The 72,089-nt window shown below is 38.6% G+C and overlaps 1 protein-coding gene across 1 annotated transcript; it reads left to right on the top strand.

The window, feature by feature from the left end:
- Window positions 1-15,948: 15,948 nt before the first annotated feature.
- LOC149829081 (HIPL1 protein-like) lies at window positions 15,949-66,183 on the top strand. Its single transcript, XM_090017273.1, has 7 exons — window positions 15,949-16,119; window positions 16,264-16,421; window positions 20,335-21,120; window positions 21,225-21,441; window positions 28,733-28,911; window positions 65,217-65,458; window positions 65,589-66,183. Exons 1-7 carry the CDS (start codon window positions 15,993-15,995, stop codon window positions 65,983-65,985), a joined length of 2,106 nt encoding a protein of 701 aa, XP_089873399.1. The 5' UTR covers window positions 15,949-15,992; the 3' UTR covers window positions 65,986-66,183.
- Window positions 66,184-72,089: the final 5,906 nt, after the last annotated feature.

The raw sequence follows: 72,089 nt of genomic DNA, 5'->3' as shown, positions 1-72,089 counted from the left end.
TAATTGTGCATGTATAAATGAATGTATAATATTGACATCAAGGATAGCTAGATGACTTAGTGAATTCATGTCACCAAAGTGATTGAATGCACGTGTGTTGTCAAATTTTTGTTCTATCATAGAGGTTTAGCCAATATTAATGTTGTACCTAGATTCATGAAATGATAAATGACCCAAAGAAAGTTTTGTCATGTTTAAAATTTAGGTAGGGTAAAAAAAGGTGAATGTGTTGAGATACATCGCACATGTTTATCCAAATGTACCTTATGATGATGGTCTAGCTTCACATGAACCTTAGTTTTACCAAATATGGTCATAAGGCGTGGTGGTTGCACGTATTGAAGTTCTTACCAAAGTAAGGCTTCAATGACCCCCTATACTCGCCTAGAAATAAGCACATTCAGGGCTTTTTATTTATTATTTTTTTCATCAGGTTTGTCTCGTATATACTTTCTTTTGAGACGTGTCTTTTGTCATGCAGTTTCTGGTTCTGTGATTTTAGATGACTTGAATACTATTCTTTTTTTTGATGGATCTAATTTTAGTGATTGGAAATAAACTATCATTTTTTACATTAGGGTATATGGATTTGGAATTAGCCTTAAGAATAGATGAGTCTGGTGCCCTGACAAATCAAAGTGATACTGAACAAAAGAATGCTTTTGAGAAGTGGGAGCGCTCAAATAGACGTAGCTTATTGCTTTTGCAATATAAGGTGGCTAAGAATATTCGCAGTGCTATCCCGCAATGCAGGACAATGAAGGAATTCTTGAGTGCTATTAAAGCACAATTTGTCAGTTTGAATAAGGCCAGAGTCAGTACCCTAATGTTGAAACTTATATCTATGAAATATTCTGGAGGGACTAATATTCGCCAACACATTTTAGAAATAAGGAACATAGCGTCTCAATTAAAGGACATGAAGCTGACCATTTCTGAATCATTCCTAGTGCATTTGATTCTGGCATCCTTACCTTTGGAGTATGGACCTTTCAAAATCTCTTACAATACACATAATGATGAATTGACATTCAATGAACTTATGTCCAAGTGTGTTGAAGAAGAAGAGATTGAAAGGAGAGACAGTGCAAAGTGCACATATGACTTCTCATGGATCCAAGGTAGGACCAAAGAAAAATACATTTAAGAAAAATGCTAGGAAGAAGTCAGCAAGAAATAAGACATCTCAAAGCAAACAACCTGATTCTGCTTCCATAAAGTGCTTCTTTTGCAAGAAGAAGGGACACATGAAGACAGATTGCATAAAGTACAAGAAATGATTAGAAAAGAAAGGTAATTTATCATTTGTTTCTCATGAATGTAATTTATTATATATTCGTGAAAATAGTTGATGGATTGATTCTGGTGCTACTGTTTATATTGTCAATTATTTGCAGTCGTTCCTGAACAGAAGGAAACCAACAATGCAAGAGAAAAATATCTATTCGGGAAACAAGATGTGTTCGCATGTGAAGGGTGTTGAGACCTTCAGGATTAGTTTAGATACTGACGTATATTTGGATCTTGATGATGTCTTTTATGTTTTATCATACAATAGAAATTTAATTTCAATTTTAAGTTTAGATAAATTTGGATATTGCTTTAAATTTAAAAAATTCATGTTATTCATTTACAGAAATTCTATTGAAATTGGTTATGCATTAGTTTATCATGGTTTGTATAAATTAAATGTGAAGATCTAAACTGAGGAGTCTCTAACTTCTGAATACACATTGGTTGGGAACAAACGTAACATGATTAATGATAAATCCTACATGCTTTGGCATCAAAGGTTGGGTCATATCTTTGAAAAGAGAATAAAGAGACTCATAAATGAAGGGATTTTGAAATCCCTAGATTTTACTGATAATGACCCATGTGTTGATTGCATAAAGGCTAAGCAAACAAACACATATAAAGAGGGTGCCAAACATAGTAGTGAGATACTGTAAATAGTCCATACAAATGTATGTGGACCATTTACCCCATGTTACACATGCGAAAGATATTTTGTCACCTTCATTAATGATTATTCTTGGTACATGTATCTCTACTTGATTTATGAAAAATCTGATGTTTTTCAAATGTTTAAAGAATTTAAGAAAGAAGTAGAGAAACAAACCGATAAAGTTATTAAGATAGTTAGGTCTGATAGAGGTGGTGAATATTATGGTAGGTTTACTGAGATGAGTCAAAGGGAAGGACCATTAGCGCGATTTCTAAAAAAGAAATGCATTGTGCCTTAGTATATCTTGCCTAGTAGTGCCTACCAGAATGGTGTACCTAAAAAAAGAAATTATACGCTTAAAGAAATGGTCAGGGCCATGTTGAATTGTTCAACACTTCCCATGAAGTTGTGGGGTGAAGCCTTAAGAACTGCTGTGCATATTTTGAATAAGGTTCCTACAAAATTTGTACCTAAAACTCCCTACGAGTTGTAGACAAGTAGAAAACCATCATTGTCTTATATACACATATGAGGATGTCCTGCAGAGGCTAAGTTGTATAATCCCCATATTAAAGCCTTTGGTCCAAGAACAACCAGTGAATTTTTCATTGGTTATCTAGAGAGATCAAAAGGATACAGGTTTTATTGCTCATCTCATTCACCATAGATCAAAATTCTTTAAAGATGGTTCAGTTCGATTAAGTGCACTTCAAAATCTTAGTTTTGAAGAAATATAGGATCCAGTTTCATTACCTGTTAAGGAGAACACCAAGAGATACCATATTGTTATTCTTAATAATGATGTGGTTGATCACATGATTATTGATGCACAAATCCAAAGTGAACCTATTGTAGACAATGCAAAAAAGCACGAATAGGATGAACATGTTCAATCTGAACCTGAAGAACGACCTGTTTGGAGATACACAAAAACTAAAAATTCTGCCATACATCCTAATTATGTGGTGTACCTTCAGGAGCCTGATGATTTCATAGATATAAATGATAACCCGTTGACCTTTATGGAAGTTGTTGAAAGCAAACAATCTTCACACTGGATAGAAGTCATGAAAGAAGAGTTAGACTCCATGAATAAGAATCAAGTGTGGGATCTTGTCGAGTTACCTAAATGAGTAAAACTCATAGGGTGTAAATGGGTCTTGAAGACCAAAATGGACTCCAAAGGTAACATAGAGAGACATAAGACAAGACAAGATTGGTTGCTAAAGGGTTCACCTAGATGGAGGGCATTGACTATAATGAGAAATTCTCTCCTATCTCAACTAAGGAGTCAATGAGGATAATTTTAGCCCTCGTATCTCATTATGACTTACAGCTATATCAGATGGATGTAAAAACAGTGTTCCTCAACTGAAATCTGAATGAAGATGTATACATGAATCAACCTTTTGGTTTCTTTGAAGATGATTGTTTGGTTTACAAACTTAACAAATCAATATATAAGCTTAAACAAGCCTTCTGATAATGGTATATTAAATTTTCTTAACTCATTGTGACATTCGAGTTTACAAAAAACATTATTGATCAATGTATATACCTTAAGGAAAATGAGAGTAAGTTCATTATATTGATGTTGTATGTGGATGACATTTTGCTAGCAACCAACGATATAAAGTTACTTATAGAGACAAAACAGTTTCTTGCATCACATTTTGATATGAAAGATATGGGTGAGGCTGCTTATGTACTTGGCATAAAAATCCGTCGAGACAGAGCAAAAGGCTTTCTAGGCTTCTTCTAAAGACCTACATAAATAAGGTTTTAAAGAGATATGAGATGGAGAATTATTTTCCTGGTACATCACTCATATCAAAAGGTGATAAACTGAGCCTAAAGGATTATCCACAAAATGATATTGATAAAGCACATATGCGTGTTTATCTATATGCATCAGTTGTTGGCAGTTTACAATACGTGCAGACTTATTTACGACTAGATATTTCTTTTGCAGTAGGGGTGCTTGGTAGATTTCAGTCTAATCCAGACATATTTCATTGGAAGGTTTCTAAGAAAGTCTTGTGATATTTGCAATGGACAAAAGAATATATATTGACGTATCATAAGGTTAATCACCTCGAGGTCATTGGCTACTCAAATGCGGACTTAGAAGGATGCCTTGATAGTAGAAAATCTATTACTGGGTATGTCTTCTTACTTGTTGAGGGAGCGATCTCTTGGAAGAGTGGGAAGCAGATGATCATTGTTGCTCACACCATGATGACAAAGTTTTTAGTATTGTACGAGACTACTTCGCAGGCCATATGGTTGAAGAACTTCATATCACAGTTACAGTTGGTTGATTCCATTGAGAAGCCACTGAAGGTCTATTGTGATAATGAAGTTGCAATGTCCTTTTCGAATAACAATAAAAGTACTACGTCATGTAAGCATATGAAATTAAAGTACTTTGTTATTAAAGAAAGAATAGAGAATCATCTAGTGCATATTGTTAATATTGGTATCAAAGAGATGATTGTTGATCCTCTTACTAAAAGGCTAGCATCGAGATTGTATTCTGAACATGTATTGATGATGGGCTTGTTAAACTCTTTTTGACATATGCATATGAATAAAGTGATTACATACAATTTTGATTCTCATTATGGTTGTTTGTTGTTAATCCCATAAGAATCAGAGATTCAACTAAAAATCTATAAAATAGATTTGTAAAGGCCAATCTATTCATCAAGTCATTCCCATAAAGTTTTCTGGTTAAGGGTTTATCGTTGGGACAAGTGAGAGAATGTTGGAGTAACACACATTGTGTGGTAGTTACCCACATTCGAGACTTCTCAAAAAGATATCCCTTCCGATAAACACTAAAGATCAGAGTGAACAATTATCTTAATTGTTTCCTAACTAAGGCTATAAAACCAGGTATCAATGAGAAACCTGGATCAAGAGAGCGATCAAGAAACAGATCAAGAAAAATTCCTTTTTTTTTGAGATTTCAAAAAGTGGAATAGGATCCTGCTCAACAGTTGTTGAAGGTGCCTGCACTCATTGTAGGGCTATGATCTGTCTGAGGAGAAAATCTTCCCACGTTTCTTATGCTCTGTGAGACACCATCTGCCATTGCCGGACTGGAATGGCTTCTTCAAGTACACCTTCGAACCTCTTACATGCAGAGAATCCCAACATACCACCAAACTATAAGATCAGTTTGAGTCTATTTTTATCATTTGCTTTTTTTTGTAATTATTTAGTTTGGATCTTATATATAATAGGATCAAGGTTTCCTTTGTGTTCTACTGATACTCATTGTGAAAAGAGAGACATGCTTGATTATTGTTGATTTTAATTTTTTTTTTTGTTATTTTTCATTAACTCTAGATTTTATAGATAATTAGTTTTGAGCTACGGTATCAACCGGAGCTCAAGCGTGATCCTTCTTTTTACTATATCACTAGGTCCTAAATATTCTTTTCCCCCAAACCAGTCCTAAATGGCTTTAAAAAACAAGGTTTTTGGTGTTCACTTAATTTGAACTTATAGATGTATTATCTATAATTTACTTTGCAAAAAAGCATATATTAGATTAGTCATATTTCATGTGTAAATGTGTTTTGATAAAAAAGTAGAAAATGACTATGTTGTTCGTTCAAAATAGCGCATTTTCGAAATAGCATCACAGTTTGCCAAAATCCTTCTTTATGTTAAAAATTTTGTTTCTCAAAATTTTTAGAATATTTTTGCTCTTTTGTAAATATAGATATTGTTCGCAAATCATTGTTGTGAATGTCCCAAAAATGCGTAAACGTCTCTTTTACTAAAAAAAGAGAAAACCCCACATAAGGGACATAGGCAATAGGACATTTACAAATGTATGAGGACATTCTCATAAGAAGGTTAGGACATTTGCAAATGTATGTGTATTTAGTAAAAGGAGGTTTGCACATTTTGGGAACATTTTCAAACATGATTTGTTAAGGTCGTATTATATTTGTGAACCTTCTTTAACTAAGTACTTTCACATTTGCGAATGTCCTTACACAAATGTCCTCATGCTTGTGCCCCTTATGCAATTTTAGTAAAAAGTGGTTCACACATTTTGGAGACATTCACAAATATGATTTATGTCGTACTATATTTGTAAATCTTCTTTAACTAAATACTCTTACATTTGTGAATGCCCTAACTTTTGCATGTGAATGTCTTCACACATTTGCAAACATCTTTTTGCCTATGCCCCTTGTGCCATTTTATAAAAGAAAGTTTACACATTTGGGGGACACTCGTAAACATGATTTGCGAAGGTCATACTATATTTGAGAACTTTCTTTAACTAAATACTCTTACATTTGCAAATGTCTTAACCTTCACATGTGAATGCTCTCATGCATTTGCGAATGTCTTCCTACATGTATCTCTTATGCGATTTTAGTAAAGGAGATTTACACATTTTGGGGACATTCACAAACATAATTTGTGAATATTGTGCTATATTTGCAAACCACCTTCAACTAAATAATTCTATATTTATGAATGTCCTCACTTTTGCATGTGAATGTCCTTACACATTTGTGAACATCCTCGTACTTGTGCCTCTAGTGAGATTTTAGTAAAAGGAGGTTCACACATTTTGAAAACATTCACAAACATGATTGGCGAAGGTCGTACTATATTTGTGAACCTCCTTTAACTAAATACTCATACATTTGTAAATGTCCTCACACATTTGCGAATGTTCTTTCACATGTGTTCCTTATGTGATTTTAATAAAAGAAGGTTCACACATTTTTGGAACATTCAACAACATGATTTGTGAAAGTCATACTATATTTGCGAACCTTCTTTAACTAAATACTCTTACATTGGTGATTGCCTTCACATATTTGCGAACATCCTTCCGTATGTACCCCTTATGTGATTTATTAAAAAGAGGTTCACACATTTTGTGAACATTCTCAAATATGATTTTCAAAGGTCGTACTATATTTGTGGACCTCCTTTAACTAACTACTCTCACATTTGGCTAATGTTGTGGCCTTTACATGCGAATGTTCTCGCACATTTGCGAATGTCCACCTATGTGTCTAGAGTCTTTTATGTAATTTTTTTAGTAAAATGAGATTAGCATATTTTGTGGACATTTACAACATTAATTTACAGATATTGTGATATATTTGCTGAAGGACAAACATATTTTAAAAAGTTAAAAATCAAAATTATGGACATGAAGAAGATTTTGGCACATTATGAGGTTTTACGAAAACATGCTATTTTACAAGGATAGTGCCATCATTTTTCATAAAAAAAATCTAACAACTAATTGCAAGAATATGGAATTCCTCTGGTGAAAATAGGGAATGGAAGTAGAAGATGTGTTGGAGTATGCGAATGTATGGGCTCTCCATGAGTTACCTCACATGCTTGGAGATAAGCCTTCTAGAAAAACATGGATATAGATACGGGGCATGAGAGCCTCACGGCTCAAGAGAAGTTGAGGCCTGTATTTCTCCATTTTTTTCATTGGAGGCCCTCAACACGTGAAATAAACTGGTAGGGTCTGCCTAACTCCAGCTTGCCCACTGAAAAAAAAAAAAACTAACAACTCGTATTGCCTTAGAACTTGAAATAAAAGTCATAATTTTTCATTAAATTATTCAATTCAAAGCATAGATTTTATTGAAAAAGTGAAGACAAATACATCTAAAATTAAGCAAACAACACCTGCAACTATTTCTTTATAAATATTTACAATGTTAAGGACAAAACTATTTAAGAGCTACCTGTTAATTTTCTTATATATACATATACATGTAGAGAGAGAGAGAGTATAGGTACGAAAGTGAGACTTTGCCAATAAATAAAATATAATAAACTATATGATTAAGATAAGGAAAGTCAACAACCATTGTTTGTTAAGTTTCCTAAATCTCTCTCTCTTTCTGTTGGGATAAGATTGAGTTTTCTCTTTCTTCTCCTAAATATCCTCTTTCGGTTAATTAGCTTTGCTATAAAAATCGGGATGTACCTCATATGAATTCATTGAAAGAAAAATAAAGAGAGTTGTAGTGGTTGCCTATCGTGGATGTAGGTCTTAAAGACCGAACCACGTAAATCGATGTGTCTGCAAATTATGATAGTTACAACTCGTTGTTCCAGTAAATCGTGATGCATGTAACTTGTAGTGCCTATCAATTGATGTGTCAGTAAATTGCAGTACCTGCAAATCGTTGTATACCTATAAATCATCATGGTATCAAAGCGGGAGCTGTGATCCTATCGTCCGCTTCGTGCTAATCGCCATAGTGTGTTGCCTGCTTCGTCATAGCCAACACATCATAAAAGATTGTCATTAAGGAGTAGGTATCTCCTTCTCTCAAGATCATCTCTATCTTATTCAATGGTTCAAACTATATTTCTTGGGCCAAATCGGTGACTCTATTCTTGAGCGGTAAATCCAAGTTAGGTTTCATCAATGGGAAAACTTTCAAACCAGATAAAGATGAAACACAAATCGATGAATGGCAATCTGTCAATGACTTGGTTATGTCTTGACTTCTTAATTCTATGAAGCCTAAAATCATTGAGAGTTTTTTGTTCCTCCGTACCGCTGAGGAAATTTGGACTATGGCTAAGGAGCTGTACGGTGAGCAAAATAACATATCTCGCATGTATCAACTCACCCAGACCCTACATGAACACAAGAAAAACAACTCATCCATGAGTGAGTATCTTGGAAAACTCAATAGTACGTGGGATGAATTGGACTCTATGGTTGTCTCCTTTTCAAATGTTTGCACTATTCAAAAACTTAAAGAACAAGAAATTTTTTTCAATTTTTAGTCGGGCTTGGATCAGATTATGAAACTATTCGAAGTCAAATTCTTTTAGGACAGGAATTGCCATCTCTTAGTAATGTTTGCTCTATCATCTTGAGGGAAGAAAGTCGTAAAAAAGTAATGATGAATAATACCAATCCATTCACCGAAGAATCAGGTGAGAGAGTTGCCTATAACATGTACTCCACACCTCAAAATATGAAGAATGAAGATCGATCGAATAAATGCAAAGGAAAATGTCTTGTTTGCTCTCATTGCAAAAAGGAAGGGCATCATATAAATAAGTGCTGGTTTCTTCACGGTAAACCTAATAACTATAGGGATGAATGGAAAGATACTACTAGAACTAAAATGGCCTATCTTGCTAAGGATGATAATATGTTCTCTTTGGACTCTTTAAGAGATTTTTTGAACAACATTGAGGAAAGCAAGAAGGACGTCTCTATTGTTGTTACATCAGCTATCACATCTGTCGAGACAGGTATATGTTCTTCCTCTTCAAAACAAAAACCGAATATTTGGGTTATAGACTCAGGGGCTTCAGATCATATGGTTCAATCTTCAACAAATATCGAAAACATGCGACCAGTTTATGAGAAAGGTTCGGTAACCATAGCCAATGGATCCTCCATCCAAGTCAGGGGAAGAGGAGAAACATATTTGTTTGAAAAAAAGATTTCAGTCCTTCACATGCTGGAGATTTCTTCAAATTTTTTATCTATCTCTAAACTGACACAAGAACTAAATTGCAATGTTGTATTATCTCCATACAATGTTATTTTTCAGGATCATCTGACGCACAGAAAAATTGGTGAAGGGCATCTTGAGCAAAGCCTCTATGTGATAAATAAAGAAGACTTGGCTATGATCTCCAGTCGAAGCGTGAATAATGGTCAGAGATGGCATATCAGGTTGGGACATCCTTCCAACTGGTCTCTTTCAGCCTTGGTTCTTGATGTTACTTTTGACACTCGTATGTGTGATGTTTGTTGATATGCAAAGATGACTCGACCTCCATTCCCAATATCTGACGATGTTGGTAGTAAATTGTTTGATCTTGTTCGTTCAAATGTCCGGGGTCCTGCACCCATGACATCACATACTGGTTTTAAGTATTATTTAACATTCATTGATGATCACTCAAAAATGACATGGATATACTTGCTCAAATCTAAGGATGAAGTTTTTAAAAGATTTAAGAATTTTTACAATATGGTTTACACGCAGTTTGATACCCGAATTAAGGTTTTGAGAACTGACAATGGCTTGGATCATCAGTTTACTTGTGTCGAAACTCCACAACAGAATGGAGTCGCCAAGCAAAAAAATAGGCATCTTCTCGAGGTAACTAGATCCTTACTTTTCCAAACTCATATGCCAAAAATATTTTGGAGTGACATTATCATGATAATATGCTATATTATAAATTGCCTCCCATCGGTAAATCTTCAAGGAAGATCCCCATGAGGACTATTGAAAGGAAAAAAATCGAGTGTTGAACACTTGCAAGTTTTTTATTGCATCGTGTATATGTTAATCCCTAAATGTGACCGAAACAAACTCAGTCATCGAGCTCAAAAATATTTATTCTTGGGATACTCCATGATGAAAAAGGGATATAGGTGTTATAATCTGGAAGAAAAATGCTTGTACATCTCACGTGATGTCAACTTTGATGAAGATACACCTTTCTTCAAATATGTCCCTAACAAAGAATGTCGTGAGGGGAAGGTGGTTCTCCCCAATATTGACGCCTATGATAATATTTTGATGACCAAAGTTATTAGATCCATTAGTGAACCCCAAAGAATGGATGATCTACCCCCAAATAATACAGGCCAGACTTTCAATGAACAGGTAGTGATCTACCATCTAGATGTAAGAAGATCTCAGCGAGTCTATAGACCTCATGATCACTTGAAAGATTTTATTACCTATATGGCCACTAAACATCCTATTGAAAAATAAATTAGTTATAGGCATTTTCCAAAGGCTTTCGTGGCATTTCTCAACTCTATTGATGTCAGTCATGTACGAAGAAGCCAAAAATGAGTCGGTTTGGGTTAAGGCGATGAAAGAGGAACTTGACGCTCTACATAAAAATAAAACATGGGAAATTGTTTCCCTTTCGAAAAAGAAAAAGATTATAGGGTGTCGATGGATTTTCAAAAATAAATTTAACAGTAATGGATCTATCAAAAGATACAAGGCAAGACTTGTTGCAAAGGGATACACTCAGACCCAAGGGATCGATTACGAAGAGATGTTTGCCCAGATTGTGAAAATGAATAGTGTACGTATTGTTTTATCCATTGATTGCAATTTAAACTGGTCGTTGTATCAACTTGATGTGAAGAACTCCTTCTTGCAAGGCGACTTTCAAGAAGAAGTCTATATGAGTTTGTTGTAAGGTCATCCTCAAGAAAAAGATGTTTCTCTCTCCTGCAAGCTTCATAAATCCATATATGGATTGAAGCAATCTCTAAGAGCTTGGCATCTTAAATTGAGCAATGTCATTGAAAAGTATGTGTTTGTTAAAAATTTTGTAGATAACTCTATATTTTTCAAAAGGGAAAATGACTCGATGGTTATCATGTTGATCTATGTTGATGATATCATCATCACCGGGAATAATGTTTAAAAAATTACTGCTGCCAAAGAACTTCTTCAAAAACTATTTGAAATTAAAGATTTGGGTAGGCTGAAATATTTTTGGGGCATAGAGGTGGCTCATTTAAAAAAGAGGATATTTTTGTCTCAAAGAAAATACACTCTCGATTTACTTAAGGAAACCGAAAAACTTGGAAATAAACCTGTTAATACTTCTATAGAAACCGGATGTAATTCAATGAAAGATCAAGATGAACTAGTTGCAAACATCACTCAGTATCAGCGAATTGTTGAAAAGTTAATATATCTGACTGTTACTCGTCCAGACATCACATATGTCGTTAGTCAAGTGAGTCAACACATGCAAGCTCCTTGCCAAAGTCATATGAAGGTTGTTGATCAAATCCTCAAGTATTTAAAAAAGGTGCTTGGACAAGGATTATGGTATAAAAAGAATGACAACATAGACATAAAAGGGTTCTCAGATGCAGATTGGGCGGGTAGCCTTGATCGTAGATCTACTTCAGGCTATTGTGTATATGTTGGAGATAATTTAGTATCATGGAAGAACAAGAAATAAAGTATGGTTTCGAGATCCAGTGCTGAGACAGAATACAGAGCCATGACCACCACTACCAGTGAACTCATTTGGGTCAGGAATTTTCTATCTGAGCTCACATATACCAATATATTGTGATAATCAAGCGGCTATTCACATTGCAGTTAATTCTATCTTTCATGAAAGAACTAAGCATATCGAAATTGACTGTCACTTTGTCAGGGAAAAAGTTCAATATGGAGAGATTTGTACACCTTACACAAAGAGTATCAATCAAACTGCAGATGAGCTAACAAAATGAGTAACACAAGCTCAACTCAAGAACATGTTAAACAAGTGGGGATGTCATGATATTTACACCCCACTTGAGGGGGAGTGATGAAGATAAGGGAAGTCGGCAACCATTATTTGTTAAGTTTCCTAAATCTCTCTCTTCCTATTGGAATAAGATTGAGTTTCCTCTTTCTTCTCCTAAATATCCTCTTTAGGTTAATTAGTTTTGCTATAAAAATCAGGATGTACCTCATATGAATTCATTGAAAAAAAAAAGAGAGAGTTGTAGTGGTTGCCTATCTTGAACATAGGTCTTAAAGACTGAACCACGTAAATCGATGTATCTGCAAATCACGATAGTTACAACTCATTGTGCCAATAAATTGTGATGCCTATAACTCGTAGTGCTTATAAATCGTTGTGTCGGTAAATTGTGGTACCTGCAAATCGTTGTATACCTATAAATTGTCACTATATTACTTTAAGTGAGACTTTGCTTTGCATTTGTCTAGGGATAGCAGTGGATCAGGGTGGGGGTGTTGGACAAGGTCTCCACCCTCGCCCCGTCTGAAAAACCCCCTCCATTCTCGCATGGCTTTTGATTTTAACCTCCATCCCCGCCTCATGTCCTACATCCCTAGTCTAAACAAGGTGAGATGGGGTCGGGCCCCGTTTTCCCTTGGTCCACTGCCATCTCTAAAGAAGGATTGGGGATGGGGCAGGGATGGAGGATAGGGACAGGGCGGGGCGGGAGAAAGCGTACCCTGCCTTCATCTCTGCGAGTTTTGATTTTAACCTCCATACCCGTTTCATGTCCTCAACCCCGGTCCAAACAGGGTGAAGCAAGGTGGAGCCCCGTTTCTCTCCCTGTTCACTGCCATCCCTACGTTTGTCTTAGTTTCTTTCTTGGAACCACTGAATGCCCGTTATTTTCTTGTTGTTGCCGACCCAAATGGGGTTCATATCCTGAAAAGGAAAAGGAAAGAAGACAAAACGTGCCTGGCTACACTTTATCCTGAAGTCATTATCCAAAGTTAGTTAAAGAAGTTGGAAAATGTCAAATTTTCTTTCGGTCATGCATGACTTTCGTGAGAAAGTCCATTAGTGATTGTTTTTATTTGTACTTTCTGTCATTTTCAGCGTGTAGGAAAGCAAGAGAGGAGTTCGTGATTCCATTAGTAAGACAAGTAATTATTGAGTCCTTGAGCGTGGCGGTTGAAATTTTCCCTCAGCTCATAGTCTAAAATATCGTCGATATTTTAAAAATATGGTGATAAAACACAATATTTTTAAAGTAATATTTATTTTAAAATTTTCACTTTTTTTTTGTGAGGTCAACTAAAAGCCTCATCACTGACCACACATTAATTAAGAGGCCGGTTGTCGGACCCGTTAAAATAAGTGACTCCAAACCAGGATCCGACTAAGTGATGCAGGTATCAAATCCGGATTTTGGTCCGATGGAATGTTTTATATGAAAAATCACACCCAGGTCCAATAAGAATTACATAAACCAGACTCAGTCCATACCTGATAAAATAATATTTTTTTAAGTTTTTTATATTGAAAATTTATGGATCTTAATTGGAACTCGGATTGGACCCAAGAATTTATTATAAAATTTCATAAACCATACCCAGACCATTTAATAATCGGACCTGATGGGTCTGACCCAAATAGATAATCAGACTCCTTGTAACCAAACCCTGACCCTATAGAATCCAGTACGGGTCGGGATTAGGTAATAGACAATCTATTAACCCCCTATCTGTTGGTAAAACGAGGGTTACCAGAAATGCCCTAAGAGAATAGGAAACACATTTCTTGGGAAATCGTTTCTGAAATATTTGAGAAACGCCATATTTGGGGAACTCATTTTTTATATGTTTCCCAAGCATTTCCCTTTCGTGAGATACATATTTTTCATGTTTCATTTCATTAATTTATTATGTTATTAAGCCTTTTTTTTTATTAAATAATTTTCATGTGTTTTCAGCAAGTTTCTCAGTTCCTTGTTAGTTTTCCAATTTGTTTTCTATTTTAGTTTTCCTTTTTGGAATCCTTGGGTAAAACCCTTTATGTTTTTCCTTGTTCATTAGGATCTGGATCAATTATTCATTCCATGGAACCCATTGTTGGGTATTCACCAGCTAAGAGCCAGAATATGGTTATTCTGAAATGCTCCTTGTGAGTTTCCAACTGTGTTCATCCCATGTTAGGTGACAAACCATAGATGACCCTAACGAGAAAAGCGCCCAAGAAAAATTCTAGTGGTTAACAACAGGGGCTCCGTTGTCTGGCAGGAGATCACGTCTATAACTCAACATTAACATGAAAAGAGCCCTTTTTGCCCAAATATTTTATATTAACTATATTTCATTTTTATTATACATATTGTATTTTTAAGAGAAAAATTGTGTTCAAAATATTAAGTGATTAACTTTGACTGATATTTTCCCAAGAACAAGATTTGTCGCCATGCATATGCTAAAGTTTTGCTCTCTCTCTCTCTCGGTGTTGTATGAAGCACATTATTTTGTGATGTATCCCTGGTCACTCTAGATCTAGCTTACGGTGGTTACTCATATGGTCAGGCTGAAGGCCCAGGATCAAATCCTGCTGCCGTATGGGGGCTGCCATTGCTTTATTACGGTTGGGGCAAGTAAGGTTGGATGGCTGTATCCTCAACCTGAAGTTTTAGGTCTTATTTAAATGGGAGGGTGGTGTATGTTCTCTTCTGATGATTCATTGAATCCCACGTCTGTGTTTGGGGGGGGGGGGGCGAATGAACGCCACGTATTTATGCACGTGGAGCTTGTATTCTCGTGTATGTTGACATAACTTTGCATCAAACTCTGGTGCTGTTGCACAAACTTAATCATCCTTACTTGCTTTTCTTGCCCTGAAATGACTGTTCGAGAAAATGACAAAAATATATTTCATTCAAAAGTTGGAAAATTACGGTTTGAGAAAATGACAAAAAAGTTCTTTATTCAGAAAGTTTGATGTTAACTATTTAAGGTGTAGACGTTCGCTATTCATTAATCTCTTGCGCCATCTGCTCTAATAGTAGCTTTTATTGTCAACGCAAACTTTGCCTTCGTCTCCAGTCGAGGTTTTCGCCTTGTTTTGTATTCTGTTTTACAACATATTGTCGGCTTCTCGTGCTTGCCTTGTGTTACAAAACATTCTCGTATCTTCTCTTCATTTTCGTTGTTGTTAGGCATTATGGAAGAAATAAATGATGCACAAACATTCCAACCAATGCCATTAACGCATCGTGACTAGCTTTCCATCTCATCATCCTATCGATGAAGAACACATGTTGTCTTATGTGTCATTAAGACATTGTTTTGTTACTGCTAGAGGCGCTCTTCAGAGGTAACATATAACTCCGGTGGACCACAGGCAATATAACTCCGGTGGACCACAGGCAATCAAATTTAAAAATACTAAGAGAGAGGGAGAGATGTCAGCCCACCCCTCTCAACGTCCAGTGGGGAGTCGACCGTGGACCACAGGCAATAAAATTTAAAATTAATAAGAGAGAGAAGAGAGAGAGGGGGGGGGGGGGGGGATGGTACCACTCTACCAAAACCGATTAAAGATTTTTGCCTTTCTGCGTGCCATTTAAATTCCGGCCTGCCCCATGGATGGTGAGAAACAAGATGGTGTTCCCATTTAGTAAAATTACTGCCTATTTTATCAATTTCTATAGTGCTGTCAATGAATATATAATCCCCATTGAAGACCAACATTCAAACCCCTCGGATACTGTCAGCCCGTTGAAGCCATGAGCAAAGCAGAGAGGGGTAAGACCATGGTTTGTGGAGTTAACATGAGGGGTCTTGCTCTTTTCATGCTTCTCTTCACCTCCAACTTCTGTGGTTCTTCTGCTCTACCACTCTGCACTGATTCAAGTGGGTAGCATTTTTTTCTGTTCTGAGCTTCTGTCTTTAGTGGTTTGATTGGCATTGGTTTACTGTCTTGTTCCTTCTTAGGGGTTTTTGGGGGTTCAGAGGGCCTAACTGTTGATAATTTTTTATGGGTTTGTCATGAAACAGGGGCTCCATTACCCCCAAAGGCTCCCTTATCCTTCTGCCCTTACACGGGAAATGTATGTTGTGATGCGAAAGAGGATGCTGCCCTGAAGACGCAATTTGATTCGATCAATGTGTCGAATCCCGCGTGCGGCGCTGTGATCAAATCGATTCTCTGCGCAGTAAGAGGCTATACTGGTTGATGGTCGCTCTTGATTTGCTCTTTATCAGCGGAATTGTCTCAATTAGTTTCTCTCGTGATCGGCATTTATTTTGTTGTGCACTGTGTTGCTGCCTATGTGAAAAGATATGCATACTTTGAATGGTGTTTTTTTTGTTTAAACAGTGATTCAGGACAAGTTGTGATCAGTGTTACAAATCTTGTTCTTGAGATAATCTCGGTGAGGGAAAATCTCTCGTTTTGAAAAATCTGGTTTTCCTCAGGAAAATCTTAAGAAAATATTGGCACATGTAAAGATGCATGAAATTATAAAAATATAAATGGATAGAAATGTAACAAAATTGTTTTTATGTCATTACTAATGGCATAAAACACGATGTTGTCAAATAGTCGATATTTTGAAAAATATCATTTTATGGGATAAGATAAGCTTTTGAAAATATCACGATAAAATAACAGTATTTTTTAAAATATTCATGATATTTCTGACATAGGTTCCGATCTTGGAGACTTCTCTATTCCTTTTCATGAGATGAATCGTGACTTCATGCACAAGATTCAAAAGAAAGAAATTGCAGAGGCTTTGAAGAAAATGAAATCAAGAAGGGTAGTTGGCCCAGATGGTATTCCTATCGAGGCTTGGAAATGCTTGGGAGAGAAAGGTTTAGAATGGTTGACAAATCTTTTTAACAAGATTTGGCGGACAAATAAGATGCCTAATGAGTGAAGGAAGAGTACTTTGGTGCCTCTATATAAAAATAAGGGTGATATACAAGATTGCACAAACTATCATGGTATAAAACTCATGAGTCATACTATGAAACTTTGGGAGAGGGTGATTGAGTCTAGGTTGAGGAAGGTTGTCATGATATCGGAGAATCAATTTGGTTTTATGCCTGGAAGATCAACTATGGAAGCTATACATCTTCTTAGACAACTTATCGAGAGAAATAGAGAGAGGAATAAAGATTTGCATATGGTTTTTATTGATTTAGAGAAGGCATACGATAGAGTACCTAGGGACGTTCTCTGGTGGACAATGATGAAGAAAGGTGTTTCTCTCAAGTACATTAAAATAATTAAAGATATGTATGAAGGAGTAGTAACCAATGTCCACACTTGTGGAGGGGTGACAACCAATTTTCCTATAACGGTTGGGTTACATCAAGGATCTGCTTTAAGCCCTTTCCTATTTGCTATAGTGATGGATGAGCTTACGAGATCAATTCAAGAAAATGTGTCGTGGTGTATGGTGTTTGTTGATGATATTGTTTTGATTGATGAGTCTAGAGCTGGGGTTAATGCTAAGTTAGAATTATGGAGACAGACATTGGAAGCAAGAGGTTTTAAGTTGAGTAAGAGTAAGACAGAATACATGGAATGTCGGTTTAGTAAGCAACGAAGTAATGCTGAGAGTGTAGTGAAGCTTGGTGAGCAAGAAATACCGGTGGATGATTGTTTCAAATATTTGGGATCTATCATTCAAAAGTATGGAGAAATTGATGGAGATGTAAATCATAGGATAAAGGTTGGGTGGATGAAATGGAAAAGTGCAACTGGAGTGTTGTGCGATCATAGAATGCCATTGCGGTTGAAGGGAAAGTTTTATAGGACGACTATTAGGCCTGCTTTACTATATGGTACGGAATGTTGGGCTGCCAAGAGACATCATATTCAAAAAATGAGTGTAGCTGAGATGCGTATGCTGAGATGGATGTGTGGAAATACAATAAAAGATAAGATTCGGAACGAGGAGATACGTAAGAAGGTAGGCGTTGCACCCATTGAAAATAAGATGAGAGAGAATCGTTTACGGTGGTTTGGACATATTCAGCGAAGGCCTAATGATGCTCCAGTTAGAAGGATGGAGAAATGAGAAAATATATTAGTTAAAAGAGGTCGGGGTAGGCCTAGGAAGACATGGATGAAGGTGATAGGAAAGGATATGAATGCTTTGAACCTCACCAAGGACATGGCATTGGATAGAAATGATTGGAGGAGAAGGATTCATGTGGAAAACCCATAATGATTTTCTTTTTTGGTTCATATCGCCGACCCCAATTATTTTGGGATGAAGGCGTAGTTGTTGTTGTTGTTGTTGATAGGCAAGCTGGTGTTAGGCAGACCCTCACTAGTTATACAACGTACCATTGGGATTTGAACTTGCAACGTCCCAACACAAGGTGACATGTACTGACAGCTCCTCTCAAAGAAGCGGACCCCAGTTGGTTATTTGGCATGGTTCATAGGCTAGATTGATGAGACATACTAATGAGCAATCTGGTTTTAAGTGATCTTACACCTGGCTCTTTTTCTTATTTTTCTTCATTTTGCTTCTTAAGATCATTATGAAGTTTGTAGTGATCTGTTGGGAATCTGTTATGTTTGGCCGAGCACCACAAACTTTTTCCCAAGCTCCCACATGGTGATCCCAACTCTACCAGCATGAAGTGACACCCTAAAGTACTTCAAAGGCTTCATCTCACTTGGCAAGCAAGGATGACAAAATTAGGAGATTCAGACTGGCCACAGTAGAAAAGAATAAGTGCATTTTAGTCCAATAATGCATTTGAAAAATTGATTTATAATTCCTGTTAGTGAATCAATGACCATTGTTCTATTTGTAAAGTAGCCTTTGGTTAGTCAATGAAAAATTTCTTGGTGGAAATATCTCATGCAGAACCCTGTCAACTCCATGATTATCACGGTCTGGTACCAAGGAAGATCACTTTTATGATGCATTCCATTAAGATCCTTCTGTTGGTTTTTGTTCTGGATGAATTCAGTTTCATATATAATTTATGAAATATATTCCTCAAAAAGTTCTGCGTGTTTGTCCTAAGAACCAGTTCAATGATATGATCTTTATGCTTACTAGCTAGGAGTATATCATGGTCATGTAGATAAAAATATATTTGCATATTTCTCATTGTCTTCGAAATAAATGTTATGGTCACATGAAATTAGAAAATCTATACTCAATCAGTGAAACGTGAATTTCCTGTACCATTATCTAAAAGCTGTATATGATGCATTTGTTTAATTCATATGGTATGTTTTTGTCTTTATGCTTAACCAAACCTTCGAGTTGTGCCATATAGGTGTATCATCGAGATGAACATTAGGAAAACATATTTTTCAGGTCCATCTGATGAAGCTCTATATCATATTAGGCTGCATGTAATCAAAAGAACCCTAAGTGAATTTGGCTAAAAGAAAAAAAATTTAGTCAGTGACTCAGTTTAAATGCTTTCACAGAGATTATTACCTGTACAACCAGCCTGACCTTACACTTTTCACCCTCATCATCAGCATTTAGCTTGGTCTTCTAGATCCATTAGCATCCTAAAACTCTGTATCCTTGTCACAGATCACATAATTCATATATTTTTATTTTTGATCAAGACTAATAACAAAAAGAAAAGTGGAAGTGTAATAAAGAGATGAGGTTCAACACAGTGTGGATATTCTTCGCAATTTTTGGCAATTTTTTGGAAGTAGTGGAATGAAGATAAATACAATTTAAAGAGAGAGACATTTCTAATGGATAAAGGCTGTTTCAATGTTCTCAGAATGGAGAAATAAATTTTCTAATTTATACTTACATGTACCACAGTGCTTTTATGAACCCAATAGTGTGTGAAGAAGATCCAACCTTGCTAAGTTCTGTCCAAGTTACATTGCATATGAAACCCTTCAGATTCATCGATACATCTGTGTTAAAATATTGTTAAAATAGTGAATTACAATTTTGGGGTTAATCATGGAGTCCTGTACCGGACAATCAAATGATTTTCTTTTTTTCCTTTGGCTCCTAATCTTTATCAAATGAATCTCTGTTAAAATAAATTTTGTTTAGTACATCAATTGATGTGTCCGCTTAATTCAAGCTTCTCATTTTGCTTCTTCTGCAGAAATGTGATCAGTTCTCTGCCGAGTTATTTAGGATAGAATCACAGCAGGGTAGTGTTCCTGCTTTGTGCAATGGAACTGTTTCCAAAGATTCAACTCAGTTGACGGATGCTGCAAGTGACTACTGTTCCAATGTCTGGAAGACATGTCAAAATGTATCCATTGGAAACTCCCCTTTTGCAGCTTCACTTAAAGGAGGACCCACAGCCAATGCCAGTTCATCCAAATTCACAGACTTTTGGCAGTCAGAGAAGGACTTCTGTGCTGCATTTGGTGGATCCTCTACTGAGGAACGAGTCTGTTTTGCAGGAACTCAGGTATCACTAGATAGTACTGTAGATTCACCTCCAAAGGGCCTTTGCATTGAGAAAATTGGGAATGGTTCTTATCTCAACATGGCGAGTCATCCTGATGGTAGCGGTCGTGTATTTCTATCCAACCAAGCTGGAAAAATATGGTTGGCAACAGTTCCTAAAGCTGGGTTCGGTGAAACATTGCAGCTCGATGAGTCAAGTCCCTTTCTTGATATAACTGATGTAGTACATTTTGATTCAGAGTTTGGCCTAATGGGAATAGCATTTCATCCAGATTTTGTTAAAAATGGGCGTTTTTTCGTTTCTTATAACTGTGACAAGACAAAGACACCAGGTTGTTCTGGAAGATGTGCATGTAATACTGCAGTAGACTGTGACCCTGCTAAGATTGGTTCAGACAGTAGTTCCATGCCATGCCAATACGGCAGTGTTGTTGCAGAGTACTCTGCAAATGGCACAATACCACCCTCCCAGGTATGCATGACATTCTTCATCAAGGAATAATGTTCTGCATGAAATAGCTATGCAAATATTTTCTTTGATAGAGATCTTTTATGACATTTTGGCATTCTTTCTAGGCAACAACTGCTAATTCTTTGGAAATGAGGAGAATATTTACTATGGGTCTTCCCTATACATCTCATCATGGTGGGCAGATTCTCTTTGGCCCAGCAGACAGATACTTATACTTTATGATGGGTGATGGTGGCAGTAGGGGTGACCCTTTCAATTTTGCTCAAAATAAAAAATCTTTGCTTGGAAAGATCATGCGTCTTGATGTTGATTACATTCCAAGTGAGTACCAAATATCATTCTATGACTAATAGAACTTTCAGTTTAACTCTTTAATTTTGCTTTCAGGATGCTTATATTTCAGTGCTAGTTAGTCGGCTATAGCAAGCAGCAAAGGCGTTTAAAACAAAAAATTGTATAGAGAGCATGACACTAATGGCTTACATATACTAATGAGAACGTACTGACTATGAGAGATCTAGTTTCTGACTTTGTAATTGTTTGTTTCTTGCTGTATCGTTCTTCTTTTCCTCATTATCATGTTTTGTTGCTATGAAAACCGTTGCCACAAATATCGTTCTCAGTAATTTCTCGGTGAGTTTTTTTTTGTTGGTTTTTTTTGCGACAATCTCGGATGCTTTAAAAAAGTTTTAAATGTAAAGAAAAATTAGAAAGGATAAGAAATAATTAGGTTTAGCATTATTCATTTATGAAAACATAAATAAACAATTAGAAAATGTTTTTAAAATAAAATAAACAGAAATAACAAAAATATATTTTTTAAGTAATAAAGTAAGAAATTTCACAATATCATGATATTTATGTTAAAATATCATGATATTTTTCTTTTAATAGCGGCTAGGACATTTTTCTCATAAATATCATGTTTCAAAATATCAACAATAATTGTGGCTATGATTAAAATTGTAAGCATGAGTTCTATCCAATGAAATGTAATCAAATAGAGGCCTTGTAGATGGATAAAATTTTTGCTCTGGTTCAAAGTGACAAAGAATTTGACAAGCAACATTGGGAATAAGCCAATTATATTGGTATAATGCAGATAAGATTGCATGAACCAACTTGGAATTACCAAAATTTCAACACAAATACTAGCAAATGTCCTTCAGGGATGATGCTTGAGTTGCTATGGTACCTGAGATATTTGATGACCAAAACAAAAATGGAAAAAAGAAGATGAAGAAAAGAAAGAAGAATAGAAGGCATAAAGAGCTTCCAGAAGCCCTTGATTTTAGTTTTCCTTGCTAGGTAATTCCTTTTTCTAACTGTTTGATACTTGAGCAAGTTCCTACATCACTAAATGTACATTCAACAATTTGGTCAAATCCTTTGATTCAGTCAATTGAAGGAAGACATAAATGATGTTCTCACAACAGTACCCTCGATTTTGCGCATTGGACACTTCAACTATGTGGTTTAATAATAAGCTGTTAATACATTAATGACATCTTTAGTTTACTGGTCTAATTTAATTTGAGTAATGACTGGAAACATGTCCAAGGATATGCATGTTTTGCTGCCTGTGCTATAGGCTATCCTCGATTTTGGGAGCATTATCATCCAGAACAATGGAAAGGTGGAAAAGTAGAAAATTGCTTGAGAAAAAGCAGTAACTTGTTAAGATAAGTCGACCACGTTAGAATTTATCTTCTTAAGGTTGTTTTTATATTTTACAAAGAATAAGGGACCTAAATGTAATTTTTATTCTTTTGGCTAATCCCTACTTAAACAGGAGATTAGACCTAATTCAATACACGAAAAAAGGTTTCTTTTCTATCATCTCTCAGTTCTCACATGGTATCTGAGCCATCGTCATTGGGAACGTGACCTGTGGATCGTGTGAAGGTGGATCGTGCGGGATCGCGTGAAGGTTGATCGTGTGAAGAAGATCACTTGAAGAGGATTGGGTGGATCGCGTGAAGAGGACGGGTTAAGTTTTTTTTTCTGTTGGTGGTACAGATCTGATAACAAATTTGTAGTTTGACAAAAGTCATGACTTAGATCTGTAATCAGATCTAACAGTCGTGGTGGAGACATGGGTTTTCAGTCGACATATAGGTATGAGTGTTGTGCAGACGTCGTGAAGCAGGCGACAGGCGATATCTATGTTTATGTTCTGGTGATGATGGAGTAACGTGGGACAGTATATTGTATCAGATTATGTTATAGTGCAGTGCAATTGTCATTATCAATTTTTTTTTGCAGATCTGATACAGATCTGCAGTATGGACCTGCATATTATGGAGTGTGGTGTTTTTATTTGTGTCGTTGATCTGATACAGATTTGGGTGTTGTGGTGAAGGCCTATTACAGTCGTCGATTTGCGTATTGTGGAGCATTTTTTTGGTGTCGTTGATCTGATACAGATCTGGGTATTGTGGTGAAGGCCTATCACAGTCGTCGATCTGCGTATTGTAGAGCAGATCGTTAGTACGTGAAGAATTTTTTGTGGAGTGGAGAGTTTTTTTTTGGTAATCGATCTGATTTTAAACTGTGACAAATTTTTTTTTGCTCGTGGACTTCTATTGCAGCAACAACATTTCTTGTGATTTCTGAGTTATTGTTAATCATTATGGGTGAAGTTCCTAAATCTGATTACAAGAATGAGGCTATCGGGGAATATAAGGCCTTCGCCAATCCTTTCTTATATGGATCTTCCGTGAAATTGAATGAAACAAACTATGCAAGGTGGTCAAGGACGTTTATGACGTCGGTGTCTGGACATCGTAGAAAACACGTTTATGATGTCAGTGTTTGGACATCGTAGAAAACATATCTTATTGGAATCTGAACCAAATGATAAAACAGGAAAATATAATACTTGGGAAGAAGATAATGACATTGTTATACCATGGATCATGAACAACATTGAACCTCATATTGCAGATGGCCTAATTTATTATGATACGGCTAAACAAATGTGGGATAATCTTCGAGATACATATTCTCAAGAGACTAATGTGAGTCGTATCCTCAAAGTTGAACAAGAGATATATAATTTACAGCAAGGTGATCAGACCTTGGCCCAGTACTATGCCTCTGTTAAGGCTGCCTTTGAGAGACTTAATGCTCACAGACCTCTATGTTGCTCAAAACAAAAAGATTATCAAGAACAGACTATGGTAGCTCGGTTCCTCACAGGCCTATCGTCAGAGTTCATAGTTGCTAAAGTTCAAATGTTGACCGGGTCTGATGTTCCTACTCTTGCTGATGCATATAATCGATTGAGTAGACTTGCCATCTCTCTTCCACAATCTCAACCTGCATCTCAGTCATCTACTTTAGCTGTTCCATCTAGTTATGGACGAGAAAATACTCTGAATGTTAGAGGCAAAGGTCGTGAAAGAGGTTTGGCAGGTAGAGGCAAACTTCAATGTACCTATTGCGGAAAACCAGGGCATTTAGAAGATCGTTGCTGGGATAAACATGGTCGGCCTACCTTTTCTCCATTGAAACCAAATGCTCCAAAGGCTAATGTTACAAAACTTGAGGCAGAACATAAAACCCATTCTCCTAGTGATTTGATCACTCTTAGTCGTGCTGAATATGATGAACTGGTTGCTCATCGCCCTTCAAGTTCCTCTTCTCTTGTAGCTGGTGTGGATCTCTCAACAAGAGACCACCTTTCTCCTCATGATAGTAAGTGGATTATTGACTCTGGTGCATCTAGACATTTATGTGGAAACTCTTAAATTTTTTCAGAGTTAAAGGCTATTACTGCACATTAGAGTGTTTCATTAGCTGATGGGAGTTCCTCCCCTGTTATTGGTCAAGGAAATGTTCCTATCTCCTCATCCTTGCAGTTGAACAATGTTCTTCATGCTTCTTCATTTCCTCAAAGTCTACTCTCAGTTAGTTGCCTTACAAAAGAGCTGAATTGTAGAATGATATTTGATCTTGTGTGTTGTCATTTTCAGGATTTGCTGACGGGGAAGAAAATTGGTGGAGGTTATGAAGAAAATGGAGTCTACTACCTACATCACCCTGTGGGAAACATTTATGCTGCAATCGATTCTTCCTCGAGTCCTATTCAGTGGCATCGTCGTCTCGGACATCCTTCATTGTCGAAGCTTCGTTGTGTCGTTCCTCAAATTTCGTCTACCACATCATTTCAATGTGAAGCATGCCAGTTGAGCAAGCATCATCGGAGTTCGTTTCCTTCTAGTCAAAGTCAGTCCAATCATAAAGTCTTTAAACTTCTTCATGCAGATGTATCAGGTTAGTAAGATTCCTACCAGGACCCAATGTCGTTATTATCTTGTTATTATTGATGATTTTTCTAAGTTGTCTTGGGTGTTCTTAATAAAAGAAAGATCAGAAGTTTCTAACATTCTAAAATCTTTGGTCATTGAAATAAAAACTCAGTTTAAGTCAGTTGTTAAGATTATTCGCACTGATAATGCCCTTGAGTTTGAAACCACAACACTGTTGCAATTTTATCGGGACCATGGTATTCAACCTCAAACCTCCTGTGCTTACACTTCCCAACAAAATGGGGTGGCTGAGCGAAAACACATGCATTTCCTTGACGTTGCACACACCCTTATGATTCAATCCAATGTCCCTGCTTCAAATTGGGGTGATGCAGTTACCACGGCCTGCTATTTGATCAACCGCATGCCTTCATCATCTGTGGAAGACCAAATTCCTTTACAAATCCTGTCTCCGAGTGCACCTCTCTTCCCTCTTTCACCTAAGGTATTTGTGTGTGTTTGTTTTGTGCACAAATTCGGACCTGACCGCGATAAGTTAACAACTCATGCCACTAAGTGTATGTTTATAGGCTATCCAAAAAACCAAAAGGGGTATCGATGTTATGATCCGATATATCGCCGGGAGTATGTCAGTGCGGATGTATCCTTCTTGGAGTCCCTTCCATACTATTCCAGTATTGGTGCTAGGTTGCAAGCTGATCAAGATGTCTCTTTTCCTCTTCCTGTTCCTCCTTTTCCTTTGGAATCAATGCCCCCATTACCGAATCTAACTCCACCTACCGCACGGTTTCACAATCCTCTATTGGTGTATGTGCGTGGAGCTCCACCTCTCCCAATGCCTCCTTCTTCTTCTTCTCCTGAGGTAAGTACTCCTAATAGCAATGACATTCTTGTTGATGATGACAGGCCAATCGCTCTGCGGAAAGGGACAAGACAATGTACCTTATACCTTATGTCTAAGTTTGTGTTAGATGCCAGACTCGAAAATCAGATGAAAGCATTTATTTTATCCTTATCAATTGAAACTATTCCTTTCAGTTATCAAACGACAGTACTCGATAGCCGGTGGAAGCAGGCTATGCAAGATGAAATGGATACTTTACTATCTCAACAGACATGGGACCTTGTTGATCCCCCTGGGGATGCAGACATTGTTGGATGCAAATGGGTATATACCATTAAGTATAACTCAGATGGTTCTATTGAAAGGTATAAAGCACGGTTAGTAGCAAAAAGCTACACTCAGACATACGGGGTTGATTTCTTTGAGATATTTTCCCCGGTAGCACGGATGAGTACCTTTCGCCTTGTTCTTTCTGTAGTTGTTCACCGTGGATGGAGTTTGTGTTAGCTAGATGTGAAAAATGCTTTCTTATATAGAGATTTGTCTGAGACCGTCTACATACAACAACCTCCTGCGTTCGAGGTTGAGGGAGAGTGTCAGAAGGTGTGTAGATTAAAAAAGGCGATATATGGTTTAAAGCAAAGTCCTCGTGCATGGTTTCAAAAGTTGTTTGTGGTGATTTCAAAGTTTGGTTTTAATAGATCAGCGTTCGACCACATATTATTTATTAAGAAAACTAACTCAGGCATAGTAGTTACGGTGGTATATGTGGATGACATCATCCTTACACGAGATAACATGAACGATATTGCAGCTACGAAGGCTCATCTTCAAAAACATTTGTTACAAAAGACCTTGGTTCCCTTAGATATTTTCTGGGCATAGAAGTGGCCAGGGGCAGTGAGAGCGTGGTTTTGTCTCAACGAAAGTATGTTCTTGATTTACTAAAAGAGACAGGAATGTTGGGAGCTAAACCAACAAATATTCCCATGGATAACAAAGTTCACTTGTTGGATGAGGGGTCAAAGCCTATTGATAGCAAGAGCTATCGCTCATTGGTAGGGAAGTTACTATATGTGACAGTGACTAGACCGGATATTGCTCTGGCTGTAAGCAAAGTTAGTCAATTCATGGACAAACCGACTGAGGTACACTAGAATGCTACAATGATGATACTCAGATACTTAAAATCTTCTCCTGGAAAGGGGTTGTTATTCAAGAAAGGAGGCACTCTGGAGGTAGTTGCGTACTCTGATGCTGATTATGCTGGATCTGTAGAGGATAGGAAATCTACCACACGATTATGTGTATTTGTGGGAGATAACTTAATATCCTGGAGAAGCAAGAAGCAAATCGTGGTTGCTAGGTCAAGTGCTGAATCAGAATATAGGGCTATGGCCCAAACAACAACTGAATTAATGTGGGTTCGAACCGTGTTGACTGATCTTCAAGTGAAGGTGTCATCTCCTGTGGTGATGATGTGTGATAACAAAGGCAGCCACATATATAACAAATAATCCAATATTTTATGAGAGGACAAAACATATTGAAGTTGACTGTCATTACATACGAGATATGATTCAAGCTGGACATATCTCTACCAAGCATGTAATCTCTAAGGATCAAGTTGCATATATTTTTACAAAGCCTCTTGCTAGGCCCAGTTTCTCAAAATGTTGCGGCAAGCTGAGCATGATTGATATCCATGCTCCAGCTTGAGGGGGAGTGTTAAGATAAGTCGACCACGTTAGAATTTATCTTCTTAAGGTTGTTTTTATATTTTACAAAGAATAACGAACCTAAATGTAATTTTTATTCTTTTGGCTAATCCCTACTTAAACAGGAGATTAGACCTAATTCAATACACGAAAAAAGGTTTCTTTTCTCTCATCTCTCAGTTCTCACATAACTGAGTCACAAAAATTGCTTTAAGGGTGAAGATTCAGTCAAGTACCAAAAGATTCCAAGACTTTGCTGTTGTAAAGGAGATTTGCTAAAAAAAATGTTCATGGAAATGAAAAAATTTCTACGGAGGCTAAGTGTTGCCTGTGTGTTAGTCTTAGTATGGACTAGTAAAGTGTATGCATGAAGGGATTAGAGAGCAAATTGATGCAGGGGGTTTTCCATGTAGAATGCCAATTTGGATGGGGAGACATCTGTTGGCTTGTGAAATCTCAAAAAGACTTCCATAATTGGCTAATTTTTGTTCACTTTTTGATGCCACAGTTTTTATCAACACCAGTTCAAATGAAAATTTTTTGCAAGTGTAGAAGTTGATGAAGTAAACTAACTTGTCATCCTTTCTTCTCGTTAGCAATTTGGTGTTCACTGTTCACTTATTTATCCATGTAGTTGAGTTAAAGATTTTATTTGGATTGGTAGCTTTTCTGAGTTATGCACACATAATTCAAAGTAAATGCTTTGGATATCTATGTCAAAATGATATTCCTTCTTTCTTATTCAATGTTTTTTCTTCAATTTAATGCCACTTCAGGTGCTGCTGATATAGACAAACAAGGTTTCTGGGGAAATTACTCAATTCCAAAAGACAATCCATTTTCTGAAGATAATCAATTGCAACCTGAAATATGGGCCCTTGGACTTAGCAATCCATGGCGTTGCAGTTTTGATTCCAAAAGGCCCTCATACTTCCTATGTGCAGATGTTGGCCAGGTTTCAAATTACAGCTTTTGATGATCTGTTCTACTTCTACTTGTGCATATTCATAATATGGCACTCAGATCTCTAATCATTAATATCCTTTATGACCTGGTCACTGTTTATTTTTGTGGTAGCTTTCTTTGTTGTGTTACTGCTTCTTCATTTTTGGACAAAAAGATTGAACCGAAAAAATATTCCAGTGACTTCTTGAATATGCTTAATGCTCATTGTGGAATTTGACAATCTGATTTGTTTACTAATTCTACTGCAAGTTTATTCCTCTTTACTGTAAAAATTCTGAGTTAGTGACAATATCATTCACGTTATTGCACTGTCTTGAATACTCTTTTAATTTTGCTGTAGCTGCTTAAATTTTGTATTCATTTATTTTGGGAAAGTTTGGTCATTACAAAACAAAAGAGGGAGGAAAAGAACCAAATTTCAATATCTAAGAATATAATCAATGATGTATACAGGAAAAACAAAGAAGGGATGATTAGCGATTTAAACCGCCATAATTACACAAATTATGAAAAATGACAATGTAGAGTTGCACCTGGATCACTATGAACAGAAAATAAAACAAATAAAGAATAAATAGTAGAAACCCCTAACATCACCCCTTCTAAGATTTCCTTCCAACCCACAAGTTTATCATTGAGATTTGGCCAAGGAATGGAATTGCAGAGGGAGCAGAGTTTGTGAATAACTCAACAGTTGCATGCTTGCAGATGCATATGGCAATGATTCTTCCATAAAAACTGTAGCAATCTCTATCTCTTTGTGCAAAGTTCATTTATAAAATGATGGATAATGCTGGAAATTCTGCCCTTTATAATCATAGAAAAGAGTAGAGCCTCAATTTAATGAGAACATCATGGCACTTTACAATCTCCGTGGCAATGGATGCCATCACCATGTGTTTGCCTTTTGTAGAAAATAGTGGCACTTCTTTATACTTTGTAATCACGAGATAGAAAGATCCCCTAGAAATGTGCAAAATCTTGTACTAGAATGTCGTTCTATTGTATTCTTTAATCTGCTTGATTTTATGCAGACAAGTCAAGTGAGAAGAGGTGAATAGCAACGGTCCTGTGAATAGTCCTTGAAATGAAATGGGGATCTTCGAAACACGAGCTTTGATTAACAAGAGCAAGTGTCAAGAATGACACTAAAGCATAACCCTTAAAAAGGGTATAACTGGAAACAAAATAAAAATAAAAATGTATTCTTTATTGATATGAAAAACCAATTGCTTAAGAAGCATTGGAGTAAAATACAAGAGGGGCTGCACCCCTTTATATACACAGCTGAAAGAGGACTCAATAGAGCTGTTGGGCACAGTCCAACAACTCTATTTAGAGCTGTTGGAATGTGTCAGTCCAACAACTCTATTGCTAGTCAAGTCTGGACAGGACTTGACTAGCAACAGTCATTCTAGTTCAAACTGAACTAGATGACATAAAGACAAAAAATAAAAATAAAGGAAAAAAATACAGAAAAGAAAGAAATAAAAAATGTATTTATATATATATATATATAATAATATAATATTATTATATATACATATATGTACAGTTTTACATTTTAACACTCCCCCTCAAACTTACGGTACAATGAGCGAAAGTTTGTCTAAGAGAAAGTGAAATCGGGGAGCAGCGAGAGGCTTTGTAAAGAGGTCTGCTAACTGATATTCTGAAGTGACATATGACAGATCAATTATCCCGTGTAGATATTCCTCTCTGACGTAGTGACAATCCATTTCGATGTGTTTGGTGCGTTCGTGGAATGTTCTGTTACTGGCAATGTAGATCGCACTTTTGTTGTCACAACACATTTGTGAAGCCTTTGTTGCTTCAACTCCCATGTCAGCAAGCAGTCGTCGGAGCCAAACTACTTCCATGGTCGTGGTTGCCATGGCTCTGTATTCAGCTTCGGTGGATGAGAGAGATACCTTCTGCTGCTTTTTACACCTCCACGAGATTAATGATTCCCCTAAAAAGACACAAAAGCCAGTGGTTGAGTGTCTGTTATTGGGATCACCTCCCGAATCAGCATCAGTATATGCAATTAAATCAAGAGAAGAGGAAGAAGATAAGAAAAGTCCTCGTGAAAGAGAGGACTTGATGTATCTGATAATACGCATGACTGCTCCCATATGAACAGAAGTAGGAGCATGTTGAAATTGACTTGTTGTATGAACAGCATGTGCTATATCTGGTCTGGTAATGGATAGATAGGAAAGTGCCCCGACAAGCTGTCTGTAAGGAGTAGGGTCTGCAAGAAGTTCTCCATCATCAATCTTCATTTTAACATTAACAACTTCTGGAGTGTCAACTTTCTTATCATCAGTAATACCAGACCTGAAAACAATATCAAAAGCAAATTTAGTCTGAGATAATAAATATCCTCTAGGAGAATAAGCAACTTCAATGCCTAAAAAATATCTCAACAAGCCCAAATCAGTCATTTCAAAATGAGATTTAAGAAGTGTTTTGATTGTTTCAACTCCCTGTTTATCGCTTCCGGTGATGATCATATCATCCACATAGAGAAGAAGCACAATGATCCCTGCATCAAAATTCTTAATAAACAAAGCAGTGTCAGTTAAACAGAATTGAAAACCAATATCAATCATAACACGACTAAACCTATCATACCAAGCTTTTGGTGCTTGTTTAAGTCCATAAAGAGCTTTTTCTAAGCGAAGGACTTTACCCTTAGAAATACTTAGACCAGGAGGGGGTTCCATATATACTTCTTCAACTAGCTTTCCATTTAAAAAAGCATTTTTGACATCCATTTGAAAAATAGACCATTTTTTGATAGAAGCTAATGCAATTAAGGTTCGGACAGTAGTCATACGAGCCACCGGAGCAAAGGTTTCTTCATAATCAATCCCATATTCTTGGGCATAACCTTTGGCTACTAAACGGGCTTTATATCTTTCAAGAGTACCATCACTCTTGGTTTTAATTTTATAAACCCATCGACATCCTATAGTTTTCTTCCCTGGAGGAAGATCTTGAATATTCCATGTAGAAGCCTTTTCAAGTGCATCTAATTCAACTTTCATGGCTTCTATCCATTTGATATCATTTTTTGCTTGAAAATATGTGGATGGTTCTTCATATGAGTGAATTAATGCAATAACTGCCCTATATGTGGGTGAGAAAGACTCGTATGATACAAACTTTTCTGGAGGCCTCGAGATTCGGGATGATTGTCTAGTTGGAATGTTAGAATATTTCTCAAGTGCACATGGAGTATTAGACTCTTGTCGCCTGGAATATTGAATACTAGTATCTCTATGAACTTCTTCATTTTCAACATTAAGATCAATAATTCTTGGATCATCATCAAAGTTACAATCGAGGTCATATTCATCAGATGTTGATGTTAGATCTAGCAAAAAGGAGTACTCAGTGACGTCTTTTAATTTTCTAAAATCAAAGAAGCTCTCCTTTTCAAGAAAGGAAACATTTCTAGACACATATAGTTTATTATTTTTGAAGTCAAAACATCTATAACCTTTCTGGTTTTCAGCATATCCTAAAAAGGCACAGGGAATCGCACGAGGGGAAAGTTTATCATTTTTGTCAGTAAATATGAAACATTTACACCCAAATATTCTTAATCTAGAGTAGTCTGGAGAAATGTTCATAAGTTTTTCAATGGGAGTGATATTTTGTAACGAAGAAGATGGCATCCTATTAATGAGATAGGTGGCAGTTAAGGCAGCTTCTGCCCAAAAGTCTTTAGGGACTTGATTTGCTATTAATAAAGTTCTAGTGGTTTCTATAATATGGCGATGTTTTCGTTCTGCCAGTCCATTTTGTTGAGGTGTATAAGGACAAGATCTTTGATGTGTGATGCCATGCAATTTAAGATAATTTTGAAAATCTGTGGATAAAAACTCTCCCCCTGAATCTGTGCGAAAAATAGTAATATCATTTTGAAATTTGTTTTTAACCATATTATGAAAAGTTTGAAAGTATGAAAATACTTCAGACTTATGTTTGAGAAAGTACATCCACGTATGTCGGGAGAAATCATCGACAAAAATAACATAGTAAACAAATCCTCCTTTAGAAATTACTGGTGCAGGACCCCAAACATCCGAGTGTATTAATTCAAGTGGTCTAGAAGAGAAAAAGGTTCTGTTCTGAAATGGTAATCTTTTCATTTTGCCGAGAATACAATCTTTACAATCAAATGATTCAGAGTTACAAAATTTCCCTAGATTTGGAAAATGTTGGATTTTGGCTATATGTGGGTGACCAAGTCTCTTATGCCACAGTTCCAACTCTATTTTTTGAATATTATAACAAAAAGCTTTCTTCGGCATTTCCAAAAAATCCATGTAATAGAGTCCTCCTTCTCTATGGCCTTCCTCAATCAACTTGCCTGACTGGCGATCCTGTACCCAACAACCATGAGAAGAAAAAGAAATATTACACCCATAATCAGAAATTTGAGATACAGATAAAAGATTTAAATTTAATTTGGGAACATGTCTAATTTCTGGAATAAATTTTTTTTTTGTTTTATAAATTTTTTCAAAATCTCCTATTCCTTCTATTTCAAGAGAAGTCCCATCAGCAGTAAAGACCTTTGACACACTTGTTTTATTTTTAACACATTTGGATAGACTTTGATTATTTGGGGTCATATGAAAAGATGCACCAGAGTCAAGAAGCCAAGAAATTTTACCTAAATCAGAAAAAGATGAGGCTGCTGCGCCGGTTGAAGCTTCAGATGAGGAAAAGGCACCTTTGATGAGAGGCTGAAGGATCTCCATTAGTTGGGCCAGGGAAACTGGTGCATCCTGATCTTTAGGCTCCGATCCAGCAATTGCAGCTCTTTTTTCTCTCAGCTCCTTAAGTTTGGGACATTGTGGCCTGTAGTGTCCCGGTTCATGACAGTGATGACAAATAACTTTCTTCTTATCATAGTCACCATTTTGTCGGTTAAAGTGAGGAGGCCTATATGATCGAACATGATTCCCTGGTCTAGACACGGCTAAAACGGAATCATCTTCAATTTTTGAAGAACCTTTCCGGAGACGATTTTCTTCCATTGTTAACTCTTCAATAGTTTCAACAATAGAAGGAATTTTTCCCCGGTGAAGTAGGGCCGATTTAGTGGTTTCAAATTCCGGCCTTAATCCAGTGATAAACTGGTAAAAATGTTCAACATCGAGTTGTTTCTGACGAAGCTCGATGTCTTCGGCACAATGCCACTTTGGTTCTAAAAGGGAAAGTTCTTCCCAAAGTTCGGACAACCCATTGTAATATTCACGAATAGTTTTGTCTCCTTGTGTCATCATTCGAACTTTTTCTTGGAGGTTGCACACGTCTGCAATATCTTTAAGGGAATACATATTCTTAAGGTATTCCCATGCCTTATCGGCATGATCAAATTTGGCAAGACTTGAGCATTTTTTAATGTCAACGCTATTGATAAGCCATGACATTATCTTCGCATGAGATATTCTCCATTCTTTCCATTTCTTCTCGTATGAGGCAATAGCCTTGATTTTCTCTTCTTCCGATAGAGGGACGTCTTTATCTCCCTCCTTTTTAGTAAGAGATAGCTTAGGTTCCGAATCGGAACCATCCACAATCCCCCATAAGCCTTTTCCCCATATATGGTGCTTCATGATTGAAGCCCATGTTACATAGTTCGTATCGCTTAGTTTCATAGGCATGATGGTGACTTTATCATTGTCATCCATCGATTACAAGGAGAGAAAGAATAGGGATAGAAGAGAAACAAGAAGGAAAATGAGAAAGAAAGAAAAAAAAACAATACAACAAGATGTGAAATCTTTTCCAATGAAGTGATAAAACACTTCTCTTCAAGTGGCGAACACTTTTGCAAACGGGCACGGAAACCGAGGCAGCTTTTCCTCAAGATTTAGTACATCTGCGGCTCTGATACCATGAAATGAAATGGGGATCTTCGAAACACGAGCTTTGATTAACAAGAGCAAGTGTCAAGAATGACACTAAAGCATAACCCTTAAAAAGGGTATAACTGGAAACAAAATAAAAATAAAAATGTATTCTTTATTGATATGAAAAACCAATTGCTTAAGAAGCATTGGAGTAAAATACAAGAGGGGCTGCACCCCTTTATATACACAGCTGAAAGAGGACTCAATAGAGCTGTTGGGCACAGTCCAACAGCTCTATTTAGAGCTGTTGGAATGTGTCAGTCCAACAGCTCTATTGCTAGTCAAGTCTGGACAGGACTTGACTAGCAACAGTCATTCTAGTTCAAACTGAACTAGATGACATAAAGACAAAAAATAAAAATAAAGGAAAAAAAATACAGAAAAGAAAGAAATTAAAAATGTATTTATATATATATATATATAATAATATAATATTATTATATATACATATATGTACAGTTTTACATTTTAACAGTCCTAACTATATTTGACAATATGAAGAACTGTAGCCATGTTCATGGGTATGCAATTATGCCAGTACTAGTTAAGTATGTACTCCAATTGATATTGGTACTTTTTTGGATATTAAGTACTAGAGCTCTCACACCTCACACAAGAGGCAAAACACAACCCAAAAATGGGTTTAATCCAGAGTTGTCAGTCAAGTAAGCGAGAGTGGGAAGCGAAAGTGAGAAGCGAAAGTGAGAAGCATGAAGCAAGAAGTGGAAAGCGGGAAGCAAGGCACTTCTAAAATTTTATGAAGCGGGAAGCGCAAGACAATTTAGAAGCGAACCCGGAATTGTCTCGGAAACGAGAAGGAAAGCGACATAGGAAGCGAACAGGAAACAAAGAGGGAAACGACTTAGGATTCAAGTGGAAAGCGAATAGGAATGAAGTTTTCTCGATATTGGGTAAAAAGTAATTTGTTAAAGGCTTCAAGTCTCTCAAAAAGAGAAAATTCACTTCCTAATATTAAGAAGCCAGTGAGAAGCAAGTGGGAAGCGAAATGGGAAGTGCACTTGCCATTTAAAAGGGCTGCTTCCTCATGCGTTTCGAAAGCAATGTGTTTTGCGCTTTCGAAATGCATTTCGGGGAAGTGCGCTTCCCCAACTGCTATACCGTTTCCAGTAACCCTAGTTCAATCACAAGGGCCACTAAGGGCCAAGAGAACACTTATATATATAATGTGAGGAATGCACACAAAATGCATGCTCTACAAGGGGGCAACATGCCCCATATTTATACACATTCTAGTTGTTAGGGGCTCCCAATTACAAGGGTTAAATTACCAAAATACCCTAAAAGGTATTACCTATTTCAAACACTTAAAATACATATATACATATATGTATATACATATTGTCATGAGCCTATTTCCTTCAATAGGCTAGCGCGGCATGACAATCCTTCCTTACCGCCGCAAGCCTTCTTATCGCTCGCTTGCCAGTCGTGGAAGCTTGTAATCAGAGTGCAAGAGAGAATAGAGGGAGAAGAATTGCAATCACAAGAAGCAATCACAACGAGGGTGAACAAAAGAAAGCTCAACGCATTTAATTTATTCACAATTTAGCCCGTAGGCCTCTTCCAGTTCAAGTATACGGGCTGCCTTTTTGGGGTATTGATTAACCTGAACCAGGCAGCTTACATCGGACTCAACGAAAGCAAAACAGACTCTAGACACAACTTTACAATGTGAGTCACAAGGGAACATGCTCCCCCCTTTAAATTATGCGCCGTCCTCGACGCCATCTGTTTCATGGTAAGCCTTGACTTCAGTCGGGTAGCGGTTGTTCATCCGAAAAGCTGGCTCCCACGTAGGTTCTGTTGTTTCTTCCCACTGTACTAGGTATTTCTTCGTTTTGCCCAAGTAGTTGACCTTGTAGCGAAGGATCTGACTGAGGTGCTTCTCAGCCCGTTGTGTGTCGGAGCCCTCTGCATGATGAGAGCGCATTGTGGCACGCTACGTTCCGGATCTCCGTCATCTGTATAAAACTGTTTGAGGGTGCACATGTGGAACACTGGGTGCACCTTGAAATCTGGGGGCAACCCCAGCTTGTACGCCAGTTTGCCCACCTTCTTTGTGATGGTGAATTGTCCTTCATACTTTCTGATCAGTCTGCAGTGTCATCCGCTGATGCAGTGGAGATGCTGGCAGCGTGACACCAGTCGATTGATTTGTAAAAACCCAATTGTTAAGGTCGAACGATGCCCAAAAGTGGAGAGGAACACCCACTGGAAAACAGTGGGCCTTTGTTTTCTTTTATTTGCAGTGATAGATTCAATAAACAAAAGGGTAGTAGACTGAATGAATAAGTTACGTAAACAAATGCACTAATGAATAAAAGAATGGGTAAAGGCAAAGAAGAAAAAAAAGGAAAACTGCTGAACGACAAGGCTGCTCCAGAGAAAGTCTGTAGTCTCCCCCACGAAACCCTAGGAGAGGGTTTTTTAAAGACTGTTGCTGGACCCGGGTCGCGGGTCCAGCCTTGGACCCAAATTGCAATCCGGGTTGGCTTCAATCGGCTGCTGGCTCTGTGAAGTTCGAACTGGACCGCGCCTGGAGTAGGTGCGCAAGGGTACATCCCTGCGTCGTGGCTCCGTACCTACGATGGGATCAGACACGTGGGTCCGATCGTCTGCCCTTTGTGGTGGATCGGGTGGCACGATGGGTCCAATCGGGTCCTGCCCTGCATTATTCTCCCCTGGTTGGGAAGAAGTCGGCTCTGACGACTTGTTGTCTCCACAACAAGCATATAGATCAGACACGTTGAAAATAGGCGAAATATGCCAATTGTCGGGCAGCTCAAGGAGGTAGGCATTCAAACCCAGTCGTCGTAGGACTTTAAAAGGTCCATATTTCTTAGGACTCAACTTGCCATAGGTGCCTACGGGAAAACGCTCGGGACGCAAGTAAACCCAAACTAGCTGACCAACTTGAAACTGGACATCGCGGCGACTTTGATCTACGAAAGCTTTGTAGGACTCGTAGCTTTCAACAAGTTTGGCTCGAACCTGTCTGTGGATATCACACATATATTCTATGGCATCAAATGCGTCTGGGGCCGAGTTTGGGATACCAGACACAGGGGCTAAGTCAACGACATGAGTGGGTGACCGACCATAAACCACTTGGAACGAAGATTTGCCTGTCGATCGGTTAATGGAATTGTTATATGCGAATTCGGCTTGAGGCAATACGAAGTCCCAAGTTTTGACATTCTCCTCCACTAGACTCCGTAACAGGTTTCCTAAGGTGCGGTTGACAACTTCGGCTTGGCCATCTGTTTAAGGGTGATATGCACTATTGAACTGAAGCTTGGTCTTCAATAAGGCCCATAGTGATTTCCAAAAATGGCTCATAAAGCACGTGTCACGATCGGAGGTGATCGTGCGGGGTAACCCATGGAAACGGGTGACGTCCTTGAAGTAATAGGAAGTTACTAATGAGGCGTCAATGGTTCTTTTACACGGGACAAAAATAACCATTTTGGAGAACCGGTCAACAACGACTAGAATTGAATCAAAACAACGTGGAGTTCTGGGAAGGCCCACGATAAAGTCCATGGATACGTGCTCCCACGGTCGCTCAGGGATGGGTAACGGAGTATACAGACCACTATTCTGATGATGACCCCTTAGACATTTGACACACGTGACAACCTTGAATGAACTTGACAACGTCTTTGCGCATTTTGGGCCAAAAGTATCGTTCATCTAACAGAGTGAACGTCTTATCATGTCCAAAATGCCCAGCTAACCCTCCCTCATGTAACTCGGAAATCAACTGAAGCCTTAGGGAAAAATTAGGCACACATAACTTGTTCCCACGAAAAAGATAACCATTATGAATACTAAAACGATGGTCGATGGTGCGATATGAGGAAATACACCCTTCCCAGACTTGTTGGAAATCAGAGTCTGTCGGGTATAACTCCTTGCACTGTTCGAACCCAATAACTTGCACTGACATAGTCATCAGAAGACTGTTTTTCCTACTAAGAGCGTCAACCATTTGGCATGACGAGCACTTAACTTCTTCTGACTATTCAGGTACTTCAATGCCTCATGATCCGTGTACAAGACAAACTCCTTATAAATGAGATAATGCCTCCAATGACGAAGGGCTTGTATCACGGCATAGAACTCCACATCATAAGTGGAATACTGGCACCTGGCCTGAGTCAACTTCTCACTAAAGAAAGCAACAGGTCGGCGGTTCTGACTCAGGACAACGCCAATTCCCACTTTAGATGCATCACACTCAACCTCAAAGACTGCATTGAAATCAGGGAGAGCTAAGATAAGAGCACTAGTCATCCTTTCTTTGATGATCGTAAAAACTTTTCTAGCTGCGGGCGTCCAATTAAACTAGTACCCTTTAGGCACTCTGTGATAGGGGCCATGCGGGTGCTAAAGTTTCTCACGAAACGTCGATAAAAAGTAGCTAACCCGTGGAAACTACGGATCTCTCCTATAGTCTTTGGGGTAGGCCAATCGACAATCGCACAAACTTTTGCGGGATTTGCCTTAACTCCTTCAGATGACACAATAAAACCTAAGAACACGACACTAGACGTCATAAACTCACACTTTTTTGCATTGACATACAGGTTCTCTCTCCTCAAAATTTCTAAGACTTGACTACTCAAGTGATCGGACAAAGACGAATTATAAATCAAAATATCATCAAAATAGACAACGACAAACGTCCCTATACACGGACGCAACACTTGGGTCATCATGTTCATGAAAGTACTTGGGGCATTGGATAATCCAACTGGCATGACTAACCACTCATACAACCCATCATGTGTCTTGAATGCCGTTTTCCACTCATCCCCCTCCCGTATACGAATCTGGTGATACCTGCTTTTTAAATCGATTTTGGAGAAAATGGAAGCACCAGATAACACATCAAACATATCATCCATACCGGGAATGGAAAAACGGTATTTGACCGTGATGCGATTGATCGCATGACTATCAACACACATACGCATGGACCCATCTTTTTTAGGAGTGAGCAGGGCGGGTACTGCACAAGGGCTAACGCTCTCGCGAATAAACCCCTTTTTCAGTAACTCCTGAACCTGCCTTAATAACTCGGCATGCTTAGAAGGGTTCATGCGATAGGCGGGGAGGTTGGGGAGACTCGATCCCGGCACAAAATCAATGGCGTGTTGGACTACCCTCGTCGAAGGTAATCCATCAGGTAGGTCATCTGGCATAATGTCGTGAAACTCTTTTATAAGAGGGGCAACGTCCGCAAGAATGGTCTCAAACGAGCTCATCAACGGCTTTGCCACCAGGGCATACCAATAGCCATCTTCCTGACAATGGTTCAAGAAAGGCCGATACGAGAGGCCCGTGAGCCTGGGAACCCGCTCAAGCTTATCCACGGTGGGAAAACCGGTCTCCTTGATAGGGAGAAAGACAATCTTATGACCCTTAAAAAGGAAAGAATATGTGTTCTTGCACCCATCGTGAATGGTTTTGCGATCAAACTGCTAAGGACGACCCAAAAGAATGTGACACACACTCATGGGGGCTACATCACACCATACCTCGTCGTGGTAATGCTCCCCCATAGAGAATTGAACTAAACAACGCTGGGTGATGGGAACCTCGTTCCCTTTCTTAAACCACACCATCTTGTATGGTTGAGACAATTTCTCGGTATTCAGGTTCAAGGTAGTAACAACGCCCTCGGACACCATATTCTCACAAGCACCGATGTTGATAATAACGTCACACGCGTAACCCTCACAGTTGCACCTAGTTCTAAAAATGTTGTTTCGCAACCATTTCGCAGGGGTCAACTCACGGGGTGCGGTCAGAATATGACGGATGGACAATAAATTTTCGACATTGCCGTCGAACTCTACGATTTCTCTCTCATCCTCATCCTCGACCAAAGACTCACTCTCACTTTCAAATGCTGACTCCACAACACCTTCAACAAGATGGGTGTTCTTGCTCACGGTGGGACACTTAGATGCAACATGCCCTAACTCCTAACACCTAAAACAACGGATGGTCGATTCACTAGGTTTGGCTCTAGACCGGGTATGGAAGGCTGGTCCTGACTGGTCAGGTTTGTTAAGGTCTGCTCTAGGCTTTGAGTCCTCCTTTCTAGGGGAGTTTGCTCCTCTGGTTGGAAAACTCGACTTAGATCGACTGGATGGTTCACTACGGGAGGTCCTATATTCCTGCCTCCTTTTCAGCTTTTCCTTGACATTCATGGCATAACTGCTTACCTGATCCAATGTCTCGACAGTGATACAACTAAAATCATCAGAAATAGCAGGACGGAGACCAGAAATGTACCTCGTGACCTGCTGGCAGACGGTTTCCTCGATCTGCACACGCAAGGAAAGACGATGGAACTCCGTAGTGTATTTCGCCACAGTTTGGGTGCCTTGACGCAGGGTCAGGTACTCCTTGTAGGCTCTCTCAGCGTCCTCCCTGTTAGATTTTAATCCACTCGTGAGAGCTGAGAGAGAGAGAGAGAGAGAGAGAGCAGAGAATGAAAAAAGCCAATAACCCCCAATATGCAGGGTCGGCTGCTGTGTGATCTCATTTATAATAACACACAAAGTATAAGACTAGGGTACAAAAGTACCCTTTTTACAAGAAGATAAATTACACACAGTGCCATTAATGACACGTTAATGATCACAGGTCTGGATCTCCAGACCCGTGACCCGTAACAGGAGAATACACTTCTTTTCACCCTCCCTCAAGTTGTACATGATCTTGGACCATGAACAACTTGCCTTTTAACATCCAAAATCTGTCTTTCGTCAATCCTTTTGTAAATATATCCGCCACCTGATCTGTGGTTCGTACAAATTCAGGCTCAATATCTTTCTCTTCTACCTTTTGTCTCACAAAATGCTGATCTATTTCAATATGTTTGGCACGACTGTGATGGATTGGATTAAAAGACATACTAATGGCACTCTGGTTGTCACACAAAAGAAGTGATCGAGAAATTGATTCCCCTACTTCTGTCAGTAAATGTCTAATCCAAGTAGCTTCAGCAGTGGCGGCTGCCATTGACCTAACAGCCTCTGTACTGGATCTGTCAACAACCTTTTGTTTCTTACTACTCCAAGAAACTAAATTCATCCCAACAAACACACAATAGCCGGATACCGATCTGTGTTCATCTGGATCTCCTGCCCAGTCCACATCAGAATAAACAGTGATCTCATGTGCATTTTGCCCATTTGTCTTTCTCTGATATATGAGGCCATCCCCAATAGTTCCCTTTAGGTATCGAAGTATCCGTTTAACTGCTTCCATATGTCCTTCACATGGTGCATGCATAAACTGAGAGACTTGATTCACCGAGTAGACTATATCTGGACGAGTAAAGGTGAGATATTGTAACATACCTATTATGCTACGATACTGTGTGGGATTATCAAATGGATCCCCATCTTGAGACCTAAGCCTTTGATGAAGGACACTAGGAGTGCCCAAGGGCTTGTAGTCTTTCATACCCGCTTTATTTAGAACATCAATGGTATACTTATGTTGGGTGAAAGTCATCTCTTCAGAAGTACTGTCGACTTCAACTCCAAGAAAGTATCGTAGCTTGCCAAGGTCCTTCATTTTGAACCTTTGATTCAAGAGATGTTTCACTTCTTTAATGTGCTCATTGGAATTACCAGTGATGATGATATCATCTACATATATCAACAACAGAGTAATTGTGTCTTGGTTCTTAAAGATAAATAAGGAGTGGTCAAGAAGAGATTTCTTAAAACCATATTTTTGAATTTCAACAGAGAAACTGTCGAACCAAGATCGAGATGCATGCTTCAATCCATATATCGCTCTTTTTAGTCTGCATACATATTTTGTAGGATCACCTTCTGCGTAGCCAGTGGGTTGTTCCATGTATACTTCTTCTCTCAAATTTCCACGAAGAAAGGCATTCTTCACATCAAGTTGGCTAATAGTCCATTGATGTTCAATAGCTAAAGAAAGTATAATCCTGATTGTATTCAAGGCTGTTAGAAAGAGTTGAAAATCTAATGAGAAATTTTCATAACTGACTCATCTTTCAATTGGATGACGAGTACGTGTGGATCTTCTATTATCAGCAATGTTGGATGTAGAGGATGAGTCCATGTCTGAATTAACTATGGTGGGTGGCTCTCTTTCTCGTCGAGCGTAGACACGACCTTTATACCTTTGTGGATTCGAAGTTGGGTCTGTATTTTCATGAGCAACCACTTCATTAGCAGACATAGATTCCTTATTCTTTTGAGTACAGTTTGAGCAAACCTCACTAGTTCCGGGGAGAAGTTCATAATTCAACCAAGGATGATAAGCCTCAACTTCAGGTTTTGATTCTGAAGAACTAGTATATCGACAATCAAAATTCAATTCATCGAAGATGACATTTCTTGATATTTTGATGCGCTTGCTCACCGGATCATAGCACCTGTACCCTTTATAGTCATCGGCATAACCCACAAACCTGCACTTCAGAGTATTGTCCTGGAACTTATGTCTCATTGAACTATCAACATGAACATAGCATAAACAACCAAACACATGCAAATCATGATAGTTGGGATGTACACCAAAAAGACACAAGTAAGGAGACTTGTTTTCCAAAATAGTCATGGGCAAACGATTTATCACATGAACTGCAGAATGAAAAGACTCTGTCCATAAAGTGATCAGGAGACTGCTGTCATGCATCATGCTCATCGCACTCTCAACAATATGGCGATGCTTTCTTTCAGCAATCCCATTCTGCTGAGGTGTGTGTGGGCAAGACACCTTTTTCCTTATCCCGTTACTTTGGAGAAAGTTAGTAAAGTCAATGGAAGAAAATTCACCTCCTCCGTCACATTGGAAACTAAGGATGTTTTCAGAAAATTGGTTTTTGATAAAGGAATGGAAGTTTCGGAACAACTTGAAGGTCTCAGATTTGTGTTTCATGAAAAATATCCAAGAATAACGAGAATAACTGTCAACAAACAAAATGTAATATCTTGTTCCAGATATGGAAGCAACTGGAGCAGGCCCCCAAACATCAGAACAAATAGTCTCAAAAGGTCTTGAAGCTCTTTTATTAATAGAATGAAACGGTAAGACATGACTCTTACATAAGAGACAACTAGAACATTTGTTGTCATCGACATTTATTCTTAAACTTGACTTGGGAATGAGGTTATTTGAAACAAGCTTTTTAATGAAACTACTACTGCAATGACCTAGACGACCATGCCAAAGATTTGGCTTATTGATTTCAGAGACACTGAAGACACAAGTAGAATTTTCAGAAGGCAACGATGATTGGAGCTTCAAGTTTGGATCTGCAGAGCGAATATGTGCTGAAGGATCTTCTTGAAAGACATAAATATTGCCTTGTCATTTTCCTCTAGCGAACGTCTCCTTCGTGCAGAGATCCTTGACAAGAACAAAAGAGGAAGTAAATTCAACTGAGGCTTTGATATCATCAACAAGTTTAGAAACTGAAACGATGTTTTTCTTGATTTCAGGAACATAAAGGACTTTTGAAAGATTGATAGAAGATTCAGACAGAGGTATAATGGAGTTTTCAATATGAGAGACAGAGTGGTGTGATCCATCTCCAGTAACTATACTGCTTTTACCAATGTAAGGAATAAGTTTTATGAGCTTACCTGCATCACCAGTAACGTGAGTCGCCGCGCCAGAGTCCACGTACCAAGTACCTTGCTCGTTTTGTTTCAGATTTAATTCTGCTAAAGCTGACAACAATAACTCCTTTACTTCTCCATTGGTCCTTGTACTGTTTGTGTTTCTTTTTGCTTCAGTTTGGATTGATTTTCCTTTATTTAAAGGATTGAACCAACAATTAGCTTTGATATGTCCCCTTTTGTTACATAGAAAGCATGTAGGGATTGGCCTCTGTCTTTGTGAGTTGGTATATGTGTTGGGTGTAGGTAACAATCCACGACCTCCTTGACCATTTCTTCCTTGTCCTCCTTTTCCCTTGATATCATAGCTTCCTCGTCCTCGTGCATAAGTAACCCCTGTAGCAAGAACTTATTGTGCCCCAGTATGCATAGCTGATTCTTCAGAAAACCCCTTTAGGTTCATCTCATATTGTAACAATTTTGCACGCAGATCTTCAAAGTTGGGGAGCTCAGGTAAACATAACAATGAAGTAACAATCATATGATAGTCGTGTCCCAATCCACAAAGAGTTTGCTGTACCAAATCTTTATCAGTTACTGTACTTCCAACAACTGCAAGTTGATCTGTGATAACCTTCATTTTGTTCAAGTATTTCATGATGGTCATGGAGTCCTTTCTTAACATTTGAAATTCTCTTTTAAGAAACATAATCCTGGCCTGAGAAACCTGTGAGTATGTCTGAACAAGTCTGTTCCAAAGTTGCATGGCAGTACAGTCATCTGGAATTGCTACAAGTACCTCTTGTGACAGTGTAGATGTGATATAAGCAACAAGCGCTTGGTCTCTTTTCATCCAAGCCACAAATTCAGGATTTCTAACATAAACTGTAATAGGTTACCCTTTATTGTCCCTTTCTTCTTGTGATATGAATTCAGGAGGAACTGGAATAGATCCATCCAAATGTCCAGAAAGATCCTGACTCCTAATAAAAGGTATGATTTGTCTCTTCCAAGTCAAGAAGTTACCATTGTTTAATTTTTCAGACACGAGTTGACTGAGGAAACTTGAAGAAAGAACCGAGTGACTAGGGAATGAATCCATGGTTTACAATGTTAAGAATGTGTTTAGCACAGTCTATCTACAGTTTCTGTAACCTTTTTTTTTGCAGAAACTAATTCAGATCAATGGCCGACGATAGTGGCTGAATTTGAAGCAGAAATTAAAAATCTGTTAGATTTCTGATTTTCATAAGTGATTGAATATTGGATTGTGAAACGAAAAGCAGAAAAAAAAAACGTGAATATGAATTCACACTGTGAAACGAAAAGCAGTGTGGCTGAATCAAAATAAAAACCCAATTGTGTGATTAGGTCACACTGTGATCAAAGACAACTAGCAAAATATATGAAATGCAGAATGAAGAGATATTCAACTGGGTAACTCAGACAAGAAGGAGAAGAAATGAAGTTTCTTCTGCGGCGATTATGCAGGCAAAAGCTGCTGCAAATGAAGTTTCTTCTGCGGCACAACAAGCAATATCCAGTCAACCTTGTACTCTTGCACAAATAGAGGCAACAAAAGCTGATATAAGGGCACTTACTGAACTAACACTCGATAAAACAAGTGCAAACGATATTGGGGAAAATGGGCAAACCACGAGATTGGTGAAAGACGAGATTGGGGAAACCACGAGATTGGGGAAACCAGAAAAGAGGTGATCTGATCGAACTTGGGTAAACCAGAAAAAGGATGCAGACGAGATTGGGGAAAACAAAAGTATTTTTCTTGACTTAAGAAGAGAAAAAAAATTTATCGAGGAGAAAGGGATCTTTCAGACGTACCTTTTTGGATCAATTCCAGCTTCAGCTGTAGCGTAGCTCTGATACCATGTTAGATTTTAATCCACTCGTGAGAGCTGAGAGAGAGAGAGAGAGAGAGAGAGAGAGAGAGAGAGAGAGAGAGAGAGAGAGAGCAGAGAATGAAAAAAGCCAATAACCCCCAATACGCAGGGTCGACTGCTGTGTGATCTCATTTATAATAACATACAAAGTATAAGACTAGGGTACAAAAGTACCATTTTTATAAGAAGATAAATTACACCCAGTGCCATTAATGACACGTTAATGATCACGGGTCTGGATCTCCAGACCCGTGACCCGTAACAGGAGAATACACTTCTTTTCACTCCCACGACTGTACGCGCTCGAGTTCCTGTCGCTCTCTCGACCGTTGCAACTCTACCCACCATGTCTGTGCTAAGCCTCTCAGCCGGGTAGACGCTAGGGAGACACGACGGTGCTCAACGACTGTGTGGTAGTCGAAAAAGAACTGCACGACATAAGACCAATCGAAGAACTGCTCCACATCGAACCGCCCCGCAAACTCCGGAAGATCCAGCTTCACCCCATAAGTGGAGGGGTGCTCCGGTGTTCTCTGCTGACGTGCCTCCACCATTCCTGTAGGATACTCGTTTCAGAAAATGTCGTCGTCCCGTACTGCTTCATCGCCCTCTGTGCGGTACTGTTCGCTTGGATGTTGTCGAACTCCACAGATGGGTGGTCGGCGCTCAGGTCGCGCCGGTCCTTGTTGAATCTGCCGCGGCCTGTTTAGCCTGCGGGTGGGGGCCATCTGTGGTTGGCGCTGTTGCATCAGGATGTAAGGGGGTCCTACTAAAGGTGGACGGGTTTGTTGGATCTCGACCTATACGTGGGTAGGAATGCGGTAAAACGGGTTTGGGTTATGACAAGGGTGTTTGACCTGGGTTTGGATCGGTAATGGATTAATGAGTTGGTTTGGGTTCGGGTATCTAGTTGGGTTGGTATAGGACTGAGATGATTCGCCCGACTGGATATGGATCGGGCCTAATCCTAAACTATTTGTCGGACCCAGATTTGGATAGGTTGGATCGGGAATTGAGCTGTGGGGATAAGAGGCATGGTTTGAACTCAATCCACGATCCATACGATTATGGATCTGGTTTTGACCCGGCTCAAAATCAAGCTGGAGCTCCGCCCGGGTCCGATACAAGTTTGGGTCGGTATAGGATCCATTTTGATGTTCAAAAGTAACAGGTTGGGTCGGATTTGTAGGAAACTGCGAACCGAACCCAACTGGGTAGGTTGGATAGGATGGGGTGAGACCCGCTCCCGAGAACCCAAAGGGTGGTCCTCGATAACCGGGTCCAGACTCAATTAACATAGGGTCTAGACCGGACCCTGAGAGGTCAGGCCCAGTCCAAGCGAAATCAGCCCCCCGAACCTGCAGGTGGGTTGCGATATTACCCCCGCGCGCAGGTGCTGGGAAGGTCGACAGACTCTCCCCAGCCCGGGCTAAGTCTAGTGCGCCGGCTGCCTGACCAGGTGGCACGGCCGGGCCACGCGGGCCGTGCCCGCCCTGCTGCGTGGGTCGGTGCCAGGAAGGCATGCCCAAACTGCGGTTGGGGAGTCCCGCTTCAGTCTGGTCCGGCATCATGCTCGGGCCACGCATGCTGTGCCCGACCTGCAACCCCTGCTGCGTGGGTCGGTGCCAGGCAGGCGCTCCCAAATGGCCACTGGGACCCCCCTCTTCCCCCAACCGAGTGGTTACCTCGCCACAGGGCACCATCGGTACCTCGGAGTGGGGCAACACGAGGTCGGCGTACCTGCGCAACTCCCTCCCTGCATTTTCTGGTGGTGCGGCAGGCTGCACAGTTGGTTGGGCTGGATCGTCAGCCATCGCTTCCACGAGGACGACAGTGTTGCCACCCCTAACCAGATCCATTTGTTGCGTAGAAGGCATAGGTGTCGCTGCCGATGATTAGATCCTCGCAACCCTATCTTCGACCCCATCAAGTCAGCGTGATATTCCGGCCACGTCCCGGCTGATACGCAACACGTTCTCTTGCATCTTCGTCATCATTTCCATCATCCGCAGCATCGGATCTGCGTTGCCGGCATCCTCCTGCTCGATCGCCGTCGCCGGATCGCCCCTCACCTTCGAAGTCATCTTGCGAACGAGGGGAAAGGCGCTGGCTCTGATACCACTCTGATGCAGTGGAGATGCTGGCAGCATGACACCAGTCAATTGATTTGTAAAAACCCAATTGTTAAGGTCAAACGATGCCCAGAAGTGGAGAGGAACACCCACTGGAAAATAGTGGGCCTTTGTTTTCTTTTATTTGCAGTGATAGATTCAATAAACAAAAGGGTAGTAGACTGAATGAATAAGTTACGTAAACAAATGCACTAATGAATAAAAGAATGGGTAAAGGCAAAGAAGAAAAAAAGGAAAACTGCTGAACGACAAGGCTGCTCCAGAGAAAGTCTGTAGTCTCCCCCAGGAAACCCTAGGAGAGGGTTTTTTAAAGACTGTTGTTGGACCCGAGTCGCGGGTCCAGCCTTGGACCCAAATTGCAATCCGGGTTGGCTTCAATCGGCTGCTGGCTCTGTGAAGTTCGAACTGGACCGCGCCTGGAGTAGGTGCGCAAGGGTACATCCCTGCGTCGTGGCTCCGTACCTGCGATGGGATCGGACACGTGGGTCCGATCGTCTGCCCTTTGTGGTGGATCGGGTGGCACGATGGGTCCAATCGGGTCCTGCCCTGCATCACCCGCATAAGATGCCTGTGCGACCTAGATAAAGCTTCACCAACACTTGGAACCCAACGGGCCGACGATGCTTGTTCGCCCACTTCATTCTCTTTGCCACCTTGTGTAGGAAAGCCTTTACCAACTCATTCTATTCGTGTCCGTCTCGAACAAACTGATAGGCGGATGATAACCTTCCATTTTCTTGCGCGGCAAGAGTGTGCGGGGTCAGCGACTGCTGCTCAGTGGCCATTTTAAACAGGCTGTGGCCTAAAGACTCACTCTTTTGTAGATTGTAACAGAATTGTGCCACGTCAAGGAGATTTACCCAATTTTTCTGACTGGCACTAACAAAGTGCCTAAGGTACTGCTCAAGTATCTCGTTGATGCGCTCTGTTTGCCCATTGGTTTGCGAATGAAAGCTTGTTGAAAACAACAAATTAGAGAAAAGTAGTCGAAATACTTCACGTCAGAACTTGCCTGTGAAGCGAGTATCACGATCCCTCACAATGCTCTTTGGTATGCCCCCGTGCTTTACCACGTACTTTACAAACAACTCTGCAGTCTTCTCTGCAGGACACTCCTTAGAAGCTGGGATGAAGGTGACATACTTTAAGAAACGATCAACCACCACTAAGATGAAGCTGGTGCCATCTACCTTCGGCAGACTAACAATGAAGTCCATGAAGATGTTTTCTCAATGACGTTCTAAAACCAGTAGAGGCTCAAGGAGACCGGTTGTTTTCTAGTTGGTCCCCTTGTCTTGCTGGCAGACGAGGCACGTTCGCACATACCCCTCCACGTCGTCTCTCATCTATGGTGAATAGTAGCTGCGCTCAAGGAGTGCTAAGGTTCGCTCCTGACCAAGATGGTCAGACCATAATGTATCATGACACTCCTTAACCAATTCTCGACGGAGGCTTCCCCACCATGGCACGAAGATGCGTCTCTCTTTTGTCACGAAGAGGCCATCATGTAGCCAAAATCGTCGAGTCTTCTCTGCCTGCGTCAGATAAGCAAGGTGTTGCGCCGTCGGATCCTGCTTCGTACCTTCACGGATGCAGCTCAACAAAGCGCCCTCCAAATGCATTTCGGAAGGCTCTGCACGCGCAACAGTCAGTTCAGTCTTGCGGCTAAAGGCGTTTGCAACTACATTGGTCTTCCCAACCTTGTACTCTAAGGCAAAGTCGAACTCAGCCAAAAACATTTGTCACCGAGCTTGCTTTTGGTGTTAACTTCTTCTGTGTCTGAAAATAACTCATGGCAACATTGTCCGTCTTGACAACGAACTGGACACCCAAAAGGTAATGCCGCCAGGTCCTAAGGCAATATACGATGGCTGTCATCTCACGTTCATGTACCGTGTAACGCCTCTCTGCATCCTTTAGCTTACGACTCTTATATGTGATCGGATGGGCATCCTGCATAATAACTCCGTCGATGGCAAAGTTTGAGGCGTCTGTGTGGACCTCAAAGAGTCTCGAGTGATCACGCAGTCGCAACACTGACTCCCTTACTAAGGCTTTCTTCAAGCTGTCGAAGGCATCTTGGCATAGTCTTGTCCAAAGCCATACTCGATTCTTATTTAACAAGTCAGTGAGGGGCACAACAATGAGAGAGTAACCTTCAATGAATCGCCAATAGTAATTCGCCAAACCAAGGAATGACCGCAACTTTGACACTTTTCTTGGCAGAACCCATTCCTAGATGACTTTTATCTTTCGCTCATCCATGTGAAGCACACCACGCCCTACAACGTGACCGAGGAAGTTGATCTCCTCATGACCGAAGCGACACTTCTCTCCTTTAACACATAGGTCATTCACCTTTAGCATCTGAAACACTGTTCGCAAGTGCCCGACATGTTTCTCCATGTTGTTGTTATAGATCATGATGTCATCCAAGTAGACTCCACGAACTTGTCTAAAGGTAGAAAATCTGATTCATTAGGGTCGTGAACGTAGCTGATTGACAACATAAACTATATCAGGTCTGGTAGAGGTAAAGTACTGTAACATCCCCACGAGGCTTCTATACGTTGTAGGGTTGACACAAAGATGGCCATCTTCAGAGCTCAGTCTTTGATGTAATACACTAGGAGTGCTGACTGGTTTGCAATTCGTCATCCCGACTCTTTCCAGAAGGTCAAGAGTGTATTTTTGTTGCATGAGTGTCAATGTGTCTTGTTGTATGTCAACTTCCACACCAAGAAAGTACCTCAACTCTCCTAAATCTTTCATCTTGAAAGTTTTCATTAAAAATTGCTTCACGTCTTGCACATGATTATCTGAACTCCCAGTGATCACAATGTCATCAACATATATAAGAAGAAGTATAACAATGTCTGCCTTTTGCTAAATAAAGAGCGAGTGATCCAGAGAGCATCTTTTAAAACCATAACTTTGAATTTGCATAGAGAAACTTTCAAACCAAGAACGGGACGCTTGTTTCAACCCATACATAGATTTCCTTAGTTTGCACACCTAGGCAGTAGGATCCTTCTCGGCATAACCAGGAGGTTGCTCCATATACACTTTTTCCTTTAAAGTTTCATGCAAGAATGCATTTTTGACATCCATCTGGCTAAGGCTCCATCCTCGATCGACTGCTAAGGATATGATGACACGAATTATACCCATTTTGACTACCGGACTAAAAGTTTCATCGTAGTCTTCACCATATTGTTGTGTGAATCCCCGAGCAACAAGTCACGCCTTATATCTGTCAATACTTCCTTCGGGCTTATACTTTGTTTTATAAACCCATTTTGAACCAACTATATTCTTTCCTTCTGGCCGATGTACTATTTCCCAAGTCTGGCATTCATGAAGTGCTTTCATTTCTTCATTCATAGCTTCAGTCTAATGACGGGATTGAAGAGCTTGATTAAAACAAGTGGGTTCATCCTATTTTGTGAGCTTAGACATAAACTGTTAAAATATGTGTACTCGTACACACATGTATATATATATATATATATATATATATATATAAATATATACATATGTGTGCAATACCCGATAGGGGTATTTCTGTCATTTTGTATTAGCTACATAGTTGTTTTTAGAAAACAACTATTTATTTGTTTTTAGAATTAGTTTATATTTTTTGTTTTTTGTTTTTATTTCACGCAAGTGGGGGCCCCACATAGATTTGTTGGGGCCTCCAACGGTCACAAATGTGACCGTTGGGGGCTCCCAACGTCTCTATGGGGAGCCCCTTTTGGCCTCTTCTTTTCCTCTCTTCTTTGTGCATAAATAGGGGTTGCTCCCCTTGTATTCTCTATGGCCTTTTAGGCCCTCATTCAATAAAGCATATGCAACTTATGCCTCTTCGTAGGCTTATTGTGGTGTCCCTTAGTGGACCATTTTGTTATTCCCCATTGTGGAGTTGTGTTTGTCCAATGTTGGACCTTATGAATGCATTATGCATTATTGTAATTCATTTCCGCATACTTTCTAACATGGTATCAGAGCTAGGTTGGGATCGAGTTTTTCTTTGGTGCATCAGGAAGCGTGTTATTCAAGAAATTTTAAAGAAAAATGGTGAAGTTTTAATTTCTCTCTCTCTCTTTTCTTTCTTAAAGTTATTTGGTATGCATTCTATTTCTTTAAGTGTCGAGCATTATGAAGGATTAAATATGTTTTTCATATGTGTTCTCTTTGTCATTCTGTCTTTTTTATAAGAGTTTGGGTTACTTGATACTCCATTGAACCTTTTTCATATATTATACTTTTTCGTATATTTTTCTTTAAAAAATTTTAAATGCTAATTTCTAAAAACCGGTGAACTTGTTTTCTTTTTCAATTAGATATATGATTGCTCAAAACGTGCTTTAATGGGTCGGTAAAAATTTATGACCATTGGAGTTTTTGAATTTATATTTAACTTTGTTTGTAAGAATATCTTTTATATGAATGATAAGTTTTTAAAGAAAGTTGTGTTAAAATTAAAATGTTTGTGAGATATATAGTATTGATCACATACTCTTCTACACTCTCATCATATTTGTTGTTTCGTATTAAAGATATGTGTTTATCCACTAAAAAGTCTTATATGTGACTTCTTATAATATCGTGTGTTTTTTGGAAAAATGATTGACATATATCATCTATGAAAAATTTCTTATTAAGTTTTGATTCTCTTACCTAATGTGTCCTTTTTATATGAACAATATTGATTAAGAAAGCGTCTTATAATACCGATTGAATTAAGTTTTAAAATGGTCTTATGGAATATGGTTATTCTCTTTACATCTTTATACTCTTAAAGATTCTTCAAATTTGATTTCAAGAGTTTGTCTCATTGTAAAATTTATGGTCTTCATTAATGCTTGTTGCATACTTATTGCATTAAGAGTTGGTTATAACCTATTAAGTCATATGTTTTTGATAAACTTATGAGTTTTGAATTTCTTTTCAATAAATATTTGATTTTATAGATTTATGCCATAGTGCAATCTTATTTTGTTGTAAGGTTTTTTAATAAACCTATTATTCTTCTTTGTTGGGGTTTCTCCCACTTTAATGAAGTTTTTCCTCTCCTTTTCGTGTGTACCCTCCTTTGAGGATCTTGCGTGTTTTTTGTATTTGAACTCTCTTTGAGGAGCCTTTTGGTCCTTGTAATCTTCTTATGAGTATATACTCTTTATGAAGATTTCATGATTATTGTGAGAAGATTGTTTGTGAGTATCTTTCTCTTGTATAATATCCTTCAAAGATTCATTAATAATTGTAAACCTTTGTGGATCTTTTGAGATTGATTGTGAGCATCTTTTTTAAGTTACAATAGTGGTTTTCATAAGATTTTCAAACTTCATAATCTTACCATCTTTGTTAATGCCTATGTTGTCCTAAATTTGTTATTTGCTCATTCAAGATTATTGTCATTCGACATCTTGTATTGCGTAAAAGTGCATGTTTGCTCACTTCTTTTGTATTTTATATATTTGTGCAAGTGTGGTGTAAGTGCATTTGTGCACATTTGTTTATCAAGTATTTATGCTTGTATGCTTATAGCCTTTGTGCACATGACGTTGCTTAATATTTCATGTTGTGTTTGTTGTATAATAAACCTTTTTAACTTCTTTGAAGAAATGATCATGATTAAGCATAATTCGTGTTTATGCAAAATCGTTATTATAACGCATATTGTTGTGATTGATTATATTGGACCTTTGATTTGATTTTTTCAAACCAGACCTCTTTGTAAAATCGCCTATTTGGAAAATGATTTTCCTAAGTGTTCATTGCCTTTTTATAGCATTTATATTTATCCATCACAAGTTGTTATATGATGCATCAATCCTTTTTGGCCTTATTATTGTTATATTAAAGATGTTTGTTGAGGTGAGTTATGGGCACCTCGTGTTATGTCATTTTAGATTGTCAACTTGTAGTTTGACTCTAAAATGACTTGTTATGTGATCTCTAATTATGAGTGTGTCACTCATTTATTTTTTGCTATTGTTTTTATGGATGCTCTTAATTATGTGTACCTGTGATGGATGTATGAAGTTTGAAACCTTAAATGTTTTAAGGTATATTGAAATTAATGTTTATTTGTTAAATGTTTGTCATTACAAGTCTTATTGCCTCAAAAGTCTTCTCCTTTTTATACCTCTTATCTAAGTGTCAGTATATGTAGACAAAACATATTATTACACCTTTGTGTGTTGGTAGCCCTTTGTTGGCTTTGTTCTCTTGGTCTAGTAGCTGAACACACTTGTCTTGAGTGTCATTATATGCAGACAAGGCACGTTGATTCACACCATGATGTGTGATTTTAGTCCATGTTGGCATTTGTGTCCTTGTTCTAGTCGCTGAGATGTATGCCCATGGTTGGATTCTTTCAATCATTTCAAGTGTTATTTTATGTAGACAAAAGATGTATTGTGTTTGAGCCCATGGTTGACTTGATACTCTTGTTCTAGTAGCTGAACATACTTGATTTTGAATGTCTTTTTACGAAGACAAGAGATGCTTTTGGTCCATGTTGGTGTGTATTCTCCTGTCCTTGTCATGGATACATTCATTTCAAATATTATATGTAGACAAGAGGTGTTTTTGCACACCTTTGTGTGTGTCTTTTGGCCTTTAATGACATTATGATTATATTCTTGTTCTAGTAGCTTATATACTTGATTTGTGGGTTTTGGAGGACTAATGAGGTAGTTGCTTGCAGTGGATGAACTATTGTTGAAATTTATAAAATTTCATTCATATTTTGTTTTCTTTTAGATACAAGTGAATCATATCTTTGATATGCATATTTTAAAATCAAATTGATATTTTGGAATTTAATTTATATATTAAGTGTTTATGGTTTTTCGGCCACTTTTGTATTTGATATGCAAAATGAGTTTTTTGTCATTTGAGTGAGATTTTCCTAAATGTGTAAGGTTCTCTACTCAAATAACATTCATTCTTGAATTTTGGATGGATGTTTTTAATATACTTAGTCAAATCATGATTTTTATGACATTTGTTTGACATAGATCTTCTTCTTCCTAAAGATGTGAAAAACTCTATAGTTGATTTATGCATGTTAAATATGCTTTTATAAAGCTCCTCTTATTGAAGTTCATATTCGTCATGCCTTTGGGCATTTGTATCTGTGTTCTTTTGTGCACACACTTCTTACTTCTAAGTATTGATAAATTCCTTTGAGTACTTATTGGGCCTTTGTGCAAAACGATTTGTGGAAATTGGTGCACTTCATATGCATTGTCTCTTTGAAGACATTATACATTGTTTTTCTTGAAGACTTTTTCACATAGTATTGAAATGATTAAGTAGTTTTTTAATTATCCTATTATGATCTGCCATTTAGATATCCTTTTTTTTTTTATTTGTTTGAAATGTCTCTTAATAGACATATTTCATCTTAGTAAATCATGATTTATCGTCATCCTTAAGGAATGCTGCCTCTTATCTAATGATTTGAGAAGTTGTTACTATCTTGTTTAAAACCACTCTTGCTTTTCAATATATTATTGTTGCAATTCTTGGGTTAGAATATTTTATTTTTCTTGTATACTTTGAGTCTTCTCTTGGTTTGTTCTTTCTCTACAGGATCGTTAAGATGTGATGCCTTAGATACATCATGGATTCGATCAATGGAGGAACTATGGGGATGATCGCCAATAAAGACATTTTTTGAAGACTTACATTTGAAAGTATTTGCTGAGATGTTATAAAGATGGAGATTTCCCTTGGAGACTTTTGAAGAATTGGACTTCTTTTCAAGACTCTTTTTGTATTTCCAAACTTTTGGGATTTTTTTCCCCCGCAAAGTTTGAGGGGGGGGGGGGAGGGGGTGTTAAAATATGTGTACTCATACACACATATGTATATGTATATATATATATATATATAATAGAGATTTCCCTTGAAGACTTTTGAAGAATTGGACTTCTTTTCAAGACTCTTTTTGTATTTCCAAACTTTTGGGATTTTTTTCCCCCGCAAAGTTTGAGGGGGGTGGGGGGTTAAAATATGTGTACTCGTACACACATATGTATATATATATATACATATGTATGCAATACCCGATAGGGGTATTTCTGTCATTTTATATTAGCTACATCGTTGTTTTTAGAAAACAACTATTTATTTGTTTTTAGAATTAGTTTATATTTTTTATTTTTTGTTTTTATTTCACGCAAGTGGGGGCCCCACATAGATTTGTTGGGGCCTCCAACGGTCACAAATGTGACCGTTGGGGGCTCCCAACGTCTCTATGGGGAGCCCCTTTTGGCCTCTTCTTTTCCTCTCTTCTTTGCGCATAAATAGGGGTTACTCCCCTTGTATTCTCTATGGCCTTTTAGGCCCTCATTCAATAAAGCATATGCAACTTATGCCTCTTCGTAAGCTTATTGTGGTGTCCCTTAGTGGACTATTTTGTTATTCCCCATTGTGGGGTTGTGCTTGTCCAATGTTGGACCTTATGAATGCATTATGCATTCTTGTAATTCATTTCCGCATATTTTCTAACAATAAACAACTGGAAATCAAGAGAAAAGATCTCATAGCTCACCCATCATTGAATAGGATGCCTAATGCATGACAGCCTTTAAGCCGGATCATTGGCGATGCTTTCCATATTCCTCGGCTCTATATTTTTGTCCCGTCTAGTGTATATCTGTCCAGAGAAGCGTTCTACTGGGGGTGACTCAATTGAAGATAATTCAACATGCATTTGTGAGTCATTCAACTCCCTACTCAAGCTGAAGGAAGGACAATTTGCCTAACATGTTTCTCCTGTATTAGCAAAAAGCTCTGCGCTCATCCATGGATCATATACCTCTACTTCTCGAGATGACAACTCTTCAGAGGCATTGACCTAAATAATTTCGTTCATCAAAAACATTTCTGGAGGTCCTAATACGTTTTGTAGTAGGGTCATAGCATTGATAGCCTTTGTATTCATCTGCATACCCAACAAATCTGTATTTGACGGCCTTGTCCTGAAACTTATTTCGCAGAGATGAATCAATATGTACATAACATACACAACCAAAAACACACAACTCATCATAAGAGGGATGTTGCCCAAATAAAATATAATAGGGAGATTTCCAATCCAGAAGTGTCATATGAAGATGATTTATGACATGAACAGATGTGTGAAAAACTTCTGTCCAGAGACTAACAGGCACATTGCTATCATGTAACATGCTCATCGCACTCTCGACAATATGCTTGTGTTTTCTCTCCGCAACCCCATTTTGTTGAGGGGTATGAGGGCAAGAAACCTATCGACTTATTCATTTATCTCGAAGAAAGGCAATAAATTCGTTTGATGAATACTCTCCTCCACCATCACATTGTAAATGCACAATATCACAAGAAAACTTTGTTTTGACCATCGAATGAAATTCCCGAAATATTTGGAAAACTTCATGCTTATGTTTCAAGAAATATATCCAAGTATAACGGGAATAAGAATCAATAAAAATAACATAATAACGACTGCCAGAAAGAGAAGGAATAGGTGCGGGTCCCCAAACATCGGAACAAATAATCTCAAATGGCTTTGAAGCCCTTTTATTAATAATATGAAACAGAAGAACATGGCTTTTGTAGAGTTCGCATAAAGAACATTTATTATTATTATAAAAAAATGAACATAAACTAGATTCTGGAAGAAGACCATCAGATACAAGATTTTCAACGAAACCCCGACTACAATGTCCCAAACGACTATGCCAAATATCTGGCTTATTACAATGAGATGAATTAAAAACTTTCAATGAAGGAAAAAACAAAGACTCTGAAGGCGAAGACACTGAAGAATGCTTGAACGACTTCAACTGGAGGATTGGGATTGAAGGCGAAGACACTGAAGGAATCTCCTTGGAGACGTACATGTTTCCTTGTCGCTCTCCCTTAGCGAACATCTCCTTTGTTCGTAGATCTTTAACATAAACAGAAGAGAGAGTAAATTCGACGGAAGAATTCATATCGTCAACAAGTTTAGCTACAGAAACAATGTTCTTTTTAATATTAAGAGCAAGAAGGACATTGGACAAGTGAAGTGAGGACTTTGACGTAGGGATATGTGCATTGCCAGTATGACTAATGGAGTGATAAGTTTCATCTCCCGTAACTATATTACCTTTTTCAAAATAAGGCAATAAGTGAGATAACTTACCCGCATTACCCGTAACATGTGTGGCAGCACCAGAATCAACATACCACTCGCCTTGTTCATTTTGCTTGATCGTCATCTGTGACAATGTTGATAACAAAAGTTGTTGCACATCTGTAGATGGCGTTTTCGTGTCCACAGTAGTAGCTGATTTATTTTCAATTTTGTTTACTTTTCCTCTATTCTATAGATTAAACCAACAATCAGCTTTCACATGTCCTCTTTTGTTACATAAGAAACAAGTGGGCATTCTCCTCTGGTTCCCTGTCTTAAAACCCCCTGAAATATTAGGTGTAGGCAAGATACCACGTCCTCCCTGCCCAAAACGTCCGCGACCTCTGCCTCCTTGATGTCCTCCATTCCCTCATCCAAAACCTACAGAAGTGTCCATGGCCAAAACTGAATGAGAACGAGTTGATTCATTTCCTTCTGCCCTTTGTTTCATAATCATCTCATGCTGGAGAAGTTTCGCTTGAAGGTCATCAAAGGTGGGCAAGTGAGGAAGGCATGATAAAGCTGTGGTAAACATGTCAAAATCAGGGCCAATCCATTGAGAAGTTGTTGAACTTTATCTTTATCTGCAATAGCACTTTCAATAACCGTCAATTGGTCAGTAATACTCTTCAAGCGGCCTATGTATTCCATGACTGTCATGGAGCCTTTCTTCAAACTTTGAAATTCATTTTTTAAGTACATAACTCGGGCTTCTGATATCTGATAGTATGTTTAAGACAACTTGCTCTACAGATCCGCCGCAGTGCAATCATCTAAAAGAGTAACCAACACTTCTTGAGAGAGTGTTGACGTTAGGGGTGGCAAAACCTGACACGACCCGCCAACCCGCCTCTTAGGCGGGTTCGGGTTTGGAAAAAATGAACCCGTTTAATAAACGGGTCGACCCGCCTAACCCGTTTATTAAACGGGTCGGGTTCGTGTTAGGGGTATGCCAACCCGCCAACCCGTTTAATAAACGGGTTAGGCGGGTGGGTCGACCCGCCAACTCGTCTGCCAACCCGCCAACCTGACCCGCCAACCTGCCAACCCGATCCGTCAACCCGCCAACCTGACCCGCGAACCTGAAAACCCGTTTACCCGACCCAACCCATTTATTAAATGGGTTGGCGGGTCGTGTCGGGTTCGTGTTTGCCACAGCCGACCCGTTTAATAAACGGGTCGGGTTCGGGTTGAGGTATGCTGACCCGCCAACCCGACCCGATTGCCACCCCTAGTTGACGTAATATAAGCAACCAAAGACTGATCTCGCTTCCTCCAAGCTGTATACTCTGGATTCTTAATAGAAATGGTAATTGTGTCACCCTTCTCATCCTTGGTTTCCTGCAAAATAAGCCGTGGTGGTATAGGAACTAAACCATCCAGATGTTCATCGAGATCCTGACTCCGTATAAAAGGAAGGATTTGCCTCTTCCAGGTAAAAAAATTAGAATGTGTAAGTTTTTCTGTAACGAGCTGACTCAAGAAATTTGCAGAGGGACCAGATGACGAGGAGTAATGCATATCAATGGGACAATGAATAAGCAAATAAGACAAATGAAAAGAAACAAACATATTGGAGATCACTTAATCAATCAATAGAACTTCAACAAGGCATGTATCTGTGCTACCAATATCTTGAAAGGAAATTCCTTTTCTTCTTCTTCTTTTTTTCAGATTCAGAATCAAGATTGTAAACTGTTATAATCTGCCTATAGGTGTTGCACAGAGAACACTAAAACAATAATAAAAGAAAGAAAAAAAAATTGCTGGAATAAAAAAGATTGTTTGCAATCAAAGAGGAGAGTGCAATCAAAGAGGAGAACACTTAGAAATGATGGTTGCAGTCATTGATGTCAAGAAAAAAAGTGACAGACATTAATGATGAAGTAGTTTTAATGATGAAGAAGAAGATAGACAGATAATGAACGAGAATCAAGAAAATAAAAACGAGTAGCAGAAGTTTACAAACCTGTTTAGTTCTGGGACCGAGACAGAGATGGGATTGCCTCAATCAGAAAAAGAACGATGATGATAAAAGAACTAGCAGAAAAAGAACGAGTTGTAGAGAAGGGGAGGAGAGGAGAATAAAAGAGGGGAAAGATGAATCAAAACTTGTTTCTTCAGATGAATCAAAACCTGTTTCTTCAGATCATCGCTGAACACGCCTCACACGCCTCTGATAGGATTCCGCAACCACAACTTTGATACCATATGAGATTTCGTATGTATGTGGTTCAGCTTCACAGGAAACAAGAAGAGAGAGAGAGAGAGAGAGAGAGAGAGAGAGAGAGAGAGAGAGAGAGAGATGCACAATGGCTGGGGCGGCGCACAATAGCTCGACCTCCAAGCCCTAAGCTTTATAAAAAGGAGCAGATATACAATGAGTCTTTTGTTACAAAAGTATTGCAAGAATGCCATTAATGAAACAATATTGTGTATGTGTTTCATTTAACGTGTGTATGGATCTGGATCCAGATCCATACGCATACTATATTTTAACAGCTTCCACCCCCAAATAGATGGCCAAACGGAGGGAACCAACGCTTTCCTTGAAGAATATCTGCAACACTTCGTAGGTTCAAATAAGAAAGACTGGGTAGACCTGGACGTCGCTCAATTTTCCCATAACTTGTAGAAGTGTGAATCAACTAGCCACAATCTCTTTGAGTTGGAAACAAGGAGACAACCCCAGACACCGCACACCATCGTGACGAACTATAAGGGCAAGGCGCCACTTGCCTATCGTTTTGCTCAAGACTGGCATGATCAAACTGAGCTGACCAAGGTGTTTCTGCACAAAGCTGCCAAGAGGATTAAGAAGTAGGCATATCTGAAGTGTCACCCTGTGGAGTTCAAAGTTGGAGACCTTGTATTGGTCAAGTTGTACCTAGAGAGAACCAGTATCTTCCGGGGTCTCCATCAGGGCCTCGTCCGCAAATACAAAAGCTCATTTCCTATCATCAAGCGAGTAAGCAACCTCACCTACAAGCTCGAAGTTCTTCCACACTTTCAAACTCATCCAGTCTTCCACGTCAGTAATCTCAAGTCATTTCATGCCGATGAAGAAGACAACAGCCGCAACCAGCCCACGCTTACACCAACACCTCTTCACACAACTGATGCCAAAAAAGTAGAATACATCATGGATCATCTGTGCAATCTTCAAGAACAAATCAAAGAGTATCTTAAGTGAACATGATTGCTAGAAGAAGAAGCCAGTTGGGAGAAAATGCAGAACGTCCACTAGTTTCCCTCAGCAGTGGACGTCGACAACTTAGGTGGTTTAGAATGTTAGGCCCAAACTTTTTGTGCAGTTTTAGCCATATAATAAGCCTACCAAAAGCCCTACGTGGCTTACACGAGCCTTTCGGCCTTGTAATGTTTGTATAGAGTTCGTACATGTACTTTTGCATTTTTCTTAATTGAACGTGGTGCACGATACTATTGTATATTCCCGCGTTCAATGAATTGATTGTTCTTGAATGTTCTTCTCTCTCAACTCTCTCTTTGCTTTGTGATTGTTGTCTGCTTGTAACTGTGCGTTTGCAAGTAATACTGCTTGCGAACCTGTTGCTTTCGAAATATCCGTTGTGTTCTCTTTTGGAACTTGCTAACAGACTTGTTGGGTCAAGGTTCGCTCAACGCCGCATGGGCCTTTGAAATTTAATTCGTGACAGTACGACACAACCCTATATCGTACCCAATGTATTGTACGATATGTGTCTGGCACATTTTAAAAGGGCCAAAACTTGAGTTTTTTAATTTTGGGTTTTAAAGCAGTCAACTGTATCGTTAAACGTAATTTCTATGCGAGGGTATTTCTCGAAGAGATTTTCAAAAGTTGATAAATCTAAGGAATATCTCGGGAAAATCTTGAGTTTAAAAAATTGAAAAAATATAAATAACATAAAACCAAAGAAAATAATAAGTTTTGTATTATTTTTCTTTCAAAAATATAAAGAAACATGTTTTAAAGGTTTTAAAATATAAAATAAATAAAAAATAGGAAATACAAATTTGTTTTTTTTAAAACTCAAAAAATATCATGATATTTTCTATTTGCTGATATTTTGAAAATATCGTGATATATTATTGATATTATCGACAACCTTGAAATTGTCGATAATATCACAATATTTTCAAAATATCAGTGATATTGGTGACTATGTTTTAAAGACCTCCTTAAGGTCAATTCTCTCATTTGTGTAGAGGCCTTTAGAGGAGAACCCACACACCGTAAGAGGCGTGAGAGAGATTTGGATGTCGATTCGTGCGCAAGGGAGAGGGCTTTTGTGTGACAACGATTACAAGATATTTGATATTTTGCATTGTTCTTGTGATATATGCATGCAATATTATCTATATCAGTTGATGTTTGATGATGTCTTATGCAACTCATAGAGACATAAATGCTTTATATGTGATTTTATTGTTGTATTTTGTGAAATTCATCATTGTTTCATGTGATTTTTTTTTATATAAATTTTGCTATTTTTTTCTGTTTTCTTTGGAATTTTTGAAAAGTTATTAAAAAAAATCCATTTTTTAGAATACGCTAAGATATGTATCTCACTTTGGGCTTGACTGATATGGGTAACGATACACTACATACAACCTTGACTGAAACTATCATACCAAGCCTTAAGAGCTTACTTTAGGCATACAAGAGAGACCCTACTATCCGTTAGAAGTGTCTAATGGTTAGTTCAACAACCATATTAGAAAGAAAAAAATACATAAATGAAATATACATATATAGCATATACATATATAAATATGTATATATATACAACTATATTTAACACCACCCAAGTTCTAGCCCAAGGACAATCTGGTGTTTACCAATATTAGTCTTTTGGTCAAGGTGTGAGTACGCTGCTTGGTTTCACTTTTCCAGTATTATGTGTGAAAAAATAGAAATTTTGAAGGACTGGGAAAGGTCTCTAAAACTTGCTGTTTTTGAAAGGATAATTTAGAGTATATTCCATGAAGATGTTGACACTAGGACCCTAGAAGGAAGAAGGGGAAGCATGCTTGTGATATCATGGCTTGCATTTTTTGGTTACTATAGTAAGTCCTATGTGTGACAGAGTACTTTCTATATCACATGGACACTTCTAAAGGGTTGCCACACCCGTGTCAATGCGACGTGACGGGGGTGTGGCATCTAGTGCGGCTATTTTAAAAATCAGCCGCACCAGGTGCGGTCAAATTTTTATTGGTGCAGTCAACCACAGCCAGGGTTATAAGTGTCTAGAAATGAACCATTTCGGTTCAAAAAAATCGTGTTAGGGCACATTTTCACAAAACACAACCCCCATCCCATTCTCGACCCTTACTCCGTGCCTCTCATCCCCACTCCTTCTCCTTCTACCGACGGCAGCAACACAGCGGTCCTCTTCCTCCTACCAGTACCCGGGGCGACAGGTAAGCCTCCTTCTGCCTTCTTCTTCTTTCTCCTCCTCCTCCTCTCTCTCATACACAAACATTGTCTCTCTCTCTCTCTCTCTCCTTCCTTCTCATCCTCCCCTTATTTTGGCAAGCAACTATGAGTTTGGCTCTCATGGTTGTTGGGTTAGGCTCTGCTGAACCCAGTGTTATTACTTATTAGGTTCAGCATAACCTAAACCCAGGCTTGGGTTCAGCCAAACCCAGGCCTGCTAGTTTATGCTCCTGGGTTCAGCACAACCTAAACCCAGTCCTGGGTTTATGCTCCTGGGTTCAGCCAAACCCAGGCCTGCTAGTTTATGCTTCTGGGTTCAACAGAACCGAACTCAGGGTTACTGAATCCAGTGTTGTTGGGTTTAGCTTAGTTGAACCCAAGCCTGAGTTCAGCAGAGTTGAACCCAACAACCATGGGTTCAAAAGAATCGAACCCAGGCTTGCTAGGTTCGGATCTACTGAACCCAAGGCTGGGTTCGGCAAAACCTTTGTTAGTATAATTTGCTTATTTTCTACTTGACTTGTTTGATTCTTTTCTGCTTAACTTGTTTGACTCGTTTGATTGGTATGCAATCTACTTGACTTGACTTGTACTTCGTTACTCGTAGTTAATTTGATTTATTGCATGAATTTATGCATGATGAATTGATAATATGATAATTATTTTTATTTCATTATTAATGCTAACTTAAAACTGTTACAGTATGCATATATATATCCTCCCCGTACCCAAGGTTTTTAAAGTGCCGCATCATCGCACCTGCACCCGCACCTATGTGACATACAGTACTTTCTTTTTTCTCACGTGTTTCTGATTGCTTACAAATGCATCAAGGGATGTAAGCTGATGAACATCTTTTTGTTTGTGTTTCTTTTATTTTCACCTCTTTAGGCCCCTCAAATTCTGGCAATGAACTATATGAGATGTACTGTCTTTTGGTTTCATGAACTTTCTATTTTTTTTGTGAATAAATCAAAAGTTATGATATCATGGACTAGTTCTCAAGGTTTTTATGTTTTAATTAATACGACTAAACTGGTGTGGTATCTTTCTTTAAGGAACTATATGAAGAGGTTGATTTGGTAACGAAAGGTGGAAATTTAGGATGGCGTGTTTATGAGGGTCCATATCTTTTCACTCCTCTATCAACTCCTGGAGGGAATACAAGTGCCAGCTCCATACAAGCAATACCTCCTATTATGGGTTATAACCATTCCTCTGTCAATAAGAATGAAGGTTCTGCCTCAATAACTGGTGGATATTATTATAGGTCAACAACAGATCCCTGTATGTATGGAAGGTGAGTGAGAAAACTTGAAACTTTTCTAGTTATTGTGTAAGTGACTCAATGAATCATACTCTTTTGCTTGAATCCAACTTGGGATACTCTGGCTGATGGCTGTATTATATTTGAATATGACAAATTTCAGGTACTTGCATGCTGATTTGTATGCATCAGCATTGTGGGCAAGTATTGAAAACCCAAGTGGCAGTGGGAAGTTCAATAGCACCATGATTCCCTTCAACTGTGCTGCAGACTCTCCAATCCCCTGCACATATACACCAGGAAATCCCCTCCCTGCTTTGAACATAATCTACTCCTTTGGAGAAGATAACAACAAGGATATCTACCTACTGACCATCAATGGAGTATACAGGGTGGTCCCTCCCAGTCGCTGCAAGTACACATGCTCAAAGGAAGTCATTTCAGCTACAAATGGTAGTTCTGCTTCTAGACCTTCATCTCCTGCAGAAGGGCAAGTTGAATTTCTAAAGAAATCAGTTGTTTTGATATGTCTGTTCTTGTCTTTTTTATTGATCTATTGACTCTGGAAGAGTGCCATTTTTCCAAAGTGGGCTGTATTATCTTGATAGGGAGCGGCTGTATCTTATGAATTAGTTGACTGTGTGGCTGTGAAAGGGCTAGGATATGCTGCTCAGTTTTATATCTGCTCATTTGTGTGTACTTTGTATTTGTATGCATGACAAAGTATGCATTTCTAGTATAACATTGCAGGAGTAAAACTGTCTAGTGCATGTTTCACGGAAATGGCTTGTGTGCCACGTAGCCCCACTATTCATATGGTTGAGACAAAGATCAAAACCAGAGTAAAATGTGTTGAGTTGTCCAAGGATTTTGCAATGAAAAAGTTGTACTCGCAAGACACATGTACAGGTTCTATAATGTTCATAAACTTCTACATATGCAAGGAAAAAAAAAACAATTATGGGAACTACTTAAGATTTTCTTTGAGTTAAGTAAGTATCAAATTTCTAAATACACATGATAAGTTTTACATCATATAAAGATAAAGTAGGGGTGGACATTGGGCCAGGCGGTGCCAGCCCGATAATGGCCCAACCCATATTGAGGTCTGAGCCCTGCCCGACTCGGTTATAATTGGGCTCGTGTCGGGCTGGCCTTTTAAGCCCGACCCAGTTAATGGGTAGGGCTTGTGGGGCCTTGTACATTTTGCACATGGGCCCGACCTGATTAAGGCCCGATTATCTAATTGGCCCTGGCCCGGCCTGACTTTATTCGGGCCGGGTACCCGAAGCCGGACGGGCACCCCCGCCTGATGGCCACTCCTTAATAAAGTATCATTATTCAGAATAATGCCATGTAACCAATTCCTAGTATATAGATGTAGGTTGTAATATTTGCTGCCTTGTTAGGTAATTGATGCAGGGGAGATCTAAGGTAACCAGGACTCAGATATGGAGGCCCAAGACTGTGTCTCAGATCCAAATGGGCAAGGTGATCCAAATTCCCGTGTTTACTCTGTGACAAGAGGAGCGTACCATGCATAGGTTTATGAGGAGCACCAGAGGACAAAGAAGGCATGTATACAATCCCTTAACCTAGGCCATGTTCCCGCGCAATCCAAGTCCTGGGTTCCAAAAGGATCGTTTGCAGTTGATCTGCAAGTGAAAGCTTATCCAGTTCAGTGATCCGAGATCCAATCCGATATCTATAAATAGATGTGATGCTTTTATATCAGGGTACTTTTATTTTGTTGAGACAATATCCAGATATTTCTCTTATTATTTCTAGCTTTAGTTTAATCAAATTTCCCATTTTCCTAGATAATCTTAGCTGTTAATCATAGTTGGTAGATTTTCCTTGAATCTTGTTTAGGTTTGCATCAGTAATCAAATATTTGATTGTAGAAATTCAAGGTAGAATGGCAAAGAGTAGAAGGAAAGGAAAAAGAAGAAGAAGAATCGGGGGTGGTTGTGAAGGCTTGAAGATGAAGGTGGGAAATCAAACTCTGTGGGTGTGCCAGTGTGTCTGTAGTTTTCAAAGGTGGGGCCACGTAAGGCAGGGTGGTCGTGGGCCCCACCCGGGTTTTGCCTGTCCTGGTGCAAGCCCATTAAGTGGCCCGGTTCTCGGTGAGGGTTCCTTATAAAAAAATAGTTCACAATCACTGTTTGCTGAGGGACGACGGGACTGCCAAGAGAGAGAGAGAGAGAGAGAGAGAGAGAGAGTTGTGATAAGGGTTGCAAACAGGTCAGATTCAGGCTGCCAAATTTGCAAAAAAAAAAAAATGGAATCCAAACCGATCTGACTTTCCAATGTATTTTGAGATCCGAAATCCGATCGCATCCCTGGTTGTGATACTGCCAGACTTGTAATGAATTCATGCTTGGTCGATAAAAGGTCCACGATCAAGTTGGGTCGACAAGGACAGAAATGGGGCGTTGAACAATGAGAAAATGACTTGTTGAAAGGATGTATGAGAGAAATTCCATGGTGAAGAAGGTAAGGCAAGGGTCAAACTTAAAAGTAAACCAACTTTCACATCTTCGTTTGGGATAAGAATCAAGTTAATCAATCTGCAACCAACCGGACTTAAGTTTTCCCAGACTAATGTTTCAATTCATACTGTCAGCAAAATTAACTTTGGTATTGTGCAGTGCAGCATACCACCATAAGTTTTGGTGGTTGGTACCGCAATGGACACACACACACTAATGGAGGTGCGGGAGAAGAACAGGGATGACAGTGGACCGGGGAAAATGAGCCTTGCCCCGTTTGGTTTGGACTTTGGGTGGAGGACATGAAATGGGGATGGAGGTTAAAATCAAAACCCATGCAGGGATGGACTTACGCTTTTCCCACCCTGCCCCTCCCCTCCTCCTCCCCATCTCCAATCCCCGCCTTGCCCCGCCTCATTTTTAATCCTTCTTTAAGGATGGCAGTGGATGAGAGAAAACAGGGCCCTGCCCCGCCGCGCCCTGGGATGGAGGATATGAAATGGGGGATGGAAGTTAAAATCAAAACCCGTGCAAGGATGGATGCGAGAATGGAGGGCAGGATTTTGAGATGGGGCGGGGGTGAAGACCTTGTTCCCCGCCCCTGCCCCGGTCCACTGCCATCCCTATAAGAATACCACCAAACTATGGGATCTGTTTGAATCTATTTTTATCATTTGAGTTTTTTGTAATTATTTAGTTCAGATATTATATATAATAGGAACAAGATTTTCTTTGTGCTCTACTGATACTTATTGTGAAAAGAGAGACAAGCTTGATTATTGATGATTTTTTAAATTATTTTTTGTTATTTTTTATTAACTCTAGATTTCATAGATAATTCATTTAGAGCTAGGGTATCAACCGGAGCTCAAGAACAATCCTTCTTTTTACTACATCAATTTGGTAGCATATGTGTATGTGTGTGTTGACTAGGTCATAAATATTCTTTTCCCCAAAACCAATCCTGTATGGGTTTAAAAAATAAGGTTTTTGGTGTTCACTTAATTTGAACTTATAGATGTATTCTTTACAATTTATTTTGCAAAAAACATGTATTAGATTAGCCATGTTTCATGTTTAAACGTGTTTTGATAATGACCGTACTGTTAGTGTAAAATAACATGTTTTCAAAACAGCATCACAATTTGCCAAAATCCTTCTCATGTCCAAAATTTTGATTCTCAACTTTTTTAGAATATTTTTGCACTTTCGCAAACATTGCATGATGTTCACAAATCATTGTTGAGAATGTCTCAAAATGTGCAAACCTCCTTTTTACTAAAGAAAAGAGAAAAAAATCTGCATAAGGGCGCACAAGTAGGAAGATGTTCACAAATGTATAAGGACACTCTCATGCAAAGGTCAGGACGTTCGCACATGTAAGTGTTTTTAGTAAAAGAAGGTTCATACATTTTGGAGACATTCGCAAACATGATGTGTGAAGGTCGTACTATATTTGTGAACCTTCTTTAACTAAATACTTTCACATAATATCCTGACCTTTGCATGTGAATGTCCCCACACATTTGCGAACATTCTCATATATGTGCCTCTAATGAGATTTAAGTAAAAGGAGTTTCACACATTTTGAGGACATTCATAAACATGATTTGTGAAGGTCGTACTATATTTGTGAACCTCTTTTAACTAAATACTCCTACGTTTATAAATGTTTTCACACATTTGCGAGCATCCTTTCACATGTGTCTCTTATGCAATTTTAGTAAAAGGAGGTTTACACATTTTGGGGACATTCACAAACATGATATGCGAAGGTCATATTATATTTGCAAACCTCCTTTAACTAAATATTCCTACATTGGTGAATGTCTTCACATATTTGCGAGCATCTTAGTAAAATGAGATTTGCACATTTTATGGACATTCTCAAATATGATTTTTGAAGGTCTTACTATATTTGTGGACCTCTCTCACATTTTGCGAATGTCCTGACCTTCACATGTGAATATTTTCACACATTTGCGAACGGCCACCTATATGTGATTTTTTTAGTAAAACAAGGTTTGCACATTTTTAGAACATTTGCAACATTGATTTACAAACATTGTGCTACATTTGTAGAAGGACAAAAATATCCTAAAAGGTTAAGAATTAAAATTTTGGACATGAGGAAGATTTTGGCAAATTATGAGGCTTTTATGGAAATACATTATTTTACAAGCATAGTACAATCATTTTCCATAAAAAAATCTAACAACTACTAGTAAGAATATAAAATTCTTCTAATGGAAATAGGGAATGGAAATAGAAGATGCATTGGAGAATGCAAAGGTGTAAGCTCTCCATGAGTTACCTCATGCTTGGAGATAAGCCTCCTAAAAAAAACATGGATATAGATATGGGACAGGAGAGCCTCACTGGCTCAAGAGAAGTTGAGGCCCTAGGCATATTTCATGGGAGACCCATATTTCTTCATATTTTTTTTTCATTGGAGGCCATCAACATGTGCCATATTTTATTGGAGGCCATGTGAAATATAAGTGTTACATTTTTTTTTCATTTGATGCCTTAGGTGGTGGCCTCAAATCTCAAAGAGGCCACTCCTATGCCCTCTTATGCTAAGATACTAGATAAAGGTTCTTCAAAATTTAACTTTCTAGTGGGGGTAGTCTGTGAAAGTCAGGGGTCATTTTGTCTGAAAGTCATCATCTCAGGAGAGCGTACAAATGTGATTTTTATTTTGAAATGAATAATACTTCATATGTAATGCTATACTGATTTTATGCAAGGATTGAGTGTCCAATTAGGGGCACAATTTGAATAAGGTATTTGTTGCACTATTTGACTTTTGTTGCTAATTGCTATCGAACTGAACGAAATTGTGCATGGAATATAATTGAATACAGATGCATCTATTTGTTTATTATTACTGCTTATTTATGAATGAATGTTGAAGTAAAAAATGTATAAAAATGCATTGATGCATAACTATTAATTTGTATTTGAAACATGTGCATCTATGAGTCGAGAAGATGCCCAAATCTTTTAATTTGATTCGAATTGTGAGTTGTATGGAATCAATGAATTAAAAAGGTTAACCATATAACACTAAATACTAATGCTTACAAGGAAATGATTAGTACGTGTGGCTTCGTGGATATTGTTTTTAAGCATAAGATGAATAGTTTTGGCCTGAGCTGTTCAGGAAAGCTCTTAGCAAAAAAGTATAAAATATGAGTACATGTTTAGAGTCCTTTTTTGCTTTAGAACCCTTTTTGCTCTGGCCTTCTATGCTAGACCTTCTAAAGCCCCATGGAAGGAGGGGATAATAATGGAAAATAATGAGAAGCAAGTGGGAGCCAAAGAAGTAGAGGAAACTGGCACCCCCCTTAGAAAAAGGAAATTTTGTGCAGTTTTACTTTCATACTAATAAACTGGTAGGGGTCCGCCTAACCCCAGCTTGCCCATAGAAAAAAAAATCTAACTCGTATTGCATTAAAACTTGATGAAATAAAAGTCAGAATTTTTCATTAAATTATTCAATTCAAAGCATAGATTTTATTAATTACGTGAAGACAAATAAATCTACAAGGATGGATTAAGCAAACTAACACAACTATGTCTTTATAACTATTTACAATGTTAAGGACAAAACTATTTAAGAGGTACGCGCAAATTTTCTTATATATACATATACATGTAGAGAGAGAGAAAGAGTATAGCTACGAAAGTGAGACTTTGCCAATCAATAAAATATAATAAACTATATTCCTTTAAGTGAGACTTTGCTTTAGGTTTGTCTAGGGATGGCAGTGGATCAGAGCGGGTGTGGGGGATAAGGTCTCCACCTCGCCCAGTCTCAAAATCCTACCCTTCATCCCAAGGGCGTAGCTAGGGGGGGGGCAGTCCTGCCTCCCGAAACAGTTAATTTTTTTTGTTTTTTTTAAAAGCCCAGTCCTAGCCCAGCCCTGATTCCATATGAAATAGATTTTTATCCATTTTTGTAGCCCAGTCCAGTCCTAGCCCAGCCCTGACTGCAGCAAATAGTTTGATTTGTCCATATGAAATAGTTTTTTATTAATAATTATAGCCATTTTTTATTTTATCTAAAAAAAAAATTTCGGGAGCGCTGCCCCCGAACCCCCAACTATCACACAAATATATATTTTTTTTGCTACACCCCTGTTTGCCCCCCCCCCCCCCCCCCTCAC

This window comes from Nuphar pumila, chromosome 9 (assembly GCF_984573655.1).
Source record: "Nuphar pumila chromosome 9, dmNupPumi1.hap1.1, whole genome shotgun sequence".
Taxonomy (NCBI): domain Eukaryota; kingdom Viridiplantae; phylum Streptophyta; class Magnoliopsida; order Nymphaeales; family Nymphaeaceae; genus Nuphar; species Nuphar pumila.
This window is presented reverse-complemented; position numbering and strand designations above follow the sequence as displayed.

Coding starts and splice junctions, on each gene's coding strand:
- LOC149829081 (XM_090017273.1), top strand. CDS start 15,993: ATGAGCAAAGCAGAGAGGGGTAAGACCATGGTTTGTGGAGTTAACATG. Junction 21,442..28,732: donor TGATGTTGATTACATTCCAA/GTGAGTACCAAA, acceptor ATGCCACTTCAG/GTGCTGCTGATATAGACAAA. Junction 28,912..65,216: donor TATGTGCAGATGTTGGCCAG/GTTTCAAATTAC, acceptor TCTTTCTTTAAG/GAACTATATGAAGAGGTTGA.